We start from the raw sequence: 72,089 nt of genomic DNA on the forward strand, positions 1-72,089 counted from the left end.
GCACTTACATTTAAATCAACCAATTTTAAACAATCTGTGTATCACTACAAGGCTTCATGGCATTACCTGTTCTCTAGTACATCTTGTTGTTCCAGCAGCTCATTGGCATTTCTCCAACTCTACCTTCTTTTGGCCTATATCTCTGCTTGGATTTCCCACATATCTATATTGTACCCTGCCCTAGGCCAAAACAGCTTTATTCATCAAACAATAAAAGCAACACATATTGGCAGTGTTCAAAAGGACATCCCACATCAAATGCCACCTTATTTCTGGTTTTAAATGTATTACTTGTTTAAGCTCTTTACCTGGTTCACATGCAAACAAAACCCATCTGAAGTAAGGTTTGTGCAGTGTGCAGATTAGCCAGTAAGTTATTGTGATATCAGGAGAGTGAAGATAAGATATAATAAGAAAATGATAGAATTAGGAAAGGGAGAAAAATTGATTTGAGAATAAGAAATTGGGAAAGTATTTAGGTTTAGACACAATGACATCGAAATACCTTTGAAATGTTGAATCGATATAAATAGTCATTAGAAATATAGGTTGGTCTGCTGTACTAGAAAAAGACTGAGGATATAATATGAATAGTAACTTAGAAATGGTGGCTGAAGCCAGAAGCTGGTAAAATAAAAATGAAAGCATATCGAGAATGAGATAAGATCACAAAGAATGGAAGCTGAGAAGTCTCAGGCTTTGAAACATTTAGAGCAACAGAAGCAGGAAGAGTAACAAGAAATGCAAGGATAACAGAATACAAAGGAGGAGTAAGTCTCAAGAAGGGAATGGTGAACACTGATTAACAACCTAAGAATTCAAGTAAATATAGAAGTTATGAGGTTCCAAGTTCAAGAAAAGTTAAAAGAGAGGAAGCTAGACAAGAAATTGATTACCCTTCTCTATATAAAAACTAAACTGATTACAAAAGTAAAATTAAAATGATAGCATAAAACTAGTTGTGTATCTGGCATTGTATCTGAAAACCTAATGCATCAAAGCAGCTCTAATTCTCAGTGAGTTCTCAGATGTCCTTTGAGTATCTTGGTTCTAATTCTACTTTTAATATGCTTAATTCTTGAAATTGTTGTTTACAAATGTAGGTGCTGTCACAAAGCAATGTCATGAATGGTGCTATCATGAAGTGAAGGATATTGGAATTTAAGAAAATGGGACCTATAAGTCTATTAAAGAGAAATGAACTCTTTTTTCTTTAAGATCAGTATCAAATTTCAGCTCCATGCTGACCATTTAAAATGGTCAGGGAAAACTTATGTTGACTGGAAATGGAGTTGCAAATGCACAAAAAAAAATATTTTGCAGAAGTCTTAAAATCTGTGAGCACATTCTTGTGTTAAATTTAAGAAGCAAGGTTACATAATTTTTGAAGATCAGGGAACTATGTATAGCTAACATGACAACATGGTATAATTTCAGTTTCTTTTGGAACACTGTTATAATTTGACAACTTGTACTGATAAGTTTTTACCTTGAAAATGCGTGTGTGTGTGTATGTGTGTGTGTGTGTGTGTGTGTGTGTGTGTATAACTTAAATAAGAAGTTAAATACCTGAAACTGCCAAGTCTGTAGTTTTCATTATCAAGTTCTGGCATGAATTTTGTATGTGATATCATAAAAGACTTGATAACGTCTCAAAAATCACATTGTTTTCAACATTTGGCCTCGAACCACCTTACTTCTGAAAGTAAATACTGCCATGTCAAAATCAACATTTTTAAGGAATTTTTGTTAGCTGGTGATAGTTTAACCCTTTGGGTCTTATAAAATTCAGGTTTAAAAACTCAAGTACAGACTGAGCAAGTTGTATATATATTTAGGAACACACACATACACAGACACACCAACATCCACACCCACCCGTACTTGCGTAACAATTAATGAAAAAGAGGTCGTCACATTGACAGAGAGCAGGAGGGATATATGAGATTTGCAGGTAGGAAAGTGGAGGGGTAACTATGAAAATTATAATTTCAAGATTGTTTGAAATAATTAAAATATATTTTTATTTTTCTCTGCTTTTAATTTTTTGAGATTATAATTACATCAGTCCCCCTTTCCTTTCCTCCTTCAAAATTCTCCCATGTACCACTCCTTGTTCTTTTTCAAATTTGTGGCCTCTTTTCTCATTAATTGTTCTTACATACATATACATATTCCTAATATGTAAGTCCAAGCTGCTCAGTCTGTATAGTGTAACTTGTGATTTCAGGGTTGACCATTTGGTATTGGATAACCAATTTGTGCGCTCCTCCCTGAGGAAGACTATTTCTCTGCTCTCATCATCCTTCATTGCTTGTAGTTCTTTGGGTTGAGTTGATAGCTTCTGGGCTTTTCCCTACCAGTTTGCCATGTCTACTGTTTCCTTGTTCCATGCATCTATACAATGTATTCTGACCATATCCAACCACTACTACTTCTCCAACTCTGCTTTATGCTCTCTACTCAATCTCCCTCATAACTTCACATCACATTATTTTTTAATGCTGACTCTAATTAATGCTGCTCATATGCACATGGCTATCCAGTGGGGCTTGAGCAACCTACCAGGGACCACATACCCAATAGAAAGTGACTCTGTTTGTTAGCAGCATTCAGTGGGTCATAGCTCCTTGGATAGGGGGTAGGACCTCAACATGGAGTGGCAGGAGCTCTCCTATCTGTGCTGGAATTTTGACTGGCTTGATCTTGTACATGACACTATCCATTTTAAATACTTAAAAGTGTCCATGAGTGTACATGTAAGTGTATACAATAATGTGTGAGTGTGGGCACATCTATACTACAAGAACATGTGTTGTGACCAAAACTTGAGACACATTTCTTGTTCTTCACTATTGCAAACATGAGCCTAGCTACCCCAGAAACTTCTGAGGGTCCTCCTATCTCCACACTCTTCTTGTAAGAGGGTAGAAACATTGAGATTACAGAGGTGCACTGATACACTTGGTATTACTTGGCTTCTAGAGATTTAGACTCAGGTCTTCATGCTTTCATGAAAAGCCTTTGTCCCACTAGACCATCTCAGCCCCATTTTAATGACTGCACATACAAAATCTCTTGGTGTGTTATGCAATGACACTTCATGAGAAAAGCATTTGAGGAAGTAATTTCATTGTATTGTATTAATTTTAGAAATCCCTGTCTTTTGTCCTCCACTGCTGGGACACTGTCAGTAACTATACTAAATATGTTGACACTAGATAAGGAAAATTCTTTTAACATATGCATTGCCACTTCATATCTCTTTATTTAGTTTTACCCTTGAATGTCCCTAAAGAAGTCATTTCTCCAATGAAATTATATTTGTCATCAGCTCCAGCATCAACATATCAAATTCAACTACATCTGTAGTATGAGTGCTGTCATCTACCTCTAACGCATAAAATTTTCAATCAGTGCTTCTACTCCCAAACTTCTTTCAAGAGATTTTCCCATTTTTCAATCTGCCTGACTGAGGTCTCATGAGGTCTATTTATTTAGAACTAGCTCTCCCTTTCTAAGGGTGTTATATTTGTCATACTCTCTACACATTGCTTAAGAAACTCACTATAAATGAATGGTTTTAGTTTTGCTATTAAATAAGCTGTCAAAAACTAGCTATTGCAATATAACAATATAATTCATATGAGCTATAAATTAAAACCTAAATTTGTTGAGAAGACAGACTTTTTTTCAGTTCTTCTGTTTTGTCCTTAACATACAGTCCTTGACCTGAATCCAAATTTGCAGCATAGTTTTGCATATATGCCCTTTCCAAATTATAGTCATTGAAAGTTCATATGAATACAGAATACCTTACTCTTTGCCTTAACAAAAAACATCTATTTTCATTGAACAATCTTCCTTAATTTATAATCTTTCTATTAGTGGTTTACTCTCTTTGGAGATATTGTAGAAGCCATGGTAGAAAAAAAATTATAAGGGGCTTTAATCCCAATACTAAGGAGGCAGATGCAGGTGGATCTCTGAGTTCGAGGACAACATGGTCTAAAAGTTAGTTCCAGGATAGCCAGAACTGTTACATAGAAAAACTCTGAATAATAATAATAATAATAAATAATAATAATGGACTCTGTTTACTTAAAAACACTTACTTAGCTGGGCAGTAGTGGCGCACGCCTTTAATCCTAGCACTTGGAAGGCAGTGGCAGGCGGATCTCTGCAAGTTTGAGGCCAGCTTGGTCAAGAGCAAGTTCCAGGACAACCAAGGCTGTTATACAGTAAAATCCCGTCTCAAAATACAAAACAAAAAATATTTATCATGTGTGCAATAAGCATGTCACTGCCTTGTGTGCAGGTCACAGGATAACCTGTAAGATTCAGTTCTCTCATTGCACCATGTGGCTCTGGGGGCTCTAATTCAGGTCATTTGGCTTCAGGGAAAACACTTTTACTTGCTAGGCCATCTAAGCTTTGTGCTTATTTGATTATGAAACTCAATTGACAGTGAAGCAGAAAACAAGGTGTGCATCAGCATGCCAGAAGCTGATGCAGGAAGAAAAACAGGGCCCATTGTAAAGCACTCCAGGCAGTGTGTTATCAGTGACTGAGGTTTGAAGCATCCTTAATAATCAAACAATACTTGCCTGTCTCCTAAATATCTAACACCTAATGGCTGTAATGGTCACTAAAGTATTATTGATAATCAATGTGCTTTACTTCATTTACACATTAATAGCACTTTAAACATGTATAGAAATTAAAGGAAGAAAGTCAAAAGACAGTTTGAGGGAAGAGGCTGTTATGTTTTGTCTTTTTTTTGTATTGTGCTTTAGGATTTTCTTAAAAAAAAAAAAAACAACAACTAAATCCATTTACCAGTTGAGGGATAGAACTGAAGAGAAACCAAAGACTGAAGTTTAAACAAGATGAAATACAGTACTGTAAAAATGGAAAATCAGGGATCTGAGTTGAAAACACAAGTCTTAGGAAAGGGTACAAAGAACACATTGCAAAGAGTTAACTCAGGAAGGTAGGTGACTGCACCTGAATGGTCGGATCGAAGAATTGTACATTTCTTCTCGATGAAATAGGAAAGATGATGTTGATGGGTTTATGAGGCCTGAGAGAAATAAAACAGAAAAAGCACAATACCCAGGAAGCAGTATCAAAGTTGGTAAGCAATACTAGGACAATGTAGTATACAGTCTGTTTAAGATGTTTTCAGGCATTTAAGAATAGTTAAACCAAGCCGGGCAGTGGTGGCGCACACCTTTAATCACAGCACTTGGGAGGCAGAGGCAGGCGGATCTCTGTGAGTTCAAGACCAGCCTGGTCTACAAGAGCTAGTTCCAGGACAGGCTCCAAAACCACAGAGAAACCCTGTCTCGAAAAACCAAAAAAAAAAAAAAAAAAAGAAAGAAAGAAAGAAAAAAGAAAAAAGAATAAATTAAATAAAACAAAGACATATATCCAAGTTCATGTGCCATAAAATATGGATATTTTATTTCAGCTCTGGGGAAAAAAACCACATCCTTCTATCCACCACTCTAAGTTAACTGAGAATAAACTGGGAAAACTGAAGCAGATTCACATGTATAAATATGTATATGTATACTTGCATATGCATATTTGCATATTTTAGTCTTACTGACGTTCATATCTTCACCTTATTTTGCTTTCTAATAAATTCTCTTACAAGTCATAAAATATACTCCTAGTACTTCTACTTCAGTTGCCTCATTAATCTCTTAATATTACTTGTGTTGTATTCATTAATTTGTGTTTTAACCACTTGCATCATTGGTCAAACTGTTTATTTGGAATTAAACATGGGAACATGTAGAGTCATGCTGTCAGTTACCCATCTATTACATGATCTTTCACCATCGTTTCCCACTTGGTACATCTTGCGGATCTCTCCACAGGCTCCCACTGTAGTCCATTTCAGCTTCTAGTGCTGTACATATCTTTATCTTCTGGATGAGACTGCCCATGATCCATGAGGTTGGGGTCAGGTAGAAACTGTGTAGTGCCTGATGAAGTATTAAAGTGAAAAAGAAGACATTTATATTTGGTATTAGGAATATAGAAATGAGCAAAACAAAATCTCAACATGAGCCTCACATGGGTGAGATAAACAAGATAAGTAAAATACATAGTACGTTCTATGATGGTTAAGTGTTGCACAGAACACGAAATCACAGAGGGACACATGAAATGTTGGGATAATTTCTAATTTTATATAATGTGGCTTAGAAAGGGTTTCTTGAAAGGTGATATTTGAACAAAGAATCGAGGGAGATGCAGACATGTGCTCTGTAGATATCTGTGAGAAGTGACTCCAGGATGAGCTGAAGGCAAGGAAGTGTGAGGCCCCAATACGACATGGCTAGAATACAGTAGACAAATAGGTGTCGGTGAGTGAGAGAAGAGAGGCTCACAGTAGTTCAGGGTCACCATTAAGTAGACGAATGGCATAGCTGTGTTTAATCAGAGAAGTTTTACCTAAGTAAAAGAGACTATATAGGAAGAAAGAAGTAGGCATAGCAGATAAGAAGCCATTGCTTTGCTCCCTGAAGGATGGTGACATTTGAGAGAATTGTGGGAAGAACAAGAACAAGAGCTAGTTGCAGGACAGGCTCCAAAACCACAGTGAAACCCTGTCTCAAAAAACAAAAAAAAAAAAACAAACAAAAAAAAAACAAAAAAAAGAAAAGAAAAGAAAAAGAAAAAAAGAGTAAGAATATCTTACATGCCAAGTGAAGTGATTATTTCAAAAATGAAGGAGCCTAAACTGTATTATGGTTACTGATGGGTTTCACGTGTTTGAGCTTGAGGACTTATTCTTAGATTTGATAATATGACTTAATAGTTAGCTTGACAATTAATTGTGTGCCAGGCAAGATAGAGTCCAATGCACCACACATGTTTGGGGTTACGTCGATATAAGTCACATTGCATACTGACCTATGTTAACTAATTTGCATACATGCACAGTGGTGTTTCCACCATGGTGAAATCATCTAATGTAATGGCACATTCATCAGAATTTGTCCCTGGCATTAAGCAATGCATGTCTGAATTATCCACATTTGGCAAATAAGGAGATTTTAATTTAGAGAGATTAATTTGACTATTATAATTCAGTTGCTAAGTGGGGAAGCCAGAGTGACTAGGCTTGTCAAGACTCCTATAGAGGCTTGACTTTCTGAAAATGGAGGTTAGTATAGTAACAACATCACACACTTACTTTTAGCATTAGATAAGATAATGGGAGCAACATAACGCATATACTACTTTGTGCACTGTAAGTAAGCAAGAAATAACAAAATAGTAAAAGCACTTCTATTATTGATTAGAAATGGAAGTTTACTTAGAAAAAGATAAGGGTTAGGGTACTTGTCTTAAGATAGCAAAAGTAGTCAACAACATAAATTTAAATTTTCTAGTCTCTGAAAAGTAAGTCTAATAATTCCTTCTATTTTTTTAAATTTTTTCCAATGTTTGAATCATTTTTAAATGATTTTATAAATTTGGAGAGCCATAGATTTTGCTCACAGAATATTTTCAGCTTTATAATTTAAAACAAGGGAAGAGCCAGGTGGTGGTGGCGCATGCCTTTAGTCCCAGCACCAGGGAGGCAGAGGCAGGGGGATCTCTGAGTTTGAGGCCAACCTGGTCTATAAGAACAAGAGCTAGTTACAGGGCAGGCTTCAAAGCTATAGAAACAAAAAAAAGTGAACACAATGATTTATATTATGTCTGTATTTCCAAAAACATTTTATACTTTACAAAGTGTGACATATATGAAATTATGAACAAATATATTTAAAAAATCAGGTCATGAACACTACCCATGACATTAATACTGTTCACCATACATTAGGGATTTTTTTCATCTGAGGTCCTTTTAGGAGACTATGATATAGACAAGTTTTCTAATATCTAAAAAATTAGATATTTTATTCAGTAGTAAATGTAGGTGACAAACCACAAGAATATCATGTTTCCATTTTTATCGCCAACAGAAATATTAGATGTTTTCATATTATCTTACAGATTATATTTTCAAATGGTACTACTTGAAAATTACAGTAGGCATTAATTCTGTTGCTAGATAATATTTTTAAATATCTAAATACAATAATATATTATTAAATATTTGATTTTCATTTGAAAACTTTTGAAAATGGCTTAAAAGAGGGTAAAGAAATGCTAATGGTTTTGTGCTTGTCAGCTTTTCTCAAATGTATCTTCACTGCCACCTGGTGGCAGCCACTGCTCAATAATGTGAAAAGTTTTTTGAACTATTTTTTAATTCCTTGAAAATTTCTTTAAATTTTTCTTTATTTTTGAGAATTTTGTTAAATCGAATATTTAGGTTTTGGGTACTTTTTTATATCATTTACACTCTTCCCCCCCTAAGTCCTCCCATGCTAACTCCACTCTCAACTTCATAACCTCTTCTTTATTACTGGTACATACAACATACATACATACATAATTTTCCTATCTTTTTTTAGTGAAAATTGTGGCTATATAAATTCTGGCTTATAGAAATCTAAAGAGACTCTAAGAAAGCAATTACTGTTATGAAACTTCAGAAATACACACACACAACATAGTCCATTATTGGTCATATGATATATGTTTAGGGCTGACCACAAGGGATCAGATAACCTGTCATGGGGCTTGTCCCTGGGGAAAACAGATTTTCCCTTTTTCAGTAGCCATTGATTGGCTACTATGTTCCATCCAAGAGTGGGGAGAATTTCATATATGTGCACAGTGATATATGAGAATTAACTGCCTCCCATTTCCCACCCCTGTATCTTCCAAAATATATTGCTAACTTCATATCAATATTATTATTGTTATTATTTTAACATTATTATCATTATCAGTTATCATAAATTGCTGTTTGTGTGTATATCGGCATACCCCATGCATGCCTGGTATCCACAAAAGCCAGAAAAGGGCATGGGATCCCCTGTAAATGGAGTTATAGACAGTAATGAGATGTCATGTGGGTGCAAGGCATCAAGCCTGGGAAATCTTTAAGAGAAGCCAGTGCTCTTAACCACTGAGCAAATTCTTCAGCCCTTTTATTTATTTTTGATAAACCACTAAGTGCTGTTCATGCTTCCCATATGTGCATGTTTAGGGCTATCTACTAAAGCATTAAGAAACCTATCTATCATCAGTAACCTTCAGAAAGGTATATGATGTATCATAATCATAGCCACTCCCACTCCCTCCCTTTAGCTTCTTCTGGCCCTTCCCCTGATATGACTCCCTTCCCACTTCAAACATTTCATATCTTCTCTCTCTCCCTCACCCCCTTCCTTTCCTTCAAACAATCCACTGAATCCAATTAATGTTTCCTGTATGGGCATAGCTTTGGGGTTCTCCACTGGGGCATGGACAACCTGCCAGTGGCCACCCCTCCAACAAAGGTGTATTAAGCAGAGATATTAGTAGGATGTGACAAATAATTACATGTGTCTTCTGCATTCAGATTTGCTTCACAGTGTGTGCTATAACATGAGGGCCTGCTCATTAGGGCTTCTGTCCCGCCCGGTCCCCCAGCCGTTTAGTCCCAGAGAAAATCACAGAGAGAGTCTGCATTTGCTCAGTCTTCTTACTAGTTCTTGTATCTTATATTAACCCATTATTCTTAACTATGTTAGCCACATGGCTCAGTACCTTTCTCAGCGGGGTAGATCACATCCTGCTTCTTCGGTGGTCTGGGCAGGAATGGGGAGCAATGGGCTTCCTCCTTCCCAGAATTCTCCTGTTCTTATCACCCCACCTCTACTTCCTGTCTAATCGACCTGCCTATACTTCCGGCCTGGCCAACCAGCATTTATTTAAAACATGATTGACAGAATACAGACAATTCTCCCATACCAGGTGTGAATTTCGTAAGTCCACTAACATCTCTACTTACTCCTTTAATTTACATTCCGGTCCACAGTCTGATCAAAGCCTTGGTTCACTCAAATTTCCTAATTAGAAAGGTCCTTCTACCTTTAGAACTTTGATCCTCAGATATTCTTAAAATGTTGAACACACAGAATTACCTGTGGAACTTATAATTTATCTGAATAGAGGCTTCACTCAGAACAGAAAAGGCTGAAGCAGGAGGACTTCTAGCAGTACAAGGTTACTCTGGAATGCATAATGAGACCCTGTGTCAGGGTATGTGTGCATGTGTGCATGAGAGAGAGAGAGAGAGAGAGAGAGAGAGAGAGAGAGAGAGAGAGAGAGAGAGAGAGAGAGAAGTTAACCCTTGCAGCAAACACGTGAGAACTATTATTCTCTCTCTTTTTTTTTATTTTTGTGGATGAGGAAACTGAGTTGCGGATAGCAAAACTGAACATAAATGGTGGTGAGTATCTTGCTCCAGGTAATAGAATTATTCAAATACTGGGTTTGGTACTTACCTACAAGTCTTATCCTAAAACCTGTGATCATAATCACTGCCACTTCCCATGTTATGGAACTTGGTGATTATATGTGAAATGGAGAAATAATAAATTCTAAGGTTGAGATAATTAACCTTCAAAAATATTCTGTTACACTTAAACCCTAACCACCAATGTGATGGTATTAGGAGGCAAGACCTCTGGGAGGTAATCGGGATTAGATGAGGTGATGAAGTCCTTATAAGTGGAATTTGTATCCAGTGAAGTGTCCTCACAATCTGCTTGGTTCTCTTCTTTGTCATGTGAGAGATTCAAGACCCCAACTGTTTAAGAGCCAGAAGTGTGCCTTCATATGAACCTGGCCATTCTGGCACCCTAATCTTGAACTTACATTCTCTTGAATGAAAGCAATGCAGTCTATATTATTCTTATTTATAGTAGCATGAACTAAGAGATATAATGATCATAAGTATCACTGGTATGCCTTTTCCACTGCAAGTCTCCTTAGAAGGCTCTTTATATACCACATCATCCAAGACAGGAAAGGAGTTCCAGATCATAGGTGGATAAGGAAAAATATTAGGTGAGAATGGTTTGAATCCTACTTTAAGCTGTATTTTGTTTCACCTTCACCAAGATAGGTGAGAACTGACAAGACATTTAGAAAAATGGCGGCATATATTATATCCTTTATAAATATGCTCAACTGTAGGTTACTCAGAGAAAGTCTAAAAGTTGTATAACTTATCTTGATTAGAAAGGAAAGACGGAAGAATAGCCAAATCAGGTTTTGCTATTTGATGACAACTCTTCTTGTTCTTATACTATTGTTATTAGAATCTTGCTCTTTGGGGACAGGGTCTTGGTATGTAGCCCAGACTAGAATAGGAACTCACTAGATAAGTAAGAGCCCATACTGGCTTCCAAGTCCCAAGTCTTCTGTTTCGGTTGGGTTGTAGGTTTCCCAACTGCTTGGGTTGTAGGTTGTACTGCCAAATGGAGATTGAGAGAGGAGTAGGAGGAAGAGGAAATTAGAGACTCAATTCTGGTTTTATATTACAAGAACTATGCACAATGGAAAGAGGTTGGACTGTGGCATCAGGAAGATGAGCTAGAAATATGGTTCTGCTACTGACAAATTGGATATTTAAAAAAAAAACAGCTGCTTACTGATGTTGGAGTCCGCTCTGTGTGTTGATTGTATTGGCTAATGAATAAAGAAACTGCCTTGGCCTGATAGGGCAGAACTTAGGTAGGTGAAGAAGACAGAACTGAATTTCTGGGAGGAAGAAAGCAGAGTCAGAGAGATGCCAAGGATCCGCTGAAGACAGACACACTGGGAATTTTTCCTGGTAAGCCACTGCCACGTCGTGATACACAGATTAATAGAAATGGGTTAAATTAAGATATAAAAATTAACCAATAGGAAACTAGAGCTAATGGTCCAAGCAGTGATTTAATTAATATAGTTTGTGTGTGGTTATTTCGGGGCTAAGCTAATGGGGTGGCCGGGATGAACAAGAAGCCTGTTCCCTGCAACAGCTTACACTCTGGGAGCTTTCCATCATGAGATGGGAATAACCACCACTACATCAAAGGTGGGTTTTCATTTTGATTTGTATTGATGGTTGAATACAATACTTATAAGCACTCTCTATTACAGTACATGATTTATAAATAGATCACAGTACTATTTCTACCTTTCCACCTCTGAATCTGGCAGATTTCCTTTGCAATGATGCAGCTTATGGGTTGAATCATTCACATTGTACAGAAAAGCAAATCCATGCAAATCTGTGGCAGATAGGTTTTTGTGACTAGGTTCTCAAAGCAGTTTTAAACATTTGGCCACTTTCTTTTTGATCATGATGGGATATCTTTCAAAAGTATAACTATTACTCTTTTGTACCACAAAGTATTAATTGTCAATAGTGAATACTAGCAAAGTTGTAACAATGCTGCATGTACTACTTCATGCTGCAGTTTCTTCTGGTACTGTACTTAATAAAAGTACAGACCAGGGAAACTAAGCCTGACAGGAGACTGACAGGTAAATAGCATGAGAAATGGAAGCCGATATGCTTTATGTAGGTGTGACTCACACCTGTCAGTTGATAGGATTCTAAAAAGGTACATTTTCCTCCTCCTGATAGAATAGCTCACATTTATAAAGTGATATTAAGTGCTTCACTCAATCATACTGACAGTACTACTCTATACCCACACACGTGGAGACTCATATTACAGCTACGTAGTGATTTAAAAGGAAAAATCTCAGGGATATAGGTCCCTCATAACCAAAAATGAAAATCACAGCATACATATAAGAGAGAAAACATTTAGGAAAACATGGAAGTTCAGAGTATCAACTATAATGCCCTAAAATTATTGAATAAAACTGAAAACAAAATTAAAAATTCCAAACAAACCTGCAGTAGATTCCGATTTAACCTTTGTTGCAGAGGCAAGTTCTTTTGGAAAAGACACTGAATGTTTCGACTCAGGAGTTTTGGCATGTATTTCATCAGACCTTCCTACCTGTTTATGAAAAACATTGTTGTTTCAGAAGCAAATTATTTTACTAAAAGAATATAAAATTATACCATACCAAGTTATTGTGAGTCTTTCATTTATCTCTATTTTATCTTTGACCTCTTGGTAGTATCATCAATATGAGCCAATGCTTACTGAAACTGAAATTTAATGCGTACTGTTTTGGTTTATTTAAAGTATACCTTAGTTCCTTCCTTTGGTTCGGGGAGTGATTCTTTTTCACTGCTTTTTGTCCACAATGACTTAATGGCTTGATAAATTTGCTGGCTTGTAGTATATGCCTTTTTCCCCGTTATCTAACAAAGAAAAAAATGAGTTAAATAACATACTTTTAAAAGTTAAAATAACAATTTTTCAATTCAGATCGGGTATTTTATATGAATACTTAAGTTGCAATTAACAATAAAAATATCAATGTCTAGTTCATATGAAATAAAGCAGTATTTTCAAAATCTTATATGAAAAATTACTAACTCCCTAAATGGTGAATAAATATATAATTTATTTCACAATATAACATCAATTTAAATTATGCCCATTTATTTTAATATAATTTTTACAGTGTTAGGGATTGAACTCCAGGCTTTGTGCATAGTACTCGAATAAGAAGCCATACCTCAGCCCCTATTTTATTATTTTTAAATATTTTTTTAACTTTATAGAGGCACTACAAATAAAAATTATATCTATTTAAGTAAACAACACAATGCTTTGGTATAAGTTTACTTTTTTTTTATTCATTCATGTAATCAAGCTTACCAACATAGATATCAGCTCATGAAAACACTTAAGATCAACTTCCTCTGCAAATTTCAGATATTCAATATATGCTTATTTACTCTAATTGCTCAGCTATAGACTGACCTCATGAACTTTTTTGTATCCTATCATTTTGCTCTGTAACTTTCAATATATACAAACATCTCCTCTCCATCACCAGCCCCCAGCAACCACTAGTTTGCAATTTTCTTCTCTGTGTTTTAAATTCTCTAGATTCTATACGAGTGACATCACTCAAGATTTGTCACTCTGTGTTCTGCCGTTTCTGATCTGGCCAAATGGCTCCTATTAGAGGACTTTAAGTGAAAATTGCATCTATAATAGTTTAGGAAGAAGTATTTTGAGAAAATAAACAGTTAACTAAGAAAAATAAGGTTTCTAAGATGCTATAAGTGTTTTGCTTAAAACTTTATCAATCTTTCTCCATTCACAGAGAAACAAAAGACATAATCATTTTTTAAGAGAATGACACCTATTTCTGATAGAAAGGTAATGTTGGGAATAGTGGAACCTGTCCTTGATATCCCAGATGGAAGATCCTGAGTTCCACATTAGTCTGGGGTAACTTTTACTAATAGCACACTTCCCTTTGAATATCTTTTGGTTCCTTCTTATTTTTCCCCATCCTTCCTCATGGTTACAACTATATATTAAGATTTAATAGAGAAAAAAAAAAAGATTTAATAGAGAACTTTATATGATTTATATGATTATACTTTTGACAAACATGTGTCTTTTCTAAAGCAATGTTTTGTTCTTCAAATTAAAAAGTTTTATTGTTTTTACTAATTATAAAATTTCAAGTATAATTATACTTGAAAATTTTAAGCAATTCAGGGTTGGAAAAACAACCCTATGGTAGAGTACTTCTCTAACATGCATGAGGTTCTACAGTCATTCTCCAGTACAGAACAAAAGAGAAACAATACAGCATGGAAGCAGGTATAAACAATGATGAAACTAGCATCCTATTCCTTACACATATAATTGGGATCACTCACAGCTGCACTGTTTTCTCAGAACAAATTCCTAGAAGTGAATTTCTATACTAAGAATCATACTAATTTTGATTTTTAAGATGTTATTATATGGCTCTTCAAAAAGTTAGCAATACACAGCAGCAATTTACACTTCCACCACAGGCATACTTCTGTTTTCCTACCCTTTTTAACCAACAGCAAAATTATGATTCATTTAAGTCATTTTAAGTCTTTGAAGCTCAAAGACAAAAAAAATGCACACATATGGATGTACATGAGGCATTGAGTTTGATCCCTAGCACTGCTAAAAAAAAGTCCCCCAGTATCAAAATATAAATGGTCTATAAAATTGATACTTAAACAATTGCTGATAAAAACTTAGTATCTTTGATTAGGCCATTAATACATCTTATACTGTTCACTACCTATCTGTCGACTTTTTCTACTTTTCTGAAGAGTACTCATCTCTTCATTATTTATTTATATGAGTTCTTAATACATTAAGAATTTTAACCTTTGTTGTGTATATTACAAATAGTTCCTCCAGTATTTTTATTTATTTATTAATCATTGTATATGGCTTATTATAATTATTTTATATAGTCAAATATATATTTTTCCTCTGATGGCTTCAAGATTTTGGTTTATATAAGATCTAATTTATTTCAAAACAGTTAAAAATATACCTCTTTTTTCTCTTACATTTTAAATAGCATTTTATTTTATGAATAGGTTTTTATTCCATCTAGGATTTATTTAGACTTGATACCCAGTAAAGGTCTTTAATATTAATACATTCTTAAGCAATACATCCTTCCTTCATATACTAATATAAAGTACCACCATTGCTATAAAGCAATCTTTACCCCTATGTATACATTGACATATTTAATAAAATTTGAGGGAGTTTTCTAATCACAAAGTTAGTAAAGATAAGTTAACTTTTTTTATAAATAAAAGCTTTATGAAGTCCAAAGACAGGCTACTTGGTTAATCTTTATATAAGTTAATGAAATACTGGAAGAAAAATATTTTTTAAAAAATAATGTCATATTGATTGAGGCTTTTATTCTACAAACTACAGTATGAATTATCGCTTGTTTTGAAAACTGCCAGTCCTTTCCTTCTAAAAGAAAAAATATAACAAAAAGCTCTTATCTTATATCCCTTTAAGGAGATTTGTTTGAGTAGCCAAAGATCTTCTAAAATTTATTTTATTAACTTATTTTTAATTATCATTATTTTGTGTGTATGAAGGCTTTGCCTGTACATACACACACACACACACACACACACACACACACACACACACACATATATGGAGAGAGAGAGAGACAGAGAGACAGAGAGAGAGGAGAGGGTGTGTGTATGTGTTTACCATGTGCATGTTTGATGCTTGTGTAGAGTAGGCCATTAGGCCCCGTGGGACTGGAGTTCAAGATGGCTATGAGTTGCCATGTAAGTGCCAGGAACTAAATCTGGAGCCTCTGAAGTGCACCAAGTATTCGTAACCACTGAGTCATCTCTCTAGTCTAAGTAAAAGGTTTTTTTTTTATTTTATAGTAAAAGATACTCATAGAATTTTGAATACTGATCACTAGTGGTTACTTTTAATAATAAAATACATTTTTTTCCAAATTTCCTCATAAAATTTCTTCCGTGGTCAATTTCATAAAGGCAATTACTTTCAAGTATATCGTGTACTTTGAGCATATACACTCCCAATGCCTTCCCATTCCTTCTCACCATCTTTGAGTCTTCTTCCTTCCCTTAGATTTACTTATGCTTTCATGTCATATATATGTGTGCATATATACATTTTCATGCCACATACATGTGTGTGTGGTTTCATGTGTCATTATAAAAACTAGGATCCACAAATGAGAGAAAACATTTGATACTTATTTGTCTTTCAGAATCTAGATAATTTCACTTAATATGATGACTTCTTTTGCAAACTGACTCAGAGTCTTACATTTGCTTTTTCTACAAGTTTCTACACCAGTTTCACTTGAAACTAAACAATTTAAGTATAATACAATATGACAAAATATGAGCAAAATATGTTCCTAAGAAAATTGGCTTAAATGCATTATAAAGTTTTGAAATTCAATGTTTAAAATACAACTTAAGATTTGGTGTAGGAGGCCTTTCTGTATTTGTATTACTTTCATTGGTTATTAAAGAAATTGCCTTGGTCTAGTTGATAGGGCAGAACTCAGGTAGGAGGAGAAGACAGAATAGAATTCTGGGAGGAAGAAAGCAGAGACAGGCAGATGCCATGGTTCTCCTGCCCGAGATGGATGCTGGTTAGATTCATGCTGGTAAGCCACAGTCAAGTGGCGATACACATTAATGGAAATGTGTTAAACTAATATGTAAGAGTTAGCCAATAAGAAGCTAGACATAATGGGCCAGACAGTGTAAATTAATACAGTTTTTGTGTGATTATTTCGGGTGTAATCTAGCAGGGCGGCCGGGACAAAATGCAGGCTCCTTTCCCTCAACAATTGGCACCTCAATGTGGTTGACTAACTCCACGTAAAACTTGAGAGGGCTTGAAAAGAAATTCTAGACACACAGATAAAACAAAATTTAACACAGTTTTTCACTGTTTGCTGGTGGCATGCTCCTGAGAGATTTTCCTGACTCAGCGACAGCAACAATTAAAAAAAGCCACACCATTTTAAAACGAGGCTTCCTGGGCCCTGCCGCTGGTGCAATCTCCAGCTATGGAGCATTTGTGGGCCTGGATGTTTGTGTGCTCATTCGGAGTCAGAAACAAAGTACCTGAGACCATGCCTGTGTTTTGGCACTCCCTGTCTGGGTAGGCAGCAGGATCAGGTCTACTAGAAAGTGGCAGTCTTGAAATACCAGTTTCTGTGCTGTGCCACCAGTGCAACCTGTCTCTTGCAGGAGACAGAGAATTTCAATGGGGTTTGTGACTAAAGTGCTATGGTTTGTTTGATTGCAACTGGACTGGCTATGTGCCTAAAAGGGGGGCATTATGTGCCTAAAAGAGGGGCATTGTGTGCCAAGGCTCAGAAGCACAAGTGACTCAGAGGCACAAGCAGCTCTGCCATGCTAGTGGTGCAGTGCGCACGGCTCAGAGGCACAAGCAGTTCTGCCATGTTGGACTGGGCAGGGCAACCAGGCAGTACCTGTATTTGACCTGGGATTGTCGCAGCTTAGATTCTTAAGAGCTTAGCATTTTAAAAGCACAAAGCAAAAGTGTTCCTGGACAGTAAAGAATTACAGATTCGCAATAGGACAGATTCAGACATAAAAGACCTCTAAATGGGTCACACTGTTGAATAAAGGTATGTAGTAGGCTTAAAAGAGAAAAGAAATAAAGAGTATAGGGAGTCATAAAATAGTTAATGCTTTTAAAAAAGGGTAAAGTCTTTAAAGAGAGAGAGTACAGATAGTCATAGATTAAAATAAGTAAAGAGAAATAATCCACATAAAAATGGAAAATTCACAGAGAGTCTGGATTATGTGTATTATTGTGTTTTCTTTAAAATTTTTGACTGCAAAGGAGCTAAGTACAGAGAGACTTTTCATTGTATGTGCTGCTAAGCTAATCCAGCATGTATATCATAAAGGTATCTTGACTTCAGAATTTGGGTCTAAGGATATGATGCTTTGGAAAAGAGGTTCTTCTTTTGTTTTCACAGAGGATGAGACCCTGTGGATTGCTTCTAGACCAACACGGTATGATAGACCACGCCCTCCTGAAAGGTTGCCATAAACACCCTCAAAAATTACTTTTTTCAACTGCTGACTGAGAGTAACCTACCAAACCAGATACACCATGAAAGACCTGATTAACAGCACCCCCATACAGCATGAAGCAGTTTGGAGAGAAAAAAATATGCCCGTATTCCCAAATATTGTTTATAAATGTTCTTTTACATTTAAAGGGGGTATGATATAGATATGAATACTTTACATTGGTATAAATTTTACTTTATTGGTATAAATTTTACTTTATTGGTATAAATTTTACTTTATTGGTATAAATTTAAGGTCAATGTTGTTATACGTATATCTATTTTTGATCTTAAGGCATTGTGATTATGTAGTTCATTTAAAAATATAATATATAATTAGAAAATATATATTGTTAATGGATAATCATTGATAATAGTCAAGCTTGTAGTCATGTTAGTTAGATTTTCTAGCTATATAGAGATATATTTCAGTTAGATAGGGATTCTTCATATCTTTCAAAGACTATAGAATATGGCATTTAAAATTTTTAAATAACTTAGGACTTTTCATGACAGTGAGACATGTCTGCTCCTGACAGTACCAAGCTACTTCATGAGGAAGATGGGCATTGAAGAGGCTCCTTATGGAGTTGGTTAGCCATTTGGGCAAGAAACTGCTCTTGCCTGGACTGTTGCATGAACTGGACATGAAGAATCCACAGAGAGAGGACTGCTGAACTTGCCTAAAGGTGAGATGGTCCTTCAGGGTTCCTGTTTCATCAAAGAGTCTTGTGAGACATTCTGCAGGACACAGAAGAAAATGACTGAACTGTCTTTGAAATTTCCTGCTTCATGGAAATGTCTGCTGGATACTATAGGCCTGTAGGCTGAAGATGGATGCCCCAACGGTACAAAAGAACTTTGGGTAACTGTATAGGCAGCGAGATGTCTCTGTCAATTATAGAGTTTTGGAAGTTGCTTACTTCCTGTTTACTTAGGTAATATTACATCCTTTTTGGAGTCTTTGTTGGAGTTGAAGAGTTGATAGATAGTTATAGTTTTCCTTTGTTATGGTAAAAGATAAAATAGATCTAAATATTGTAACTGTAATTTTACTATGTTAAAGCCTTCCTTTTTGTTTAAACAGAAAAGGGGAAATGGTGTAGGAGGCCCTTCTGTATTTGTGTAATTGATTATTAAAGAAACTGTCTTGGCCTAGTTGATAAGGTGGAACTCAGGTAGGTGGGGAAGACAAAACAGAATTCTGGGAGGAAGAAAGCAGAGACAGGCAGATGCCATGGTTCTCCTGCCCGAGATGGATGCTGGTTAGACTCGCTGGTAAGCCACAGTCAAGTGGCGATACACATTAATGGAAATGTGTTAAACTAATATGTGAGAATTAGCCAATAAGAGGCTAGACATAATGGGGCAGGCAGTGTTTAAATGAATACAATTTGTGTGTGATTATTTAGGGCAGCCTGGACAAAATGCAGGCTCCTCTCCCTCAACAAAGATTATCAATTTAAAAACCTATGACATACAACACATAAAATCTAGGTGGATTCTGCAACCATGTTTTTTTCAATGATTTAAAATTATTTTCCCTATTTGAAAGAAACAAATTGAAAATATAATTTTTAATATATTATTGTTGTAAAAAATGGCATAGATCTCAACAACAACAAATCCTTAATACTAGTGAACAAACTTCCTTTAAAATAGAAAAAAGGGATGGGGGTCTGAGGGCATGGTTCAATAAGGAAAGTGTTTGCTTTGCAAGCCTAAGAACCTTAGTTCAATGCCTATAACCAACCAGTGTGATAGTGTCTACTTGTAATCTGAGTTCTGCAGAAGCAGAAGCATGATGATCCCTGGAAGTAACTGGCAAGCCAATCTAAACTAATTAGTGAGCTCCAGGCTAATGAGAGACCCTGCCTCAAAGAAGGTACATGGTGTTCCTGAGGTACTCAAGGTTGTCTTCCAGCCTTCACATGCACATGCTTACATATGTGCATGTAAAGGCACACATGCATATCTAAGCATACAATGTGCATGAACATGCACACACACATATAGATCTATACCATGACATTATTCTTATCTACATTTTACTCATCTATTTTTTATCTCTGTGTAATCATGTAAAGATGGCTAGAAAATATTCTAAGAAATTTTGACACTGATATTTTTATGGATGTAAGCATATTTCAGTGGTTATATTTCTTCTAGTCTAAACTTTTCTGTAATGCTTATATTTAAGAATGAAGTGGTATCATTTTTATGAAAACAGAGAGAGAGAGAGAGAGAGAGAGAGAGAGAGAGAGAGAGAGAGAGAGAGAGAGACAGAGAGAGAGAGAGAGAGAAAGAGAGATTACTCTAAAAAGAAAAGAGTAGAGCAGAATCAGTGACAGCAGCATCCGCTGGGACTGGTAACAGACACCTAAAGTTGACTCTGGATAAGGCAGTCCCTGGGAACCTTCATTGGGCCAGTGTTTGTTTATCAGCAAATAAGAACAATATAAAGGTTAAGTAAAATGAGCTCAAGTTTTTGTTCAGCATCAACATTAATTTGAGTGGCTAATTCTCATGTAAATTCAGAGGAAGGAGTCTTTTAAAAACAAATTTGTCACTTTATCCAGCAATTTTCTCAAGTATAACTAGATTTAATGAACAATTTTCTTTTCTCTTATAAGCTTTTATAGCTTGATCACATTACAAACTGCAGAGTTCACAATATCCTTGACATTCTCAAAATATTGAAAAAAAAAGCAGTTTTATCTACATCAACAAAGAGATATAGTAGTGAGAATACAAGTACAAAACATCCTTCTGGTACCAATATTTAAGTATGAATTAGAATATTAAATGTTGATAACTAATGACAGAAAAGAAGAAAAACTTGCATACCCAAAATCTGTGCTTCTGAATCTGAATTTGTGATAATAATAATAATAATAATAATAATAATAATAATAATAATAATAATAATAAAATACAAGGCAAGAGATATAGATTATGGCTTGACCAGTATAGTGTCTGAGACTCTGGGAACAACCCCTATCATTGCAAAAAAAAAATTCAATTAAAATGGTTCAAATTTAGATGTGCGGCAATTACGATGTGTTGGAAGACCTTTTTTTTCCATTCCAATGGTTTCAAAATTTAATTTGTTTATGTGTGTATTTTTTAACCTCAGAAGTCTCTTTTTTGAAAGTCTCTAACAGCTTTTTGGTACCTTATTTAAAAGGAAATAGCAAAATATTGAGGTGAAAAAATACCTTACAATGTTTGCTGGTAACTTTGTCGTTTGTAAAATGTTATAAGCCTTGTATTTTCTGTCTGGTTTAATTATTTTTAAAGAATTATTTGGCTGTTTTTTTGCATTGTGTTAATCTTCTGAACCGAGAAGCTGCCAGAGGATATAATTTTCTATTAACTAAGAAATTTTTTTCTATTTAGTTCAACTATGAAGCAGTATTTCTCCCCATAAATTCCAGCATTGTCTCTGAACTTGATCCGTCTCCTTCTTTTATATTGCTGAACTATAGTTAAACAAATTCATCCTATTTATTTTGAAGATCATAAAATTAAGAATGGCATTTTCCATGAAAAGATGCTATGGTCATTTTGCCAACCCAAGAGTTTATTCCAACTACATGCCCCTGAAATCAAATGTTTAAGGTTTTGTGTGATATTTAAATCTTGCCACACTGAGAGTTTAAACAAACACTGTTATCACATAAAAGGAACTTACCTTTGCAATTATTACTGACTGAGCTGGATAACAAACAGTTGCTCCTAATGAGGCCAATCCTAGTGGATAAGCAATCTTCTTAAATCTAGAACCTATGAAATTCAAACAAATCATTCACTCCAAATAGATACCACCAGAGACTTGATGTTATTACACTGTAATATATTCTTTGCCCCTCTTTAAGCTACCACCCTATGTTAAATTGCTCTGTAGTTAGTAATACCAATCAAGATGGTACCTAAAATGCCCTTAAGGTTCTCAATTCAATTAACGTCCCTTAACCATCATGTCCAATTTAAGAAAAATGTTCCGAACCTAATAATTATCTACACAAAGGGATTAGTAATTATCTTCATTTTTTAAAGATTGATTATTTTCATATTCTAAGAAACTTAAAATTATAATTATACTTTTTTCAAATATCTAACAAAGCATGATAGGATTAATCAACTACCATGTTCGTCAAAGCAGGTTAAAGTGAAATGGACTCTCTTCTATATGCCCTTTCTGATTAACACTTAGAAAGGTGAAGGACCCAACTAACCAATCAGCTAACAACCTCAAAAGGTACATAACTCCATGTCACTGAATCAGAATACTGAAGTAATACTAATTACAATTAGCTTGACATAATTAATGCATTTTCAAAAGTGCCTTAACCAAGCATCTAAGAGTCATTTTCATATCATTTTTTTGACAGTAAAATCTCTTTTTAAAAAATTCCAAAGAGAATCTTAGTAGGAACTCACTAGGTTCTCACTAGGAGCCTGTCAACTTGAAATTGCTCTGATTAACCCGGGTATAAGAAGTTCTGTATCAAGCCCTGTCACACAGCTTTTATCTTAACCCCACACTCCACCTAAAGACTTCCATAGAACCATAGTAATGCTGTATAACAATGGGAAATAGAACATTCATAGATGAAACTTAAACTTATAAGATCCCTGCTTCAAAATAATATGCATCCTAGATATCTGTCTGGGTATGTTGGACTCTGATGAGATTAAGCAATTACATGTCACTTTTTCAACCAAAGTACTGGTAACTCTAACAGCTTTTTGGCCCCTTATTTAAAAGGGAAATATCAAAATATTAAGGTGAAAAAATATCTGGCAACGTTTTCTGGTAACTTTGCAATTTGTGAAATGTTGCAAGGCTTGTATTTTCTCTGTCTGGTTTAGTTATTTTTAAAGAAGCCTGTTATAGTCAGGTCGACAATAGACTGAGCTTGGCTAAGGTGGGTAGGAAGGATGCTTTCTGTGGAATAGGGAGAGAAAGTCTAGACTACCAACATATCCTAAACTGAATGGCAACTCTGCTTCTCCTCGGTATTTTTGTTTCATTCTTGATTTAACAATCTCAATATGTAAAAATTAGGATCTCTTAACTAATGAAAATTCCATGAACTATGGTGGTATATGGCAGGTTTTCTTTGATAAATTATTGAAAAAAATGGCATTCACTCTTTCCATACTTGTATATAAGGAACAATTCTGCAAAATGGAGTTTCATGTAGGTTCAAAATTCTACTTTTACAATTAAGAAAGAATACTTAGCACAGATACTAAGTAGCACTGTGCACTTAGAAATATGCAAATGGCTTTCTTTTAGATTCCTATCTTCAGTACAATAGGGTTATAAGAAAGAAATAGTTTTCTTGTTTTTACTGTACTATGACCTATATAAATAAGGTTTACATATGACCTATGGCCTATTACACATCGTACATTTCTCTGAGACAAAAGTTTCATGGTATTTACTCAAATAGTAAGCACAAAACATTCTGTATTTGCTATTCTCTCATAATTTATAACATTTCAAATAAAATACACCTTCAGATCTAATGTGTTTATTTCACTATCAACAAGGTTTAGATTATTCTGGTGCTCACATAAAGAAATACTTTCTCTTACCAGAGGATTACTATTTTGTAATTAAGAAACTAAGCAATACATTGTAGACAAATTCCTAAAACTCAAAAAATAAGATATCAAAGTGAGTTGGAAGAAAAAAAAGGAAACACAATTATGCAGAGATAATCAGTTCTACTGACCTGTATAGTACAGCGAGGCTACTATATTTCCTAGTAACCGATTCTATATTTTATGAATATAAAAGAGCTCAAGAGCACTCAATATAAAGAAATAAGAATCTTATGGAAGACAGTGAAAATGATGATATGCATATGAAATAGAGTTGTTAAATAGCATGCATAAAAGGAGTTAACACGGTAAACTCAAGACTGCTGCCATCAGCAGCTTCCGCTAGCATCTGCAAACTTCTCCTCTTGGAAGTCTGGAATTTCGGTAGGTAGATACTATTTACATGACTAGCCCTCAATGAAATCTTGGTCACTCTTCTGCCTATAGTTGTCACTCAATACTCGGCTTTATTCATATTGTCTCAACTTGTTACTGAAGAAATTAAGCATATGTTTTATTAGTCACTGGGAAAAGACTGCTAGAAACTTATAACTGATTTTTTTCTAAACTTTGTCCTATGTCATTTCCCCCTTTTAAATTTCATCCTATACCTCCCATTGCAATAGTTCTTGTCCATGTCCATAACTACATACTGAGCCCTGTGAGTCTTTGCAACTAGTCATCAAGCCTGATTGCAATCTCATGAATCTGACAGTTCACATGAGAACTAGAGTTGATGGAAAAGTAGGTACAGATACCTTGTTTAAAAAGGTTTTAAAAAGCAAATATATCAAGTCTCATAGTGAATAAGAGGGGTAGACTGAGTTATCCACATTTACAGACTCCATTCCCATCTGGCTAATATTAATTTCAACTACTTTGGTCAGGATAAAACCAAAAGTAAACCAGGTTTTATATGATATAGCATGTCTTTCTCAAACCCTTAACAGAGCTTCCAATATGAGTAGTATGACTCTAAGAAAAGCAGTTTTGAGTGGATAGTGTATATCTTTATATTAACATACAATTCTCAAGAATTTTTTGGTAGTATAAATATCTTTAGATTAAAAAAAACAAAATTGCAATAACAAGGCAGAAAACAAGGGCAAATTACATTTTTAATTGGAACAGTTATACATTTTTAATAGTTTGTTTAAAAAAGTAATATCTTTGTACATTTTAATATATAGTCTTATAACTAAAAATGCTTCATATTTTCCTTTTGCAGTTGTACATTTCCCACATTCTTAACCTCAGGCAACTAACAATCTACTTTCTGTCATTCTAATCCTGTCCTTTTGAGAATGTCATATAAACAGAATCAGACATTCACTGCCTACTTTCAAATTCACAACCAATGTTATATGTACCAATTGCTCAAACTATTTTGATACTAAGGGGCTTTCCTTGTAGGACTGTGCCACAGATTCCTTTATCCACTTGCCTGTTTAAAGGCTATTCAGCTTGTTTCCAGATTTTATATGATTGACATTGCAATAAGCATTTATGCAGGGGTGTGTCGTTTCTTTAATGTCTTAGTTATGGTTGCTATTGTTGTGACAAAACACCATAACCAAAAACCAAGTTGAGCAGAAAAGATTTTATTTGGCTTACTCTTCCATATTGTTGTTCACTGCTGAAGGAAGTCATGATAGGAACTCAAACAGGGCAGGAAGCTAGAGGCAGGAGCTGATGCAGAGGCCATGGAGGGCTACTGCTTACTGGCTTGCTTCCCATGGCTTGCTCAGCCTGCTTTCTTTTCTTTACTGTTTTTTTTTTGGTTTTTCGAGACAGGTTTTCTCTGTGGCTTTGGAGCCTGTCCTGGAACTAGCTCTGTAGACCAGGCTGGTCTCGAACTCACAGAGATCCGCCTGCCTCTGCCTCCCGAGTATTGAGATTAAAGGCATGCACCACCATCGCCCGGCTTCAGCCTACTTTCTTATAGAACCCAAGACCACCAGCCTAAGAGTGGCACCACTAGTGCACCATGGGCTGGGCCCTCCCTCATCAATCAGTAATTAAGAAAATGTCTTATGGCTGGATGTTATGGAGGCATTTTCTCAGTTAAGGTTACCTCCTTGCAGATAACTCTAGCTTGTGTCAAGATGACACGAGACTGGGCAGCATATCTAGGGTAAGTAAATACTTGGGAATGTGATTCCTATGTTGCTTGATAAGTGTATGTTTAAATTTATGAGAAATCATCAATTCTTAAGAATTCCTATGTCACTTTGCATTTTTCCCAGAAGAATAAAAGAATTTCAGTTGTTCTTATACTTCACTACAGATAGTATGGTCAAGCTTATGGTATGGTAAAAATGTAAACATTTTACACTAACCTAATCTGATATTATCCAATAAATGTCATGAAGGTAAAAATCAGAACTAACGAAACAGAAAATATATAGTATAAACATACCTTTCCTTGCTGTGACCAAACCCGCCAGTCCCGAAGCTGTAATCACTCCCAGTTTAGGAAAAAAATCTTGAGGAGGATTCTTCAGATAGACATATGCATCTGAGGAGACCAGTTGAGAATGAGTTAGACATTCTCAATAACTGACTGCAATTAGACATTCTATATAAGTGTAGTACAGAGCAGCTGGAGACTACCATGTTACAGGAAGACAATATAATGTTAGTGAGCAGTTTAAATACTCTTCAGATAAGGTACACAAGAAATTGAAATGGACAGAAACAAATCACTTAGTATAATACTAAACTATAAAATCAAATTTACCTTCCATAGGTCATTTAATATTTGCCTTCTTTGTCACATAGGTTATTCAATAAACTATAATGCTAGATGGTATAGCTTAAATAAAATAAATTCCTGATTGTGTATGTTTTACATATCTACAATTAACAGGCTTCTACTGTTACCTGTTTAAACACTGGTAGGATCCATCAAGAATTAACGATATCTTCTAAAGGAATTTTGCAATTACACACTTCTTATCACTATCTCCCAATAACCTCACATTAGCCATTGGTTAAAGATCATGATGAGAAGTAAAAATAGACAAAAACATATAAAGCATAATCAAAAGTACATATGCCTCAGTGTTTTAAACATAAAAATTGTTTCCAGATCTAAAAATATATTCTTCTATCATAGTTATTTGATGACAATCACATATATAACTATGCTCCTCAAGATTAATGAAGGATAGCTGGGTATATTGGTGTATATATTAATCCAGCACTTGAGATGATAAGACAGGAAGATAATGAGTTCCAGGTTAACCTAGGCTACACAGTAAGATGCTGTCCCAAAAATATTGATAGTTAATCCTTAGTGTATATTAAGTACTACTATTGCAAATAAAGCTCATTAAGTTTATTGTAGGTACCTAAAATTTTAGCTGATATTTCTTTCTGCTTTCCATACATGTTTAATTTTGCCAACACCTCTAACCAAAGAATATCAGGAAGTTATGTCTGCTGCCAAATACCATTAAGGAGCTAAAACATCAAATACAATTACTTTCCAATATTAGGTGAAACATATCAAGATGAGTGATAGCTATGTCATTTCCCATCAATTGATAAAAAAGCATGATGAATTTAACAGATAATAACACTCATTTAAGTGAATTAGAAAAGAGGGGATAAATCTTTACCTTATGCTTTATAAATATACAATGTGGACTCTCAGTTAAAAGTGACCTGAGTTTAAACCTCGGTATTGTCTCTGAATAACCTTGGGAAACTAAACTTTCTAACCCTCCATTTCTAATCTATAAGAAAAAACTCTGTAGCTAGAACAGCAACACTCAGCAACCTAACAAGGCCTACCATGTAATAAATTTCAAAATAAATAGTACATACTATTTATTTGTTATTATTACAAATAAAACCCAGAATCTATCTTCTACATCAGTATAATCATCACAATGGGTAATATACTATGTTTATATTCTTAAATTTTACACAATATAACTTAAAACCATAATATGTTTCTATTTATAGAGGGTTTACTCACCTACCTTTACTAAATTGTACTGTATCCACTATCCCATTCTTCATAAAGATATAAACACCCTAAGCAAAAAAAGGAACAAAAGAGGATGTGAATTTTTGAAGTGGTTGATTGACACAATAGCTCACAGTTTTGAGATTACATTTAGCTGTTGATTTAGTACTACACTCAAATCTACAGCCAGATCTTCGGTTTGCCAACTGTGAGTACACCCGCTTACTATATTATCCTTTCATCTCTTACTCTCATTTTACTTAACATAGTAATTCTGGTGTCTTGTTTTTCTCATAGAAGTGGGTAAAGTAATACCTTTAAAATAATCAGTGATATCACAGAACAGATACCGAAAACTTTATAATGGCCTGAATAAAATGAATGAATCTTATATAAATCACAAAGGGAGGTCTATCTCAGCAAACACACAACCATCTGACTAGTAAGGATGCAATAGCAACAGCATAGTGATTTGCAGAGAAAAAAACAAAAACAGGAAAGGCCTAATGAAAAGCACTTTATCTCTTACTTTCATTTTAGTGTGCAATTAGAATGAGAAAAAAAATGAGGCATTTATTTTTAAATAGGAATAATAAATCAAGATTATATTAACCCACCTAAGGAATTAACACCCTAAAGCAATGGTTTTTTTTTTTTTGCGGCGGGGGGGGGGGGGAGGGTTGTTTGTTTATCTGTTTCTAACTTACTTGAATGCCAAGATACTGTTACATTCATTGAATAGTGGGTGTTGTCTCACTTACATTAGGGGAAATATGAGTGATTTACTCAGAATCTTGATATATTACAAGCTAGATTGTATTGCACAAACAAGAAAACCAATCTAAACATATAACCTCCTTAGGTATGAAACCATGAGATGGAAACAAGAATAACAGATATTTTCAGTGCAGAAAAACAGAAACAATTGTATTAGATGGGAATGCGATGTCTTGGTCTACTAATTTTGTCTCATTTTAAGAGGGAGCAGAGATGTTCACCATGGCTTAAAACTATACAAACTAGCATAAAACATAAAATGCCACTGAGACATTTCTCTTGGAGGGCTGTCTAAGAAAACATCGGCTGCAGCATTAAAATACTTACTGATCTGATTTTGTACCATTTAACCATCAAGGAAGAAAACTGGTCTTTGGGGAAATTTTCCTTAGCTGTGTTTAGGAATTCATTTTTTCCCCACTGGGGGGCACTGTTACCTTAGTCAATAGACTAAGCGAAGACTAGGAGCATGCTCTGAATTTGCACTACATGATGCTACTTCTGACAAAGAAATAATTTAAATCAGACTTTTTTGAGGAATAGATTGCGTATTTAGGAGAAAATTAGAGAGGAAAAGTTGTTTACATTGAAGATGAAATGCATTTGAAAGTGCCCTTCATCAACCTATTTGCTTCAGCATATTAACAGAATAAAATGTTCTTTCAGTCTTAAATTGGGTGATAGTTACAATAGCAATTTAAAGATCTCTCAGGAACAATTACCTCACTGAAGACACATCTGAGTACACTATAGAAAATTAGGTCTCAAGAGACCTAAGTCTGAATCATCTTGTTCTTGGCATATAGCCTGAGGGGCATGACTCAGACCACAATTAGTTAAGATATTTCCCGCAGAGATCACATTATTAAGGGTGACTAGCACAACCAGTACCCTGGAATTGTATGACAAGCACAAACTGTCAAAAATAAACCCATATCACATTTGAAATCTCATACAGATTGATGAGAGTTCATCTAAGGACGATATTTTTTATAGGTTCATTGAATTTTCTTGATGATCATAGGTGTGTGAGTGTGTGATGTGTATATGTATATACGTATGTATGTGTGTACATATATGTATTTGTGTACATATGCACACAGTGTGTATAAATTCAGGCAGAGGACAACTTTGTGGAGTTGTTTCTCTCTTTTCTCCTTTCATGGGTTCTGGGGATCAAAGTCAGGTCACCAGGCTCACAGTGCAATTGTCTTTACCCACTGAGCCATCTCGTCAGCCTCAAATTTTCTTTTAAAAGGAATATATTAGAATTATACATGACATGGAATCTACGTCTAGAAATCTTAACAACATGGCAGCCTAAACATGGCCTTAGCAATGATACTATCAGTTGACATTTGAATTAGGATATAGGAAATGTCACAAGGTCCCAGTCATAGATTAAGAGCCATAAGAAAAAATAATAAGTGCTCTCTGGAAACAAGCCCCCTGATAGGCTATCCAATGCCAAGTGGTCAGTCCTAAATATATATACATATGAACAACACTAAACAGACTCAGCAGTGCGTGTGTGCGCGTGTGTGCTCATGTGTGTGCACATGTGTATGTACATCAATAATAAAGGGGTCATGAAGTTGAGAGGGAGTGGTGGGAAGGCAGGAGGAGTTGAAGGAGGGAGAGGTTGGAGTAGAAATGATGTAAAAACAATACTCATACTGATGTAAATATGGTGTTTATGCATGAAATTACCAAAAAATGATATAATAAATGCTAAAATCACACATGGGTTGACAATCAGGCTACATTTGTTGGTGAAGTAAAAACTGTGATTATTATTCTAGAATTAGAAAAAAACACTAGTATGACTATTACTAAGATCTTCACAGTAAAGATGTTGACAACACACAACTAAATGTATATGACGATGATAATAAAACATCAGTGTGCTATCAGCTTCCATCTCAGTCAACAATTTCAGCTGAGTCTAGTCTTCCGCCGCACTTGTCAGGGTGTTAAAGATATAAATTAAGCTATTCTGGCTTCTTTAGCTAAGCCCATTTGCCCGATGAATGACACTGAGTGGCCTCAGGCAATACCACATGAATAGAAGAATCAGCTGTCTGAACTGTCATCATAACCCTAACTCTCAAAATAATGGGCCATTATACAATGCTTGATATTTTAAGCCACTAAGTTTCAAAGTGGTTTTTCTCTTTTAAAAATACATCTATGAATACCTGAAACAATTAATTAAAAACACTGCTATTTAACTATCAAAATAGACTTACCTTGCACCAGCCAACATAACGAACAGCTGTAGTACGTATTGATGCAAAGCCCATTTGTAAATAACCAGGCTGTTCTTCAACATATTTAGAATGGAGAGGTGGTGCAGTATATATGGGGAGCTGAGGATAGAATAAAGTTCATGTCAAAAACAAATAGCTGGGATGCCTTTTCCAGCATTGTGTCAAAACAGGAATCATCATTGGCCTTCCATCTAAAAACCAGATAAAACTGTCTATAGAATGTACAGATATGATATGATAAACTGACCATAACAACTATTTATAAAGGCAAAATCAAGTGATGTCACATATAGTATGATCCAGTGGGTTGTTTTGTTGTATTTTTTTTATATGACAGGGCCTCCCTATGTAGTCCAAGGTACTAAGCTTCACTATATAGCTCAAGGTAACTAGATAGCCTCAAACTCATGACTTTCTCACCTCTGCTTCCTGAGTCCTGGGATTACAGATGGGGATCACCATACCCAAAAGACACATTACTTTCAATTTTTAACTGGATTTTATTTAATTATGTGTACATATGTGTGCTCCATCTGCATGGCTCACTGTTGGAGGATGGGAAGCAAAGGATGCCTTCAAAATGTAAGCCAGGCAATCCTGGTGAAAGAGACAGAATGCCCTACTTGTAGGATAACCCCCAAACTATAACAAGCCTCAGCACCAGTTCTAAGTTTTGATGAGAGAGTAATTCCTTCAGTGGACAAGGCAGCAGGAGAGATTCCCACAAGTCACTCTAAGGGCAGGAGTTAGGCACTCTAGTGATAAAGAATTCATTATTTAAAACTGAGCTACCTGGAGGCCTGAGAAAAGGGGGCAACGATAAGTCAGGGAGCTTAAATTTCATCTGCCCCAGCCCTAGGATAAGAGAGGGCCCTGGGAAACACTGATACAGAGGAAGTGATAGGACCAGACACCTACAGGCAGAAGAGTGAAGGTGGCATGAGGCTCATGGGACCATAGCTCCTCAACTGAGAATAGCACTGGCGTTTGATAGCTCTGGGCCTATGCTCGGTATGTGAATCCATCTCCAGAACCACCACCTATCAACCCTGCTCTGCTATAGACATCAAGAACTGTGAAGCTCTGGTGATTTACATGATACCCTCATCTGCATCCATCCAGCAAAGTAATTAATACTCAGAAGATCTTCAAAGTACAAAAGCAAATAGCAGTAATATGGTTGCTTCTCATAACCCCAACCTAATTGGAAGACACCACATAACTAGAAGATGAGCCACCACAGAGGGTACGAGCTGAGTAGTATGGGGCAGGTAAAAACCTGTCTAGCATACAGACTGCAAAGGGAAATGCGGACAGCAGAGCCCCTGTAATACAAGTGAAGGCATATATGGCAGACATCAGACTCTTTTCTAATAAAGGCCAAAGCCAGCAGAAGTCACGGACAAGACAAGAGTGCTCAAACTCAAGTGCCTCCCCCCATCATGAATATAACCAGGAGTATCCAATTTGAAGGAGCCTAAAACAAGCTGTTCCAACATTTATATGTTATTTTCCCATGTGCTTCCCATTTTCTAAGACCCCATTCATTTTTCAGTCTTCTCTCATATATTACATCCTGACAAATTTTCCCCTCCCTCCCCTCCCCCAGTTCCCCCCCCAACCTCCCTTCTTCTCCAGATATATTCCATCTCTCCTCAGAAAAAGACGAACATTCCAAGGACATCACTCAAACACACCATAACATGCTACAATAAGTCCAGGCACCAGGCTCATACCATCACATCTAGGATCTACGAGACAACCCAGTAGAGGGAAAGGGTCACACCAGCAGACAAAAGAGTCGGAGACAGCCTATGCTCCCACTGTTAGGAATCCCACAAGAGCACCAAGCTACTTACTCGTAACATATATGCAGTAGCCCTAGGATCTCGGATCTCTGCAACCCCCATGAGTCTGAGTCAACTGATTCTGTGGACCATGTTCTCATGGTGTCCCTGACCCCTCTGCTTTCTCCTATCTGATCCTTCCTCCACAGGACATCCTGAGCTCTACCTATGCTTGGGCTGTGGGACTCTGAATTTGTCCCTATCAGTTGCTGGATAAAGTCTCTCTGGTATCTGTGATGACAATTTTGTTAGGATCTGGTCCCAGAACACTGTCCAGGCAAGACAAACTAGGTAGAAGGTTTTGTGGCTGAAGACCCCATTCTTAATGGATTGCTACTAAGAAAAATATCACCATTTTTGAAGTTATAATTTTGTATTTCTACTAAATATATTATATATTTTAGATATCTCTAGCTATTTCTTTATACTTATAAAATATATAATATCTGTTATGATAGATGTAGCAAAACACCTACATAGTGTTTCTATTATCCCTATATCATTCAAAATTCACAAACTTTGGTAGGTCAATTACCTGTTCTGGTCTTACTAGCTGCTTTTTGGGTTCCTCTTCTTTGGCCAGATGTACATTTACAGATGCATATATCAGACCTGCGGGCATGGTTGTCAACTTTCCCATCTGAAAAAGACATATCAAAAAGATCACTGTAAGTAAAAAGATCCTCTGTTTCTAAGTCCTGATAAGTATTGGGGGAATCTTGGGAGATATATTAAATATTCAACTATTTAAAATTACTTTATACATTTACATAAACCCCTTGTGCTGCCCTAACTCTTGTAGAGTGCAAAAATCTTACTGTCTTCTGCCAAGTCTAATTTTAAATGAACATATATTTCTAGAAGTGGTAACATCACTTGCCGAGCATGCGCAAAGCCCTAGAGTGTATTTGATACTGCAGAAACCTACTGCAGCAGGTAGTGCATACTGGTAATATTAGCACTCAGGAGGTAGAGGAGAAAAATCTGAAGCTCAACAGTGATTCTTGGCTACGTAACAAGTTTAAGGCCAGCCTGGGCAACATGAAACTGTGTCTCGCAAACCTCAACTGACTGCCTGATAAGATGGCTCAGCAGGTAAAAGCACTTACAAGTCTGAGAACCTGAGTGAAATTCCTAATACTCACATAAAAAGCCATCTGCAGCAGCACACACCTGAAATACGTGGGAAAATGGAAGGTAGAAACAGGAAGATCTCCCAGAAGCTCTTGAACCAGTTAATTTGGAGTATGTCATGCCTCAGAAAGAAAGAGAAATCCTGCCTGGAAAAGTTGAGAGTTGTCATCCTCTGACCTCCAGAACCACAGCATAGCACATGGATGACTGCACTAACACACACACATATCACACAGGCACGCATGCAATCAAAAATAAAAGCGCAGGTGAGCTGACTCAGCTAGTAAGGGTGCTTGCTGTCAAGCCTGACCACCAGTATTCAATCCCCCAAGGCCCAGACAAGAAAAGAGCCACTTCCACAGACGAGTTGTCCTCTGACCTCCACATGAACACAGTGACACATGTTCACTCTGGCGCATGCAAAATAAATAAATGAAATATAACTCAAAAACATGGAAGATTTGGGGCTCTTCTGCTAATATTATGCTTTCCATAATCATTCACTTTCTTGAAAATTTTATATGCCTTTAACTGTGTGTCAAGCCTATAAAACTAGGAAGGAGAACAAGACAGGGTAAAACCAGACAGCATGGAAGAACAAAAGTGCGCAAAAGCACAACAGTGACTTAAAAGAGCCAAAGAAACTGGGAACAGGACAGAAGTGGGGGTCAGGGCAGGGTAGTGGAAAAGATGAAAGGAGAAAACAATCTACTGAAATACATGTAGTTTGGAAATGCCATGGTATCTAATACCCTGTATGGAAACGTAAATGCAATTTTAAAACAAAGAAATATTGGGGCTAGAAAGATGTGTCTCAATGGTTAAGAGCACATACTGCTCTTGTAGAGGATCCAAGTTGAGTTCTCGGCACCCATCTGGCAGTTCACAACTTCCTGTGACTCAGCTCCATGGTATTCAATGCCTTAGGCCTCCTTTAACACCTGCACTGACACACAACACCCACACATTCACATAATTTAAATTGTGCTTCACTAAAATTTTTAAATAAAGACTCAAAATATCACTCACTCCAAGGAGGCTGCAAAACTAGTTTTTACTTCAAAGCATCTCAGTAAATAATATATATATATATATTAAATTTTTTTTAAAAATAAAAAGATTATTAGTTATTTTAATGAGAGAAAATTCACAAATATAATTTATTTGAATTCTTTGTTTTTAGCATATCTTTTGGAAATAAAACATTTTTAGTAAGGCATTAGTGTCTGGCTGCAAAGTGGCTCAGTGGATAAAGCACTTTCCATAAAATAAGAAAACTGGAGTATGGACCCCTGTCGTGGACTTTAAATAGCTGAAGAGCCTGGAAGTCAGCATATAATGCCAGCACTCAGGAAATAGACGCCGGACTCCTAGAGACAAGCTGCCTAAATGGATTAGCTAAAATAGTGAGTTCCAGCACTCTGGGTTCAGTAAGAGATCCCACCTCACTGAATTAACGATGGAAAGTGATCAAAGAAGATAAGTGATATCAACCTCTGGCCTATACATACACACATACAAGCAAGCGCACTCACATACAAATAAACATGCATACACACACACCACACACACAGGATATTTAATGCCACTACTTCTAAGTGGCAAACAGTTATAATCCCAGCACTAGGGAAGCAAAGGCAGGAAGGCAAGTTCTAAATCAGATCTGGCTTTACAAGAACTTTCAGATACATGTGTCTTGATAATTCTGCTGTTGTTCCTAGATACACAATGTATTCGTGATTAACCAGATCATTAATGATTACAGTACAAAAATTCAAAATTATTAGAACTGATGCCATAAAGCATGCTTACCTATGAACTTAAGGAATTTTGATACTAAAACCCTAAGATGATTATGTGAAATAGGTCAAGTCTTATAGTATTTAAAAACTATTTTTTCCCAAGATAGTAATCCCTAGATAAAAAGAAAAACACCTTTGAAGTATTATAACATATGGACAATCTTAGAGTAGTTACATTATTTCATGCAATACAGTAATATCATCTAGACTTTAAATAAATTCACATGAATTGGTTGGTAATTAAGATCTAATACAAAAACAAATTAACATACTTTGTCCTTTTTAAGTACGAGTTAAAACAGTGAAATCGATGTTACTCCATCCATAAAAAGGAGTGGTTGATGGCGCAGCATGCTGAAACAGATAAACAAGGGTTGGCAAACTACAATGTTGGGCCAATTCTGGACTGAGTTCTGAGCTAAAAGAATGATTGTAAAACATGCTTTAAGGTTTCTAAATGTGACTACAGACTTCACATATTCCACAGAGCCAAAAGTATTATCTGACCCTTAACAGAAATACTACAAAACATTGTCAATTCCTGATTTAAAAACAAAAAAAACAAACAAAATTATTTTTAAGTACCAGAGGAATTTAAGAATACTATAAAATTATAAGGTAAGGCTGTCAATTAATCAAGTAGCATTAAAATTAGGAAGAGGTGCTCTGGATTTAACAAGAATGAAAGAACTTGAGCTAAAACTATCTCTAACTGCAAAAGTAACAATTTGTCAAGGGCAAATTATAAATGATTTTTTAAAAACCAATGAGAATTAAAATTGGTGCCTCCCAAAGGAGAGCAGGCCTTAGGAAGTGCACTCTGTAACATAAAGATTATAAATAGCAAAGATAAACAGCACATAAGTCTCTCATCCCAGTACAACTCATCCCTTACCAGCATTTTCATAATGAAAATAATTGATTCTTGTTATTTGTGACTGCTCTGCTCTATAAAGTAGCTGGGAACGACAGTTCCTGGGGAAAACCCAGGGTTAGCTTCCCGTGATTCACTGGTTTAATTTTCATCAATATATAACCTCGTTTCACATTCATTTCTAATTTAAGACATTTTGTTTAATATATTTTATTGATTCATTAACACTGACCTCGTGGCCAACAGCACTGTAACTCATGCTTGGACAAAGCTAATCAACATCCAAGGAAGTGGGGGAGGGAGCAGAAAAAGCAGAAGGATGAGGAAGAGGCAAACATTGTCACACAGACACTGTAATGAAATTCTCCTCAGGTTACGAGTCTCAGTTTACTAACAGGAGAGACAATATGTAATTCAACAGTTTATGCCAATGACTGTTAATAATATAGCTATGCACAAACGACTTCAGGACACAAATGATTATAGGAACCACCAACCTAGCCAATCCCTTCTCATCTATTTGGTAAAGTAGTAAAAAGACAGCAGATTTCAGAATCAAATTTGAATGTAAATTAAGGTTCTACTTTTTATTCACGATGTGGCTCTGAGAAAGCGAATTCATGTGTCAATGTCCATATGTCTGATGTCACCTATCACAAAGGTATTAACACAGACAAAAGGTTCAGTATATATTAGCTGTTACTACCACTATCATCATCATCGCTGTCATCCTTAGTCTCTCCTAGCCCATGGCCACGACTCTATAGTCGCATCTTAACTCCAGCCAAGTGTAATTGCCTCTGTCAAGTCAAGATAATTTTATTGTCAATCAGATCACCATCCTGCATCAAGAAAATAAATTGGCTTCCTCTTTCCTAACACACTGCTTAAAACCATTTTTTACCTTTCATGTTCTCTGTAATCTATCTCCAATCTATACAGGTAGTCTTCTTTCTCCCCAACTCTTATCCTGAGCTTTTTATTTCATCTGTCACTGGCATGACCATTTACTCCCCAAGTAGACTATTAACTCTTTAAGGTCAGAGGTAGAATATATACTTATTTTCTCTGCCAGCGATGACAGCTTTAACTAGATAGATATGGAGATTCAATAGAAAAGATGTGGGCCCAAAAAATTTTTGAATTAATTGTTTATCATTTACTTTTGATTGCTTCTCAGCCTTTCAGCTAAAATCAAGGGATCATTCAGTCCTAAAAAAAATTGCTCATGAAATCCACCACGACATTTTAAAATGTCAGATCTAATAGCAGCAGCAAATGCTGTGGGCAGGTTAGAATAGCTTCACTGCTGGATAAAACTGAAGCTGGCCTACATTATATAATCTGTTCTCACAGAATTACAACCACAATATTTAGCCTTTTGATCAATATAATTCAGAAAAGTGATTGTATTTTCTACTTGCTCAAAGAAAGAGAAATCATATATTAGACACCTGTGGTAACATGCCTCAGCAGCTGCTTGGCACCCTGGAATATAGCTATGCAACAAGTACCACATGCAAACAGCTAGCTGTCCTTTCAAATTGAGATTTGCAAAATTCAATTGTGCTTGCAATATTGCAGGTATAAAATGCTTTTAAAAATTTGGCTCAGGAACTGAGTGTGTCTATTTCCAGTACCTAATGAGCTGTGACAAGTTGAGATTAGTCATCAAAATACAGGCCAGCCATTAGCAGCATAATAGAATTTTGTGCTTTCCAGTGCCCTGGGGCTAGTTCACTTGTGAATATCTAAAAGGCAAAGGTAAAAATGGTATCACTGAAGGAACACGAGGCTGTGGAATAGAAAAATTGGGTTCTAGCCTCAGCTCAGCAACTAGTTCACTATGTGACCTTTTGTGTACACTATGCTTCAGATTCCCCACTTTTGAAAGGAAGTTGAACTACAAATCATCCAGAGTTTCTTCTAATTATGACAATGTATGATGGTAAATGACAGTGATAATTTGCAAGAATATTATTTTGTAACAAATAAGCTATTGTCACCTTTTTCCTCAGAAAAGGAAAGTCACCAGAAGTAATTGCTTTATATTTAGTGATGTTGCACTGATTATATCATAAAGTTTTACTCACATCAAACATTGTGAATATGGAAACTATAGGGAAATTCTAATAATTTAGAAATAAAGGTTACTATTCGAAGAGGTGCAGGGAGAGGAGTAAGCAAAGAAGACTCAGAGAGAGGAGAATCCAAGGGAAGGAAAGGGGATGGAGATATGAGAATCCAAGGGAAAAAAAGGGGATGGAGATATGAGAGGGGGGAAGCAGAAAGAAGACTCAGAGAGAGAGAGAGAGAGAACAAGGGAACAGCAGGAATGTAAAGGGAATGGAGATATGAGGGAAAAGAGAATCAACTAGAACACACTATTTCCAAAGACATTATAATATTTAATACTTTGTATATTAATTTTAAAAATTAAATGAAGGGCTGGAGCGATGGCTCAGTGGTCAAGAACATTGGCTGTTCTTCCAGAGAACCGGGGTTCAATTCCCAGCACAAATATGGTAGCTTACTGCCATCTCTAACTCCAGTGGCATGTTCTCTTCTGGCCTCTGTGGGCACCATACACACAAGTGGTGTAGATAAATACACAGAAGCAAAATACCCATACACATGAAATAAAAAATGCTAATATTAAATACACATAATTAAGAACTGGTACCCCAAATTAATTTGAATACTTCATTCTGAAGTTCTACTTTCTTCTTTCTTTTTCAATTACCCATACTTATTTTGTGTGTGTTCTGGGATGGATACCTGCCATGCACAAATGTGAAGGTCAGAGTACAACTTGAGGAAGTTTGTTCTTTCCTTCTACCATGTAAGCCCTGGGGTTCAAACTCAGATCTGCAAGTATGGAGGGCAAGTAATTTAAACACAAAGCCATCTTGCTAGACCGTCTATTTTCTCTTTTGACAGGGATAGTAGAATGGGTATGGTAAGAAAAGGTATTACTAAACATGATAGATGCAGTAGAAATAATCATCATTATTTGATCAGCAACTTAAAAGTTCTGAAAACTTCAGATATAGAAATAGCATCTACTCACAGCACGACTGCTCAGTCCCAGATCTGTTCTTAAGCAAATGAGAAAAACCAGTTAGTCATGTCTTATTTATAAAAAGAAGTGTTTAGGGCAGATACTTAGGGCTGTCATCACAGGTTCTATTTATGCTATGAACATTTAAAATTAATTTAAAAGTTAGGTCTTCTATACCACTAAGTCACATTTCAAGGCCTCAGTAGATAGATGTGTCTCTGGTGCTAATCTACGGGGTAGCACAGACTTAGTCTCGGTTATTGAAGAAAGTTTTATTAAACAGTGTTACTTTGGAGTTGCAACATTTAATAATTTGAGATTCTTTCAAAAAGAAGAGATTAAACTATTATCATATCATTTTTAATTCTGTACCTATCCATTCAGAGCATATATATGTTGCCTTGAAAGTTAGTCATGGTCACTGTGGAGAAATACAATGGTATCATTCTTCCAAGAAGGATAAAGGGAAATATTAAAAATGAGAAATGTTACCCAAATATGGGATGGGTTTTCCTGAAAGATGGCCTAACTCTATAATTCAGTGGATGGTGGTCATAAAAACATGCATATATTTGATTTACATTTTTCTCAGTCTTAAACAAAACACAGACGCTATTCTTGGGACATAAACACAGAAAACAATTGCCTCCTCTTCCCCAGCACTGTCTCTGAGGAAACATGCCATCCATTGTTTTCTTAGCTTTGTGTCTCCTTTAGCATTCCTTCAAAATTCTGAGTAAATTGTGGATCACTGCCACAGAAAACGTCATTTTTGAAAACAGATCATCGTTTTTATTTTAACTTGGGGGTTGGGCAAGGGGGTAGTTCAGGCACCACAGTGCACACATTGTAGTCAGGGGACAAGTTTGAAGTCTGTTCTCTCCTACCTATGTGGGATCTGGGATGGAACCCAGGTCAGCAGACTTGTTCTACAAGTTCTTTAACCAGATGAATTAATTCACAGACCCAAGAACTGCTAGATAAGGGCTCACAATGAAGGTTCCCATAACCCTTTAATTAGATGTGGTTCCTCATGCTACTTTGAACCTCACCATTTTCATCTTACATTGAAGCAAATAAATCTAAGAGACTTTATAGCCAATTTATCTCTGGGTTTGTACCAGGTACATAAGCATAGTTTTTAATGGTAATTATCACTATTGCCTTGAATTTTAAAAAATATTTTTATAAAACATGTGAATATCAATTTTGTATTTCCAGCCTAACAATGTTATGGGGACATATAATCAAGTAAAATCCCAAATATCTGAAATAAGAAAGGAGAAAATCATATTCTTCAGAAATAAATATTTTCCTTTACTGACATATGACTTTATTAATACATTTGTTTAATTTTAAAAAAATCAAACAGTGCAATTTAAAGAAGGTTCATTTTACTGTTCAGACACTTTGGAAACATCTTCTCCACAAATCACATTTAACCTAAGCATTAAAAAACAATAGTAGCAAAGAGAGACATGGGACACATATGTGAAAGTAAAATATTCGGAAGATATCAGCTATCTAAAACCTTTAGTAAAGTCCTAAAATCATGAGGAGTGATGCAGGAGGGACTTCTATCTATCTGTTGCTTTCATTGGTTAATTAATAAAGAAAACTGCTTGGCCTGATAGGCCAGCCCTTAGGTGGGTGGAATAGACAGAACAGAATGTTGGGAAAAAGAAAGCAGAGTCAGGCAGACGCCATGCTTCTCCTATCCAAGACTGACGGTAGTTAGAACCTTTCTGATAGGCCACCACTTCATGGTGCTACGCAAATTATTCGAAATGGGTTAATCAAGATGTGAGAGTTAGCCAGTAAGAGGCTAGAGCTAATGGGCCAGGCAGTGTTTAAGTGAATGCAATTTGTGTGTTGTTATTTTGGGTGTAAAGCTAGCCATGCGGGAGCCGGTCTGATGAAAAAACCCACTGCTCCTTTTACAAATGTAAGTCTAGGCTGGAGGCATGGCTCAGTGGTTTAGAGTCCTGCTCTTTCAGAGTTCAGTTCCTAGCACCGACTTCAGGCAGCTCAAACTGGCCTATACTTCTAGCTTCACAGAATTGGATACCTTCTTCTAATCTCCATGGACACCCCCCCCCCACACCCACACACAAAAGTTGCACACACACACATTTTTTAATTTCTGACCATTTAAAACTTGATAATGTTAGATAATTCTGTATTTATTTTTAAAATCTAGTCTGTCTTTAATACAGATTTATGTCAAGTCTAAAAAGTACAAAATAAAAATTGGTATCTCACCCCAATTATAAAAATCCAGTTTGAGAACTAGTAAGATTCACCTACTTCAAAATTGCTCATGTTCTAATGCAAAGGTAGCAATGTAAAATGAGAACTAGTTCTTATCTCTAAAACAAAAAAGTTGTTAAACAGATTATCTTACTCTTTGTGATGAACTTATTTTTTCTGATGTTTGTGTTTCAGACTTATTCCTACTTAGAAAAGTGTCTTAACAAAGTCAAAATTTATTTCAGAATCTATTTTGTGTTGAAGTCTTTTAAATGACAACTTTGTAAGTAATTTAAATTGACTCTACCATAATTGGTGCCTCATGTCTCTGTGACTAGGAACATATATAGCTGTGCATCAAATCTTTATATTATACATTTATAAGTTTAAAAGCATGTAAGAGTCATACATGCAAAACAACCAACAAGTATTATTGCTCAGCACAGTGTGGAAGGAGAGACAGTAACAAGTTGTAGCCATCCAGAGCGAGTCTGAGCAATGGGCACAGCATGCCAGAAAATGTACAGTATATCCTGGGACATGGGTCATACACTATCCTGGATAAGAATGAGAGACAACTCAGAGATTGTGCGTTATGGAGAAATAACAAAAAAAAAATCTTCCCAAACCTTTCTCTCATTCTGAAAGACTCCCCTGAGTCCTAGACTGGATAACTTAGTACTAAAATGTGTTCTCAAAACACCCTGCATTTTTCAACTTAAAAAAAACTTTTCTCTCTCTCTCCAATAACCAATAAAGCTTATGATATTTGTCTTGGCCACGGGCATATGCAACAATAAGCATGATGTATATATTTAATAAACATGGATAAATGATTTTATTGATAGGTAAATGGGATGTTCCAAATGCCAAAAAATATTCCTCTCATATACATAGGTTCACCTATCTGTGTTCTTTAAAGAAACAACCAATACAAATGATGGTGTCTTGTCATGATAAATTCAACTTTGCTAATGTTTTTTTTTTGTCTTTGGTCTCTTTAGTTGCTAACTCCTAAAACCAACTGGCACCTCCTTAAAACAAATAACGATGGGATTTCAGAGACCCTCTCACTCTCTGGATACAATGATTTCATTATGTGTATGGTATCATGCTGACCTCTTACTGTCTTACATTGCTGAGGGATAATGCTTTTGTACACTGTAAGGATTTGTCACTTGCACTGGTTTAATAAAACACTGATTGGTCAGCAGCCAGGCAGTAAGTATAGGCAGGGCAACTAGATGAGGCAAATTCTGGGACAAGGAAAGGAATTGCAGTCACCAGCCAGATGCAGAGGAAGCAAGATGAAAATGCCTCACTGAGAAAAGGTACCAAGTCATGTGGCTAAACATAGACAAGAATTATGGGTTAATTTAAGTTGTAAGAGCTAGTTAATAATAAGCCTGAGCTAATAGGTCAAACAGTTTATAATTAATATAAGCCTCTGTGTGTTTCTTTGGGACTAAACGGCGAGAGGACCAGGCAGGAAAGAAACTTCCATTTACGTTACATAGTTAAACAGGCATTAAAAACAGCCATTCTGGAAAATCTTGCTAATTAAAACCTGGAGATATTGTGTGTGTGCATTTGTATGTATGCATAATATTCTTATATGCTTATTAAAAATTTATATATTTAACACATATTATATATAACACTGTCTCTCTATATAATATATATATATACTCTAATAAGTATTTTGCTAGTGTACATCAAAAATACTTGTATATGATCTATTTGTAATAACTACCACTGTTCCCCAAATTTGTAAGAGATTTTGTTTGAGTGTCAGTGCTAGAGACTAGTTCTACTAAGACAGAGATTTTATACTTTGTTATAGAAATAGTTTTCAAATAGTAATTTTGTATAATTATGCTAACTGTTTCTTGATATTTTACATGTATAGATGCCTCAAACTATGTAAACCTTATAAAGATGAACAGGTACTGGATATTTATAAATATTTACAATTAATTTTCAAAATAGTTTTAATCTTGATGGTTATGCTTCTTTAAAGTCTTATAGCTAAACTGTCAACCTTCTATAAAAGTACAGTTACTGACAAATGACCCTGAACAGTTTTGAAATGCTAGGACATTACCCACATGATGAGCAGAAAGAACTTCAGGTATGCCAGAAAGCAGAGCCGCTTCTACTATACTTCAGGTACTTAAAATTGAGCCAAAAGAGACTACTGGCACTAATTCACTGACATCTGTCACTTACCCACCCCGTTCAATGAAGATCAATTCAGACACACCAGGTGGAGAACAAACCACCAGGTGGATAATCAGTAATGCCTTCAGAGAATATTGTTTGGAGACAAAGGAAAAGTGAGAGAAACTGAAATAAAGTCACACTGGTTACAGTAGCACTTTCCCATAATCCCAGCATTTGGAAAACTGAAACAGGAAAACCTGAAGTGTGAGGCCAACCTAGGCTTCATGATGACATCCTATTTTGAATGAACAAAATGAAGTAGCTAAAGTAACTAAAAGCCAAAAGATTATAAAAAATGGTTCTGATGCACTGCTACCTGACACTAACTAAATGTGTTTTAATGTTGGTTCCTAATTGAATTGTTTATTATATTTGTTTCAAGGAAACATATTCCACCTCAAGACTGCAGTATTGAAACAGAAAGTGGGAAATTATAACTGGCATGGCAGAAAATACAGCTATTTTAAAGAGACACTTAGGTTTCTCAATCTGACTTTCAGACAACTGAAGCAATGAATACTAAAGAAATGGGAATTTCCCCAGGAATCTCATGCTAGAGCAAGGCATAGGCCCCAATCAGGTGGAGAACTTGTGTCTTAGAAAGGATTTCACACAGTTCTAACAACTTGTTAGACTACCTTAAAGGATGAGACTGAATCTCACACAAGAATGGATCAATGGTGGGCAGGACCACACCTTGTCTGGAATTGCTTAGCTGTGCAAATCCTTGATTTTCTTCTATTTTAACTTTAATCTCACTTCAGGCCCCCAAGATAGACTTGGGGGTTTCTAAGATGAACTTGTAGGTTTTCCCTGGATTTCTTTGTCACTCTTCCCAATGTGATTACATTACATAAATCATTTTTCTGTTTTCCATAATTCAGAAAAGGCTTAGATTCTTTCATCTCTCTGTTCTGTTTTTCACATTCAAATGTCTTTTATTTGAAATGTGCATAGGAGCTAGTCTTTTCTTGAAAAACTAAATATTAAAAGACACTAACAGCAAGTAGTAATGTGTGATACATGTAAAGATGAATATGCTCACAAAAAAAAACTGTGCTCTAATAGTACACTGTGATGGAAAAGTGGTAGATAATTAACATTTTCTGGATGCTTACTCTGTGACAGAAAGTATGTTAACAGTGCGGAAAGTATACATGATATTTTGAAAGGGTCAAGATAAGTAAATAAATGTCAGTACTCTGTAAGGTCCTTGAAGGACTGAAAAGACTGGGGGGAAAGGCTGTCATATATTCACTGAGCAAATTACCCAGTCTGTTCATAAAGCCAATAATATACATTCATGAAGAAAAAAAGCAAACAACAGCAAAACACTTTTCAAGATAGCAATTTCTAAGGTTCTTTCTGAGTTCAATTATCCATTCAGGTCTACCTCATGTTTAAATATTATAACAGCTATACCATAGTTCAATTAGTAGAACTGAAAAACAGAAGAGAGCGAGTGAAGAAGAATGGGTTTAACTCCCTAGTGTAAAATGGATGAAAATGACATGGCACATGTGAGATTAATTTGCATAAAAATTAAAGCTCTAGACTTTAAAAGGCCAATCATAAGATAACCAGAACAGCTCAGCTTCATGTGGCTCTATAATTCAATAATAGAACCAAAATAATAATATATTTGAAACATTGAATTTTTAATTAAAATATGTGAAAGTACTAAATTATTTTAGAATTTCTGAACATGTTATGACTCTAAATGGGCGTGCAGTTATTACTGAGTGGCACTTGAAAATTTAGCTTAGATAAAAATCCAACAAATACAAAAATAAAAATAAAAACATATACAGTCGATATAATTAGAATTCTTCAGAAACAGCACAAGATTGGCATAACTCAATTCAGTTTATGGATATCAAGGTCAGACAAATACTATACACTGTCAAAACCAGCAACTCTATTTTAAGAACGCGCTAAAGGCCATGTTTCACACACATCTAAACATATGTGCATTATATGTAGGGAAAGAGGAGGACGTAGAGATGTAGGAAAGGAACACTAAATAGAAACATTCAAAGAGGTATGTTTCAAGTTGTTTTCAGTTTAGGCTTTATGTGTTATAAAATTCCAAAACAATTAAATAAGTTCTAGAGGACTGCTAAATTAATCTTTCTAAATTACTGCTTCATTCTCCCACCTCAACAACCATCTTTATTCCTCTCTGCCCATACACCCTTTGACTCTAGCTAAATGAATCTTCCCAGGCCTCGAACATGTAAAGCACACTCTTCTCTCAGTCCATAGACTCCATTTATCTTCCCAGTTCTGCCCTGCTCAGAAAGACTAGCTCAAGTTCCACTGGCTCCCTCAAATCCTTCTCTCCAAATTCATATAACTCTCATTTGTGTGAAGCAACAGTCTGGAACTTACAAATATGTTATATTATTATTTTGAGTACATGCAACTTATTTTCTCTCCTAAAATAGATTTCTGTTGGGTAGTAGTATATCACTCTGAGACTTTGAATAACCAGTGACTTCATATCCAAGTAGTGAAGAATCCACAATTGTAAACAAGGTAGTAGAAATACAAAATCTAGTAAGCTCTTTGATGTAACAGTTATTAAAAGTCTATTGCTAAGTTTTTGTAGTGGCAAATAAACGACAAAACAACTGAAAATCTTAAGGGTAATCTAATTGGAGGGCTGATTCAATGCTATTAACTTTTAACTTTCTGAAAAACAGAACAAAGTTATAAAATATCTTCCCTCAAAATGTATTTACTCTGAAAATTTTGCATATGATCATAGGTTCCAATACTAAAACAATATTTTATCTCGATATACGCAAAAATTTTCAAGTTCCAAGAAACATTCTAAGAAGGAAACACTAAAATTGATAAAATGTTCAAGGTGCTGAAAGAAAAGGGGTAGTAATTTATAATAGATTTCTAGGCCAAATTTCAAAACTTTGAAGATCAATTGTTAGTGCAAATGGAGCATGGCCATTTCTTACTAAAGAGAGAATTCAACTTTTTGCATATGACATGAAAAAAAAATCTTGGTAAAATTAATTATACTGTATCAAATACATAGATAGAATTTTCTATTCAGATCAATATACTTTAGCTAGAATAATCTTTTCACTAGTGAGTTCTCTAGGGAAAATATATTTGTAGTATAATTGCTTAAATATTACTTAAATAGATGGCATTTTGTGTAGGCCAAAAGAAGGTGAAAGGTGAGCATCCAAACTGCCTAGGCTCCCACAAAGCCAGTAACGTGCAGTAGGATCAAAAACCCATTGCCATTGTACTTGAATTCTCAGTAGTCCTCATTGTCCGCTATGTTCAGCGAGTCCGGTTTTATCCCAGGCTTTTTCAGACCCAGGCCAGCTGGCCTTGGTGAGTTCCCGATAGAACATGCCCATTGTCTCAGTGTGTGGGTGCACCCCTCGCGGTCCTGACTTCCCTTTGGGCTGACGAGGGAAGGGGACTTGATTGGGGGAGGGGGAGGGAAATGAGAGGTGGTGGCGGGGAAGAGGCAGAAATCTTTAATAAATAAATAAATTTTAAAAAAGAAGGTGAAAGGAGACTGTTGGAACAAGTTTATAAGAAGATGCCTCTTAATTTGAGTATCAAACTACTGAAACAACAGATCCCAAAGAAATGGTAATTTCCCCCATGAGTTTTCATTCTTGGAGAAGGAAGAGGCATCAGTCAAATGGGAAACTTGTCACCTGGGAAGAGATTTCACCCAGTTTTAACAACTTGCCAACCACCTTATACAATGAGACTGAAGCCCAGTGATGGGTAAATAGGCGGGACCACACCTTGACTGGGACTGCTTAGGTGTGCACATCCTTGGCCCTCTTTTTAAAGTTTACATCACTTCAGGACCCTGAAGAGTGATGTGGGCGAATAACTGGGTATATTTGTCCCTCTTCTTAATATGGCTGCATTGAATAAATCTCCTTTATCTGCTTTCTATTTCTAATTTGGCTCTTTTTTATGTTTTCATTTACTCATTGGGAAATATATCACCACAAAGCTATATGTAAACTCTGGGTCACTAGATTGGAGTGGAGAACAATGGGAAGTTATATTTCACCAACCTAGCTAAAGGGAAAAGCAGCCTATCCACCGCTTCCTTTTAATCATTGCTCTGCTTTAGAATCAATTCCTTCACCAATCTTTATATTTCCACTATCATTTGTTCCAAATTGTATTTTTCAGTTCTTTTTTTAAATATCTATTTACTAGTTCTTTCTTTCTTTCTCAATATCTGTCTTTTCAGCAGAGAAGGAAGGAGTGACTAACTATACCAGTGGTGTTCTTTTTGGGGGATATCCTCTTTCTACAAAGCTAACGTGTGCACACCAGAGGAAAGTAAACACAAAGGCATACATACACAACTTATGAAATAACAAGTAGAGGGTAGAACAGAAATTAACTTGAGAGATCAAGATCTGTTCCAGAATAAATTAATGATTATTAGATGCAACATAAATGATAAGAGATTAGTTTTACAAGCAAGGGACAGATAACAGACATATCACTGTTTTAATTATCGGAATTTATATTTCAAAATACAAGACCTTCACAATATACCTTCTGGCCCAATCACTCCTATGATGATAAAATCCTTTCTAAAAGACATTATCAAGCAACCCCAAACAGTATATTTGTGTCCTTCAGTAAAAGGAAATGCTATCAATAGAGCATGGTTCCCCCAAAATCTTTTGTTTACACCTTTGTGAGAAAGATCTACAGTAGACTGGGTTAATGACCATATATTCATTTGGGTCATAAAGAAGAGACTCAGACAATGACAATCTTTCTTTTCCATGAAAGCATATCTTACTCTCTTCTTCTGAATTCTGGACTACACACACCCCTATGTATACCAGACAATTTTCCAAGGATAAGAAAGTCTGTGATAATATCAAATGAAACCAAACTCATCTTCTACTTTAACAGATATACTACTCTTTTCTCTACCTGAAACTGAAAGGGGAAAAAAAAGAGCTAGTCATGCTTCATCTTGGAGATACAGCCTAAGAGCTACTTCTTAGCAGCAACATAAAAGTCTTAGACAAGAGTGCCCTGCTTTAGAGTAATCACCAGTGAGTCACTAGAGGACCTGGATTATCAGGATGCTTATTTTCTTCTGGAAATAGTGGGTAAGTGAATCACCTCTAAAAAATAAAATATCATTAAATTTACTAAGAACAGAAAGTCTTTGAGGTCCAGTTATTTATTATACAAAAATGTGAAGCAGATACTGTACTAAAAGGTGAAAAAGCACACACACACACATATACACAGATACATACACACACACACACACACACACACACACACACACACACACACACACTGTATCTTCTTGCAAAACTCTTGGGGAAAATTATGGTAACTGAACAGCAATAACAAAAACATCCCAAGTACAATAATAACAAAAAATGTACAATTTGGTCCTTGCTCATCAGTATTGCAAATAGTCATCTTCAAAGGGTTAAAATTAAAGATAAAAGCCTGTGAAAAACTATGAGAATATGTTTGGGGATGTGAGAGACATACTGTGTTGATTTTCATACTGCCTCCTCAGTATTGGGATTAAAGATGTGCACTACCACATGTGGCTGGTATGGCTTTTGTTAATCCATGATAACTATTTTATGCTTGACAGGAAAATCTCTGCTGAGACATCTGATTCAAATTTCTAGCTTCCTGTTTGACTGACAATGTACGAGCGAGGATGACTGACAACTATAAAGCTGACAAGGGGTTTCATTGGAGGGACTTTCTCCTAGTGAAAAGAGCAAAGGATTGGTAGCTAGCCGAATGTCAGGACTAGAGAAGCCTTCTATTATGCTGCACAGCACTGGAATAACACCATTCGCTGCAACACCACCTAACTGCTGCACAGCACAGGCTAGCAGGGCAGGTTTATCAGTTTACCACAGACCACTGCTGTGGGTCACCAGACCACCGCGCCTGGGTGGGAAGGAAAGTAACCACAGAGCTCTGACCTCTTTTGGCTAGTGCAGCCCACAGTGACTCCAGACCTCTGGTGACCTGGACGTTGAACCCAGGTTGCTGCGGACCCTCACTGTGGTTATTTTACCTGACTGCTGCTGCCCCTGGTGGGCACAACCAATAGTTTGCAGGAACAAGGCGATAGTGACACACACTTTTAATCCCAACACTAGGGAGGCAGAGGCGGGCGAATCTCTGTGAGTTCAAGGCCAGCCTGGTGTACAGACAGAGTTCCAGAATAGGCTACAAAGGTACAGAGAAACCCTGTCTCTTGGGCCGGAGAGATGGCTCAGCGGTTAAGAGCACTGATTGTTCTTTCAGAGGTCCTGAGTTCAATTCCCAGCAACCACATGGTGGCTTACAACCATCTCTAATAAGATCTGGTGCCAACTTCTGGCCTGCAGGGACACATGCAGGCAGAACATTGTATACATAATAAATAAAAATAAAAAAATAAAAAAAAAACCCTGTCTCAAAAAAACCCCTACAGATCAATTCAAACCACAAAATAGTCCCTCTCCAAACAACTGATGAGACGACCATGGAGGCCATGGCATACAAAAAGGTGCAGTTGGAAATAATACGCCTTACAGAGGTCAGTCAATAAGCTGGGTTGGGGGTGCTTTGAGAACTAGCCTAAGAACAAAAACAGAAGTGACACTGGGCCTATGTGTGTGGGCCTATGTGTGTGGGCCTATGTGTGTGGACCTATGTGTGTGGGCCTATGTGTGTGGGCCTATGTGTGTGGGCCTATGTGTGTGGTGTGGCCTCGTGTTGGGAATCTGAAATACACTTCAACCCTCAGTCAATTTCCTTAAGTAATCTAAACAATGATTTGGAGAAATCGCCTAGACCATCTAAGATTCCCACCCTGTTACCAGCTCCTGCACAGCCACATGAGTCCTTTCCTTGGCCGTGAGTACTACGGAAAAGATGTGCCCGCCGGCAGTATAGAAGGCTGCCCCTTGCCATCGTTCCAATGATGGGGGATATGGGGGTGATAGGAACTACTGCCTTGAACACTACAGCTCTAATGTGGGAGAAAGAGCCTACAACAGATCATTTATCAACTAGATAGACACCAGACACCTTCAGTTACACTCCATGCCCAGAGAGAGTCCCTGACAGAAACAGTGTCCCAAAACGGGCAAGGCTTACACTTAATTTTCATGTTCCAGGAAAGACTGTGTGATGGTAAGAGAGACTTTCTGCCTTTGTGCTGACAAATCAAAAATTATTATGAAAAAAAATAGCTTAGATCAAAAGTATAAAGGAAATAACTTCTGATTCCATAAAATGTCTGATTAAAAGCCATGGCTCACAACTTTTTACTGTCCTGGATGTTCCCTTACTCACCCTTTTTATAAGACTTGCTATAGGGCCTAATATAATAAATTGTCTTTTAAGTTCATCAGACAAAAAACTTGCCTTTGATCATCGGGAACCAGTATTTACCCTTTATCCAAGTTAAAAAATTTAAAAATCACTTTTCCAAATGGGGGAATGAAATGATTAAGGTAATGCCATCATGTTCTGATTCCATTTTCTGTTTGCTTAGACAGTTCTCAGCCCTTTACCCCCTCCTCACAATGGTCATGTCTGCCTTGGCAACAAGTGAGACTTCCATGGCCCTGACCAAAGTCCAGATGTATTAACCAAAATAACTGGAAAGTTATGTCTGAATAACTACTATACTCTGCCAAAAATAAATGTTTCAAGATTACTGACCCTCACCTAACTTTGATGTATCTTTCTGGGTTTTGCCTTTAATGGCCCTGTATTCCTGAACTTGGGCACCACAAAACTTTTCAGAGTCACAACTCACTCTTGGTTTGGCCATCAAAAAAGGACTTAGAACTTTTATCAGTATGGCTGTCAATAACTATCTTGTGTGGATCATTATTACAGTTGGTCAAGGACACTCCCTTAGCAACAAGAGCAAGCAGGCGTGCCCTACCTGTGCCTACAGACCACATCCTACCTCACACAAAATTGTAAACTTATTTAAAAACACTAATTTTGTTTTGTTTTTGTAATTTGATTGTGATTCTCCAGGATGAAGTTTGTCTGTTGTATTACCAAAAGGCTAGTTGGACATACCTGGTAGAAATGAATTGGGAATGGGCAAGGGCACCTTAGGAATTGCAGAAAGAGCCGGTAAAGGGTGTATGGGGAGATAAAGTAAGATAGTCCAGAGGGGAGGATTCCTGGGTGAGAGGAGAGGAAGCTGGAAAAGCAGAGGCTAGGAGGTGGTGCTACCTAGAAGTGTAAAACCTGACCCCTGAGAGCTGATAATGGAGTGTAAGTACCATAGCAGCACAGAGAAAATGGATTCCATCAGAAGAATGGAGGGAGTGGAGTCCAGTTAGGAGAGTGGTCCATAATTCAAGGGAAAGTATGAGGTCGCAAACCGCAGAAATGCAGGAAGAGTGGGAACTAAAGAACAACACTAAGCCAACTTAAAATCAACTTCATACTGATTGAATTACTGACACTCTTATCTCCTTCGGGACTAACAGGGTCATTATACACTGAAAGACTACAGTGCAGAAGTACTTGTAAACTAATGTTGAAACCCTAAGAGTCAGCAGCTGGCTTGCTTCCTCTAGCCCGATTTGTATATAAAAGCACTTTTTTCTCATAAAACCCCAAAGAAACTTGTTATTCGACGGGGAGTAAAAACACTATGTCTAACTCCACGTCCAATACAGAGCTTGGGACGTCTCATCTCGGTCTGTTTTGCTCCCCAATAATTTTTGAAGGAAGTTCTACGTTCCGGTCCTTGAGCCCCGCCCTACGCACTAAGACAAATGCCAAAGATTATTTTTCTCTCAGTCGAAGCGGCTAGTTGCTCCGGCCTTTTCATCACACAGCGGGTTAAGGGGCTAAAGCCCGCCCAGGTAGCAATTCACTGCAGGGGATTAAGGACCCTGCTAGGCAGGTGTGTTGTGACTGCAAATCTTAAAGATCCCGATTCTCACAGTCGCACCTCGAGGCCGCCACTTGCTGAGTGGCTCCCTCCAGGAGTTACGATGGACGACCCTTCTACAATTATGAGAATGTTGTGGGCTCAGAGCGAGCAAGGGGTGGAAAACTAAGTTTCTTTTCACTTACCCTAAAAGCCGCCATACCTATGACCCTCTCGGCTCCTTTTTTTTTTTTTTTTTCTTATCGGACGGAGAGCGAAGAGGGACAAAGGAGTTCAGTTTGACTTGCGTCACCACAGCCCCTCCCCTTTACGCTACTAGCCCGCTGGCCCCTGTCCTTTCTCCGCCCTCCTGCAGCTGCTTTGTCAGCCAGGCTGCCAAAGTTAACTAGTAACACTTCTCTGGAGAAAGGGACTTCTTTTGATTGACACTTCAGTCCTCCATAGATAGAACCTCTCAGATTAGTCTCCCCACTCCGACTAGAAGTTTTTCTTCTTGGGTGAAGGACTTTTTTGTTTGTTTATGTGATTTGTCTGGATAAGAACTTAAAACTCAAGTTCAACTGCCTTAATAAACAACTATATAGTTACAAGAGCACTTCGCCTTTGCCATCCTTGGGGCAGTTACATTCATTCTAAACCTGTCACTGAGCACCAATAGTCAGGCAGTTGATGAGAGTAACTATAAAACCTAGTGGCATATGGTAGAGACCCAGGAGAAAACGACAAATAATAGAAAGGCCTGAATGCTGTTCAAGAAAATAGAATATGGATTAGCAAGATGGTTCAGTGTGTAAAAGGTACCTGCTGCCAAGCATGATGACCTGAATTTGGCTGAGACACACACACACAAATGTATTATAAGGTTAAAAAATAGAAGGTATCTGTTGAGATGGAATGGAGTTTCCTGGTTCACATAGATTGATGAGGCGGAGAAGGTGCAAAAGTAGTATGAGTGAATGGGGGCTTTGTGTGTCACTATAATAAATTTGGGTTTTTATTTGCTTGTTTTGCTTTATTCTGGTTTGTTTGTTTTTTATTTGCCTGTTTGTTAGCTAAAGAGAGAGAAAGGCTGTGGGATGGAGGATGTTATATGAATTTTTTAATTTAAAAATAAACATCTGGAAAGTAGTTGAAGGGGTTTTAGCTTATGATGTGACTTGATCTGAAACACATTATAAAATGGTGATTTGGGAGCCCTCAGGAGAATATGCTGTAAGAAAGTATATCATTCTCTATTTGGGCACAGACTCCTGAGGCCTCTGCCAGTAATTCCAAGAAAAAGAGTGTTCATAATTTGCCCACTAACTTCTTAATAATAGTTAATTGCATTCATTCATTTTTTCAACAAATATTTCTGGAGTGTAAATTATATACTTGGAATTAATGGCATATTAAACATATTTGATACTTGAAGCAGATTCTGTTTATTGAGTATGCAATCAAATTATATTGTTAATGATTAAATAAAACAAATAACAATAGTCATAATTAAAAGACTGAAATTTTTATTATGTTCTTACACTTAAAGTATAGCATAATAAATTTTAATACTTTATTAAATATAAAAATATAAATATTTTATGTTAAGAAAATATCAGCATGCAAATAAATTACAAAATAAATGCTATAGCATAAACTACAAAAGAAAAATAGTGGATAATATTTAAATTTTTCATGGATTTGTTTTTCTGATAAAAATAAAATTGTCTATGTATTGGCCAGCCACTTTAGGATTAGTAAATATATCAGTTTCTGTTTTTGAGGTTTAACATTTGCATATTTGTTAATTGCATCATCAGAATCTAATATTTCTGAATATTCAATGGTTAATTTAGGTAGATTTTTAAATTTATCTCTTTGCTCCTAGTTGGTTGAAGTGTATTTGTCATTAATTTTGATATTAGTAAAATTTCTTTCACAATTAGGAGCAAATATGCAAATAGAAAAATACTTAAAAAATCACAACTAAGCATGCACCAAATCAGAGAGATCTTAGTTTCTCAAAACTTCAGGAACTGTAATACAATTATGTCTCTGTTTCTTCAGAATTGATTATTAAGGTCATAAAATTTTCCATAATTAATCATTTTTAATCAAAGTAACATTTTTAGAAAATTAATCTTAAACTTCTATCACAGTTGGTTACAACTTTGGAAATTTTTCTTCTTTAAAAATGAATGGCAAAAAATAAATAAAAATAAATGGTAATGTCTGAGTCAAGCTCAGCTGTCTAGCATTTGATGAACTGCTTAGTCAGTGGGGTAGACTGTGTAAGAATGCCCCCCACTCCAAGACTGCTTGTTTTATTTCAAGAAATGCTAGGTAATCATCTTTTCGTGTTTTTTCTAGTACTTCGTTTTCAATTTTGATTTTAAAAATCACATTTCCTTACATAGTCATCGACTAATAACTGACTTTCTCCACAAATTCTTTCACTTAATATTCAAAGAACAATTTGAAGCTTAGTTTTTAACTGTGTATTTCAAGGCAGACTTTGGTTTTTCATGTATTTTTCTATATGATGAATCTCACTGACAATTTCAAATTCAGTACATAGAAAGTAGGAAAATATAAGGAAATACTCTGGTAATTGTTAACTTTCTAGAATAAAGTTACTTTATATGCTACCCTCATTCTCTCTCTTGCCCCTATTTCTTGTTTTACAAGCATCATTTTTCATATACTATGGGTGTCAAGTAATTAGAAAATTAATGTTCTTTGGGAGGTGATACTAACTCTTTTTGATTTTAATTTTTTAACAAAATGAAATATAATAAGATAACACAAAAACAATCACATCAAGCAGGACAAGACAAACCAACAGAAGGAAAAAGGCTTCCCAAGAGAAGACACAGGAAACAGAGACCCACTGGTTCACACACTCAGAAGTCCCATGAAAAGACTAAAAGGCATAAAATATATGCTGAGGGCCTGCTGCAGACCAGGGTAGGCACGGTGCATTCTGATTCAGTCTCCATGAGCTCATATGCACTTTGCACACCTGCTTTAGAGGATGTTGCTCCATTCCCTCTGGCTCTTGCATTCTTTGCTTCTCCATTTCTGAAGGGTTCTCTGAGCTGAGTGGATGGATTTGTTGGAGACATATTATTTAGAGCTGTGTGCTCCAAGGGCGCTCTCTCTCTCTCTCTCTCTCTCTCTCTCTCTCTCTCTCTCTCTCTCTCTCTCTCTCTCTCTCTTTCTGTGAAATATCTGGCTGTGGGCCTCTGTATTTAATTGTTCCTATCTGCTGCAGGAGGAAGCCTATCTGATGAAGACTGAGTGAGGCACTGATCTATGAGTAGAGCAGAGTGTCATTAGGAGTCATTTTATTGGGACTTTTGTTTAGTTTTAGAACAGTAGTATTGGATTTGACCCTAGGTTTCTGGGCTATCCAGTTCCTGGTTCTTGGTCACTCAAGCTGTGTCAGGTGTGAGCTCCTGGAATGGGCCTTAAGTCAAGTCAGACATTGATTGGTTACTCCCACGAGCTTTGTGCCATCGTTGCCCTGGCATATTTTGCAGGCAGCCTACAGAATGGGAAAAGATCTTCACCAACCCCACATCAGACAGAGGTCTGATCTCCAAAATATACAAAGAACTCAAGAAATTGGTCATCAAAAGAACAAATAATCCAATAAAAAAATTGAGTATGGCTGACAACCATCTGTAATGAGATCTGGTGTACTCTTTAGGAAGAGACCTGGTCAGTTGTCCTCATCAGCTTAGACCATGAAACCCAATATGGACAAGTTCAACAGAACCATCATATACGGACTACCCATGCATGCTTCAACATTATCTGAGCATAAATTTCATCTTGATTTCATGTTGATTTTAGGAGTGTGTGATGACTAGTTATTGCCTGGTAGAAAAATTTTTGTGGACCTTTTTCCCTGTACTGTTCAACTGGTGTGTTTACAGGGAATATTTGCTGGTGTTGGGGGCTAGGAAAATGAGATGAGTTGTAGCGAAGAAGCTGAAGGAAAAGATTTTTGGGATCCATTGGGGATGGGGTCAGAGAGGAAGGAAGTCTGCAGTGGAGAGAGGAAAGGAAGACTGCAGTGGGAGTTCTGCTACAGAGCTAGGACTGAAATGGGGTGGCAGAGCTGGATATGGAGCAGCAGAAAGAGGCAAAAATGTGCATTCAATCTACCTGTTTCCCAGGCAGGAGTGACATTTGGCTTAGCAGGGGATGCCTGCTGGGGTTGGGACTGACAAACCAATGAGTTGAGGAAGGGAAATTAGAATGGGAAGATCTGTGGAATCCACAGTAGATGACAGCAGAGGGCAGTGAAGGATGCAGAAAGTGTTTTGTTTTTAGAACTGGGGTTGAGACCGGGGGATTATGTCCATGGGAACAAAGGTAAAGGTGAGTATCTGTGGTCAGCCTACCTGTTCCCCTGCATGAGTGGCCTGTGGGTTAACCAGTGACTGTTGGAGTAAGGACTGGAAGATCTGTGCGATCTACGGGGAATAGACAGGGGAAGACGGCTATGGGTATTCTGCTCAGTTCAGGATGAGGCAGGGATATTGGATCTGGGGGAAAGAGAAAGAGGTAAAGATTTCCAGCCAGCCTATTTGCTGCTCTGGCAAGATTGTGACCCTATTTACTTTTTATGCCTCCTTAAATACAGTATCCTACTTCTCAGGGTATCCAGTTATGTGACAGCAACTTGCTCTCTGAAGTATACCCGGCATGACACAAAGTCCATATTAAAACAAATTGCATTAGGCAAATATTAGCTGGGCCCGTTTGCCATTCTCTGTCTTTTATATCACAAGTAAGCTTCCTTTGTAGAAATCTGAAGAACTAAAATGACACACAAAAGTCAGCTCAGGGTGTGGCCTTTATCTGGATGGCTGATGTAAAGCTGGGGTAAAAAGGCCATTGGAGATGAGGACTAAGAGAGCTAATGACTGAAATTTCAATTCAAATACTAACCTGTGACCTCAGTTACTATCCTTTCAACTCTTTGCTTCATACCTTTTTGGTTTTTTTGGACTCTCAAGATCTTTAGGCCTTAATATTTACACTAGCTACTTATAGCCCCAGCATTTATTATAAATATAGCAATTTGAAAAAAAAAGAAACATTTGTGGTCATATGCTTTCCATGTGTCAGGAAATTAGAAATAGCTTAGCAGGATAATTTTACCTCTCAATGTCTCATGAGGTTGAAGTCAAGCTACTGAGTAGACTTGCAGTTATCAGAAGGTTTGATTGAGGCTGTAGCGTCTGATGAGTCACTAGGTGGTTACGAGAGTATCTGAATTACTTGCCATGTCAATTTCCCCATCAAGTTTCTGAGTATTCTCATGTCACGACATCTAGCTTCTCTCAGAATGAGTGATACAAAAAAAAAAGAGCAAGGAGGAAGCTATAGTGCCTTTTATGTCCTAATCTGGATGTCACTGTCACTCCAGCTACATTCTTGTATTTATTAAAAATGAGTCACTAAGTAAAACACCTACACCAGGAGAGGGGAAGCATATTCTAGCTTTAGAAGGGTAAGAACACTTCATGTATATTTAAAAGGCACCATATTATGCTTTTTATTATCTAATTTTATTTTCTAAGTAGCATAGATTCCATGGTATATATCTTCAACAACTTTATTTGCAATAAACTAAAATAGCCAGCCTCACTAGTAATAGAAAATATTACATATCAATAATTATTTACTTCCTTATCATACAAACACTCAGTCTAGGCCTGGTACCGAGGTTCCTTTTATCATATTGTTTAAGCACCCTCAACATATAATTCCATTTTCTGGTTCAAAATGCCTTCTCCACTTCTAGACATTGCACATGGATAACAGGACGTAGAAAAAGAGAAAGTAGAAAAGTCCTTGTGATTGAACCCAGGGCCTGATGCATGCTTAGACAAGTACAGCTACCTCTGAACTATATCAGATGACCACTTTTATTAAAGTTATAATTTTAATATACTCAAATGTCTTAGTCAGTGTTCCATTGCTATGAAGAGACACCATGACCATGGCAATTCTTAAAAAGGAAAGCATTTAATTGGGGCTTGCTTACAGGTTCAGAGGTTTAGTCCACTGTCATCATAGTGGATGGCACGATGCCATGCAGGAAGTCTTCGTGCTGGAGAAGTAGCTGAGAGTTCTACATCCAGTCAGCAGACAGCATGAAGAGAGAGACTCTGGCTTGGAATGGGGTTTTTGAAACCTCAAAGCTTACACCAGTGACACACTTCCTCCAACAAGGCCACACTAATCCTTTCAAACAGTGCCACTCCCTGGTGAACAAGTATTCAAATCTGTGAGCCTATTGGGGTAATTCTCATTTAAACTGCCACATCATAAACATATTAACCGCAAACTGAGTATAGTGGCACATTCTTTTAATCCCAGCACTGGCAAGGCAGAGGATTCAAGGCCAGCCTGGTCTACATAGGACATTCAACACTACAAAATAGACATACCTACCTCCTCTCCCCACAAAAGCAAAAGAAAAGAAGAGAAAATATTCATTATACATGACATATCCTGTGATATTCCAATGCTTTATGCATTATATAAAGTTTAAATTGGGGTAAACCTATGCACTCAAACCTCAATCATTTCTTTATGTGAAAACATTCCAAATTCTTTCTACTTTTTGAAGCATACAATACTGTTTTGTTACTATATTCACTGTACCATGAAATAAAATACCAGAACTCCATGTTCTCCTTTTTCTTACTCTGAAAATATTGGGGATTGTATAATAGCATCTTTGATTTTCTTTAAAGACTTTGCTTTATGAGTTCCAGAATCTTACTGTAAGCTGTTTGGAAAAAAAAAAACAAGTCAGGACATTTCATCCTGTGTTCCTAATAGTCATTTCCTCATAGGTATTCAAAAGTCATTCATTCTTTATTTTGTATAAAAGGGCATGAGGTGTGCAGAAGAACTTGTATCATGATGCACATGTAGAGGTCAGAAGACAACTTTGTTTAGTCTGTTTTCTCCTTCAATCTTTACATGGATTAGGGCTATTGACCCCAGATAGCCAGCAAAGCACAGTAAATACCTCTACCAAATAAGCCATCCTGTTGGCCCTCAAAGTTTTTAAATAGGGTTTCAGTTGTTGAGGAGAAAAAAAGAACTTGCTCTTTGAGCATTCTAAAATGAAGAACTACTCCCAAAGCCTATCTACTATCAGTCCATATGCTAATACTTTTAACTTTTGCTAACTAACTGACCAGTCCCGGTGCCCCAGTTCTGCCACATAGGAATACTTTCTCATTAGCAGGGGCTCAAATTCAAGATAAAATGTGAGATAGTTACGGTGTATCATGAGTGATATTTTCCTCTTTCGAGTTTAAGGCATGACTCGTTGGCAGTAAAGAATGAATTTTCTAAGCTGGTGTCTAGTAAATATTGGTGGCGTACAGATAGTAATGAACTTCTTCAGGTGATAGAGAGTAATACCATTAAGCTACTACAATAAATGTAGCACGAGAGATATGAAGAAATGTTTTCTAAGTGGTAAAGATACTTAGTAATTGTGTGTGTGTGTGTGTGTGCAACAAAGATTGAACATCAGTGGTGACATTCTTACTTAAAGAGAGTACTCTCTTTAAATATGTTGGCAGATGTCATTACTCTTTTAGCTTCTATGGCTAATCTTCTTATACAAGATACTAAATTAAGTACAACCTGGGTAATAATAAGCTTTTGTTGTTCCCCCTTTCCCCCCAAATCTCTGATTATTCCCACAAAATTAAGTCAGAGGTTAATATATTACATCATGATAATATATGTACAAATGAGGATTTATGATAGTAAAGAATGTCAATTTAGAAGTCACAAAAAAAGATACTTTTAAGTGGCTAGAGTACGCTTATGTTTAGTGTGTGTGTGTGTGTGCGCGCGAGCGCGCGCGCGCTCGCGTAGAGGTCAGATGATGACTTTCAGGCACCAATTCTCTTCTTTCAGTTTATGTGTCCTGGGAATGAAACTCAGGTCACCAGGCTTTGCAGCAAGTGCCTTTACCCACTGAACCATCTCGTCAGTCCTCTGCCCCATTTTTTAAGCCAGGATCTATCACTCAATTTGAAGATCACTAATGCAAAAAATCTGGCTGGCCAACATGCCCCAAGGATGCACTTCTCTGTCTCAGCAGTTATGGAATTAGAGGCTGGAGCTCCTCTGTTTCTGGCTTAAATAGATGCTGGGAACCCAAACACAGGACCTCATGCTCACACACAAATGCTGTACAGTTAAGCCAACTCCCCAGCCCTTGTTTATGCTTTGTGGGAAGGTATTTGGTTACTTAAAATGTGGCCAGTTCATAACAGTTTGGCTGTTTTAAAAAAGTTATTTTCCCACTACTTGAAATGGCCAGTGGGACCCATATATCCTCTTAATTGTCTTTTTGTTGTTGGTCTGAAAATGTTGTTTTTCCTTACTTTCATACTCTGAAATATTTTAAAAGTAAAGGATTTGTCTCCCTGAAATAAATCATAGCCTAGATAATACATTATGTATTTCCAGAATTGTAATTTCTATTTGGAAGAGATGCCTGAGCTAAAATGCTGAATGGGTATGTGGAATCACTCTTTCAACTTGCCTTGTCTTTTGAGCATAAGAGAACACCACAGACATATTGGATTGGAAGATTTATACAGACATTTAAAGTTCTTGAGGTTCATGCGAAAAGTCTAAGCATGCCTCAGTAAACTCGTGGTGTATTGTTAACTTGCTCTGTTTTTTCTAGGGTGAGTGCGTGAGAAGCGGCCAAAGGTAGAGTCAGAATGGCAGACCATAAATGAGGAAAGTTGTATTTTCACTAAATGGTACAATTTTTACACTGAAAATGAAAATTTGAATAAATGCAGGTATGAATTTCAAGGACCACAGTAGTGTGGTGGAGTCAAGTGATCTGAACTTCAAAAGGTGGCAGCAGTGAAAGGAACTTCTGATAGTTTTGAGAAACGAGTTATGATCGAATGCGGTGGTCTTCAACCTTCCAAATGCTGCAACTTTTTAATACAGTTCCTCATGTTGGGTGACCCCCAACAATAAAATTATTTTCTTCGCTACTTCATAACCATAATTTTGCTTCTGTTATGAATTGTAATGTAAATGTCTGATATGAAGGATATCTGATATGTGATCCCTGAGAAAGGGATGCTTGACTCTCAAAGGGGTCATGACCCACAGTTTGAGAACCACGGGTGAGCAATGTGGAATATCATCTTATATCTTAAGATAAAGAATACAACTTTTGGAGAGAACGACAAGTCTGACATACAATGGTAAAATTTCCATCAAACAGAACAGCTTGATTCAGTCTCAAAAGACAACAGACTTTTCCAAAGAACATCTACGTGATGTTTTTTGAAGCTCAGTTTGAACAGAAGCTCAGCTCATTTTCACGTTTCAAAGTCCACAAGAGGTGTGTTTGAAATCTGACACTGCCATTTCTGGAGTGGAAGGGCTTACTGCGGCAAAAAGCCAATGGTCTAAACTTTGCCTATTGAGTGGAACAGCTGTCTGGTTCTGGGAACGACCCCCCACAGCATCCATGTAGATATTGGGTTTCAGTGCAGTTAAACTATCTATAAAACAAATATATTTAGAGTCATTGAATTTAGTGACTTTGCTTCAGCGAGCAGACTGTGTGTTAGCATTTCTTCTCGGGGTATAGCTGCTCCCTTTTAATTTAAAGTCAAGATATCAATAAAGCTAGCTTAGCTTTTTTATATTTCACTTTCATTTGAAAAAATGAGCCTTTTTATAACCTTCCTATCTGTTCATTAGTTGTTTATCAATACAAAATTAAAACTATTAGAGGTAGAAAAGGCCCCTGAAATTATAGGTGGCCTCTTGCTGGAGACTGTATTCCTTCACCAGAGTTTCTGATACTTATAACCAAGAGTCACAGAGATTGGTACTGACTCCAATGACCAAACAGTATATCAAGATTATGACCCTCCTTTGTTGAATAAATAACCAAAAATATACCAAGGTTGCTCTTGAATGCTTTCAGAGCTGGTCTAAATGCTCTAAACTTCATGGGATAGAACAAATAATTCTAAATATTCATCCACTGGTTGCAACTAGGAGATCTTGCTGGATAAGAACAGATCTAGATCTTTCCTGATACAGATAATCCCTTTTCTGGATAAGGGGTGTAGGCCAAATGTAGAGTGATGTTTACTGTGAGTTAAAATCTAGATTAATCATTAGCAAATCACACACACACACACACACACACACACACACATACATACACACACACACACACACCTCACAACTATTCCCTTTCATATTTAGGGATAGGACAGTGCAAAATATAACTCATCAATTTATATTATAGATTAGTGGCTTTGAAAATAGATCAGTGGGTCAAAGTGCTTCCTTTACAATACATTCATATAAAACACAAAAATGTAACATTGAATCATCCCTCATGGTCCCCAAATATGTTTATTTTAGTTTTATCCCCTACTATGAACCCTAACCAAACCTTACCAACCGAATTTCAGTTGTACTTTCCCAGTAATACATCTATTAGGAAAGTTGTTTTGTGTTTGTGATGAAAAAAACTGTAAAAAAAAAAAAGAGCCCAGAATCTCCTTGAAATGCTCCAATAAACTCAGTTTTTCCCTGGACATGATTGATATTAAGGGTAAGCCAAAGGATCAGAGAGAAACAAGACTGTGTTTTGGCAGAAGTAATCAAGCACATATGCTTTCTGTCCCAAACAGTTGTCAAAATGCGAAACTAGAACAAATTTAGTTGGAGATAGAATTGTTTCCAAGTCATAATTTGTGGATATAGGCCATCTTGATTGTACAAAACAAAATGAGAATTCCCACTGAGCAATAGCAGAATAGTGGATTTTGTGAGGTGGGAAAAAGAAAAAAGAGCAGCAGAACAAAGCTGCTGATTAATGATTAATATCAGTGTACTTTTTCTCTCTCTCTTTTTTTTTAAATTTATTTATTTATTAAGGATTTCTGCCTCCCCCCCTCATCCACCTCCCATTTCCCTCCCCCTCCCCCGATCAAGTCCCCCTCCCTCATCTGCTCTAAGAGCAATCAGGGTTCCCTGACCTGTGGGAAGCCCAAGGACTGCCCACCTCTATCCAGGTCTCATAAGGTGAGCATCCAAGCTGCCTAGGCTCCCACAATGCCAGTACGTGCAGTAGGATAAAAAAACCCACTGCGATTGTTCTTGAGATCTCAGTATTCCTCATTGTCCGCTATGTTCAGCTAGTCCGGGTTTATCCCATGCTTTTTCAGACCTAGGCCAGCTGGCCTTGGTGAGTTCCCGATAGAACATCCCCATTGTCTCAGTGTGTGGGTGCACCCCTCGTGGTCCTGAGTTCCTTCAAAATGTCAGTGTACTTTAAACTACTTCTGTAAGAGTTGATAAAGAGGATCCTTCTTAATTATACAGGCAAACTAGAGTCTCCCGTCTTTAGGAAAACCTGGTTTGTTTGGGATCTGTATGGTTCTTTAGTGCTAGTTTTGTTGGTTTGGGTTTGGTCTGCTGGGTTCCAGATAGCCTGCCACAAAGTTTTTTTTAAAACATATTTCAACAACTGCTCACACTTTCCACTAAGTAATTTCAAGTGTTTTGATCAATTTAACACTCTAGATCAGTTCTAGGTGTTTGTTGACTTTTGGTGCCCCTACTGGAAGAGGTTGAAGAACAAATAAAGGCATCATGTGGGTTTCTTGTTTCCACCCTGCCACTTTCTTCACAGCCTCATGAGCACAGGAGCAAGGACAGCAGAGAGTCTTATTCCATAGCCACTGCCCCAATTTAAGCAAAATCATTCTCGTCTAAATGCTGTTAGGTCTAATTTTCAATCTCAGTTCACAAATGACTGGAGAGCTCTTACACTTGTCTACTGCAGTATGACATTTCCTTGTCAGCAATGCATCCTTGCTGCTAAAACTTTCAAGAGCTGTGAAGAGTCTGAAATTACACCATACTTATCACTTAATAAGTGAGCTTACTATAATTTCATAGATGTTGGGAGAAAATATGAAATTCCTGTTTCAGAGGAAAAAAAGAATGTATTGCTTGTGATACTGCAGTGTGAATCTCATGTTCACATCAATGTCCTATTGTCCCCTGGTCCCATGAAGATGGTGCAGAAGGTAAGCCTAGGTAGATACTGTGCACTTTGGATCTGCGTCACAGTTGGAGACCTATAATTTTTAAAAAATGTTCTAGCTGGCATGGTGGCATACATCTAATTCCAGCAGGCAGATGGATCTCTAAGTTCAAGGCTAGCCTGGGTTGCACAGTGAAACCTTGTCTTAAACAAAATTTAAAAACAACACACACAAATCAAAAAGATGTTGTAAGAAAAGTTGTTAAATATTTCATGGTGGTTGCCATTATCTTTAGTATCCTGGTCAAGAAAGAAAAAAGCCACCATTTTTCCACAAATGATCTATACTTTCTAAGGATATTTGCTATATACATTTATCCTTGTAAATATAATATAGGAAAAGGGTTTTCAAAGTTAAGTATACAAATGCCATGGAGAATTATATCCCAGAGATGGAAAAAGTGGTAGATTGGTTATTTTTTTTTTTGATTTTTCGAGACAGGGTTTCTCCATAGCTTTTGGTTCCTGTCCTGGAACTAGCTCTTGTAGACCAGGCTGGCCTCGAACTCAAAGATCTGCCTGCCTCTGCCTCCCGAGTGCTGGGATTAAAGGCGTGCGCCACCACCACCCGGCTAGATTGGTTATTTTAACTCCCTCTTGGAGTACATTAATTAATCAGTTGGCTTTAGTTTTTTTTTTCCTTTTGATTGCTTATTGTTACTTTGGTGTGTGTGTGTGTGTGTGTGTGTGTGTGTGTGTGTGTGTGTGTGTGTGAGAGAGAGAGAGAGAGAGAGAGAGAGAATTTGGGAGGGTTTGTTTCTGATTTTTATTTTAAGACAGAGTCTCACTATGTATCCTGGTTGGTCTGGAACTTACTATGTAAGCCAGACTGGCCTTAAACTCACAGAGATCTTCTACCTCTGTCTCTCGAGTACTGGTATTAAAGGCATCTACCACTAAGCCTGCCTCTTGCTTTTTTAGCTAATGCAGAACAATTCTTTTCCCAATGTTCTTTCTAGTCACAGCATCTGCAGTCATCTTTATTAAGAGACTCTCATTCCACTCTTAATTACAGGGTAGAATATCTAATTGCTTTATATCTAATGACATCAATTTATTCTCAATCTTATTTTGATTTCTCTGAAGGATTTTGAAATTTTTGTCAAGTTGTTAGAGTTTTGATAATAAGCCTGGTACCATGCTCCTACATTTCGCTAACATACTGCACCACTAATTTGAGGGCATCTATTTTTGCAGGAAAAAAATGAGGCTACCCAAACCCAGGTTTTCATTTATTTTTTCACAGATGCTTCTCACAAGGTAGACAACACACACAAAGATGCTTCCTGCAGCATCTTTTGGTGACACCACAGAAAAGGAAAATCAACATAAATGTTGTGAAATACCACCCTATTTTGGTTTAGCATTATTGTGAAACATAAAACAGTTAATGAAATGCCATTTCTCTGTATATATAAATTTAAAGGGTATAATTTAATGAAAATAGTATTATTTAAAGCATATTTGGTATTACTTCATATATAGGAGAAAAGACAACGAAACACACAAGATAACTCCACCATTTTTTTTCTTTTGTCACTGAGATTTACAGGTCCTAATTTGTATAACAATGAACAGAAAAGAAAAAGAACTTAACTGCAATTCAAAAAAAAAACCTGATGAATAATGCCATCTACATCTGAGTTGGATTTCTTAAACATATTCACTGAAAACTTACTATTTGTGGAAAAATTTTCTTTTTTAATCTTAATTTTTATTCCTTATGTACATTACATCCCAACCAGTTTCCCCTGCCTCTTCTCCTCCCAGTATGCTCGATCTCCTCTCCCCTAGATCCATTCCTCCTTCATCTTCCTTTAAAAAAAAGAGCAGGCTTCCCAGGAAAATTAACAGAACATGGCATAACAAATTATAATAAGACTAAGCACAAATCCTCATATCAAGGCTGGACAAGGTGACTTGTTAGGAGGAAATAAGCCAAAGAGTCAGAGGTACCCCCCTACACTTCCACATTTAGGGGTCCACAAGATCACAAACTACACAACCAGAACATACATGCAGAGGTCATAAATTAGACCCACATAGGATCCCTGAGTGTTGCTTCAGCCTCTGTGAGCCCATATGAGCCCTGCTTAGTTGACTCTGGGCCATGTTCTCATTCTGTCCTCTACGCATCTGGCTCTTAGAATTCTTCCTTCCCCATCTTTTACAGGGTTCCCCTGGCTTCACCTAGCATTTGGTTGTGGGTCTTTGCATCTCCTCCTATCACTTTTGGAATGATGCCCCTCAGGTGACATTTGGGCTAGGCATCAATACATGAATATTGTGGAATATCATTAGGAATCATTTCATTGACTTCTTTTTGCCTATAATATTTGGTTCTATTCTGGATCTCTGGGCTGATCAACCTCTGGGTCCTGGCTACCCATGCAGTGTTAAGTGTGGGCTCTCTCTCTTGTGGTGTGGGCCTCAAGTAGTACCAATTATTGGTGGGCAACTCCCACAAGTTCCGCACTGCCATTACACCAGCACATCTTGCAAACGGAGCATATTGGAGGCCACAGGTTTTGTGTCCGAGTTGATGTCCCAGTTCCACTGCTGGAAGCCTTGCCTGGCTATAGCAGATGGTTAGTTCAGGCTCCATATCCCCCATTACTAGGAAACTTTGCTAGGGTCACTTTCATTGATTCCAGGGAGTTTCCACGTCACCCTCCAAATAGCCCTCATTTTCAGTTGTCTCTCGCAGTACTCTCTTCTTCCGTGCACCCTGCCTGAATCCTCCTGTTCCCATCCCCACCCATCCCCAATCCACTTGAAAAAACCCTAGCCTACTTCCTTTTCCCAGAAAGATCCATGTGTGCCCCCTGGTGCCCTCCTCATTATTTAGCCTCTCTGGGTCTGTGAATTCTATCATGATTATCCTTTACTTAACAACTAATACCCTCTTATAAGTGAGTACATACCATGTTTATCTTGCTGAGTCTGGTTTACTTCACTCACAATCTTTCCGGTTCCATCTACTTGCCAGCAAATCTTGTGATGTCACTGATTTTAATAGTGTAGCAACACTCCATTGTGTAAATGTACAACATTTTATTTATCCATTCTTCTGTTGAGGGGAATCTAGGTTGTTTCCATGTTCTGGTTATTATAAATAAAGCTACAATGAACATATTTGGGCAAGTGTCTTACAGCAGCTTGGAATGTCCTTTGGGTATAGGCCCAAGAATGGTATAGCTGGGTCTTGAGTTAGATCGATTCCCAACTTTCTGAGGAATTGTCATATTGATTTCCATAGTGGACGTACAAGTTTGCACTCTCACAAGCAACGGTGGAGTGTTTGTGTGTAGTAATAGGAGTGGCAGGGCTGTGTCCCCAGCACCCTGGCAGCCTCACTAGCTTATTCCCCTAAATAACAACACACAAACTGTATTCATTTAAACACTGCTTGGCCCATTTCTATCTAGCCTCTTCTAGGCTAATCATCACATATTAATTTAGCTCATTTCTAATCATCTGTGTAGCACTGGTCTTACTGGGAAGATTCTAGCCTACGTCCATCCTGGGTCGGAGCTTCATCGCGTGCATCTGGGAGCAGAGCTATCGCATCTGGAGAGGGGAGCACGGCATCTCTGAGCTCACTTCCTCTTCCTCCCAGCATTCTGTTCTGTTTACTCCTCCCACCTATGTTTTAACCTATCAGGGCCAAGCAGTTTCTTTATTGCTTAACCAATGAAATCAACAGATTGATATATGACACTCCCACATCACTTCCCCTTTTTCTGTTTAAACAAAAAAGGAAGGCTTTAACTTTAACATAGCACAATTACATATAACAAAACAGTTATCAAGCAAGAATTACAGTTACAATATTTATATCTATTTTATCTTTTATCATAACAATGAAAAACTATAACTATCTATCTATTCTGCAACTCCATCAAAGACTCCAGAAGAATACAATATTACCTAAGCAAACAAAAAGTAAGCAATTTTCAAATCTCTAGAAATGACAGAGACATCTCGCTGCCTGTAGAGTCACCCAAAGTTCCTCTGTACCCTTGGGGCATCCATGTTCGGCCTACAGGCCCATGGTATCCAGAGACATTTCCATGAAGCAAGACATTTCAAAGTCAGTTCAGTCACTATCTGTTGTGTCCTGCAGAATGTCTCACAGAATCTTTCATGAATCAGGAACCCCGAAAGATCATCTCACCTTTAGACCAGTTCAGTAGTCCTCTCTCTGTGGGTTCTCTGTGTCCAGTTTATGGAATAGTCCAGGCAAGAGCAGTTTCTTGCCCAAATGGCTATCAAACTCCATAAGGATCCTCTTTGATGCCCATCTTCTTCTTGAAGTAGATTGGTGCTGCCAGGAGCAGAGTGTCTCATTGTCATAAAAAACACTAAGTTATTAAAACATTAAATGCCATATTCTGCAGTCTTTGAAAGATATGAAGAATGTCTATCTAACTGAAATATATATCTATATATCTAGAAAATCTAACTACCATGACTACAAACTTGACTATTATTAATGATTATCCATTAACAACCTATATACATTACATTTTTAAATGAACTACACAATCACAATACCTTAATAAAGATAAGAAATACATATAACAAAATTGACCTTAAATCTCTATCAATACAGAAAATCTATATTAATGCAAATTATTCATATCTATATCACATCTCCCTTTAAATGTTAAAGAACATTTATAAACCATATTTGGGAACATGGGCACAGTTTTTTCTCTCCAAACTGCTTCCTGCTGAATGGGGGCGTCGTTAATGAGGTCTTTCATGGTATAACCTGTTTGCTAGTTTCATCTCAGTTGGCAGTTGAGCGAAGCAATTTTCTGAAGATGTTTACAGCAACCCTTCAGGAGGGTGTGGTCCATCATACCATATTGGGATAGAGGCAATCCACAGACTCTCACCCTCTGTGAAAACAAAATAAGAAACTCCTTTCCAAAGCATCATGTCCTTAGATCCAAATTTCAAAGTCAAGGCATTTTCAAAATATCTATGTTGGATTAGTTCAGCAGCATTTGTAAATAAATATCTTTTAGCAGCTGTTACTCCTTCCTCAGCATTCAAACAATTCAAAGAGAGCATAATAGCATACAGTATCAAAATTGTCTGTGTATTTTCCATCTTTGTGAGCTTTATTTTAACCTCTATTTTGTTTATTTTTACTTTTATTTTTTTGCTTTTTGAGACAGGTTCTCTGTATCTTTGTCCTGGAATAACTCTGTAGACCAGGCTGTCCTTGAACTCTCAGAGATCCTCCTGTCTCTGCCTCACAGGCATTGGGATTAAAGGTGTGGGCTACTACACCTTGAACTCACAGAGATCTGTTTGCCTCTGCCTTCTAGGCACTGGGATTAAAGGCATGTGCTACCACACCTTGAACTCACAGAGGTCAATCTCCCTCTGCCTCCCAAATGTTGGGATTAAAGGTGTGTCCTACCATACCCAACTACTGTCTTCCTTTTTTTTGTTTTTGTTTTTTTACTTTTAGAACTTTAAGTTTTAGCCTGAATATATTTTTAACACACTGTAAACCATTTAGAAATTTTCTTTGTCTTTGAATCTCTCTTTACTGTATATCTCTCTTTTTCTGACCACATGAGTCTTTAATGTACCAAGTAATATCAGTAGGACTAAAGCCGTGGCTTTGACGGCTGGATCCAGCCCATTCCTTAGCTTTCCAGCCTCATGGCTGAGGTACTGGCTGTAGCCATGTTTACTGCCACAACTCTATGGCATTTCAAGGTCCCTGCCAGCAAGCGAGCTTCAGCAGCCTGTGCTTGGAAACTGCACTAACTGCCTGCGTAAAAGAGTCACAGTTTGCCCTGGCAGGACAGCCCAGAAAGCCAGCATTTTTAAACGGCACAGCTTTTTTACTGCTACGGCTGAAAACTGAAAAGCATGCATTCAGCTTTTCATCAACACTGTTTAAGTGTTTTGTGGCAGGACCTCTTAATGAGCTGCACGGTTTTGCAGCTAAAGCTCAGTCAGGAAGCCTCTCTTAGATGAGAGTGCTTGCTTGCCTCTAGCAAGCAGAGCAGACCTGAAAAATGGCTGCTACCAAGAAAACATGCTTTACTCTTTCCCAAGCTTTCTCAGGCTTTCAGTGGATGCAGTTGCCACACATCTGGGCGACATTCTGTAGTAATAGGAGTGGCAGGGCTGCGTCCCCAGCACCCCGGCCGCCTCACTAGCTTATTCCCCTAAATAACAACACACAAACTGTATTCATTTAAACACTGCTTGGCCCATTTCTATCTAGCCTCTTCTAGGCTAATCATCACATATTAATTTAGCTCATTTCTAATCATCTGTGTAGCACTGGTCTTACTGGGAAGATTCTAGCCTACGTCCATCCTGGGTCGGAGCTTCATCGCGTGCATCTGGGAGCAGAGCTATTGCATCTGGAGAGGGGAGCATGGCGTCTCTGAGCTCACTTCCTCTTCCTCCCAGCATTCTGTTCTGTTTACTCCTCCCACCTATGTTTTAACCTATCAGGGCCAAGCAGTTTCTTTATTGCTTAACCAATGAAATTAACAGATTGATATATGACACTCCCACATCATTTGTGTAAGTATTTTCTATCAAGTGATCTCACCAGGCTTAAAATCTGAGAGATTTGAAATAGTAAAAGAGAATGCTGTGGAGCTTTCACAATAACATTAAAATTCCTCAGGCATACAGGACAGTTAAAAAGTGACAAAAGATAAT

General features: G+C 36.9%; 1 protein-coding gene across 2 annotated transcripts; it reads right to left on the reverse strand.

Moving 5' to 3' along the window:
• Positions 1-5,438: 5,438 nt before the first annotated feature.
• Positions 5,439-53,521, reverse strand: Apool (apolipoprotein O like). Of its 2 annotated transcripts, none has more exons than XM_075957797.1 (9): positions 53,422-53,521; positions 33,499-33,603; positions 31,096-31,215; positions 28,083-28,137; positions 26,513-26,611; positions 22,172-22,263; positions 13,127-13,240; positions 12,821-12,929; positions 5,439-5,996 (listed from the first exon to the last, which is right to left on the reverse strand). In XM_075957797.1, exons 1-9 carry the CDS (start codon positions 53,434-53,436, stop codon positions 5,908-5,910), a joined length of 798 nt encoding a protein of 265 aa, XP_075813912.1. In that variant the 5' UTR covers positions 53,437-53,521; the 3' UTR covers positions 5,439-5,907. The 2 variants fall into 2 exon arrangements, with proteins under 2 accessions (XP_075813912.1, XP_075813913.1); XM_075957798.1 differs by lacking the exon at positions 53,422-53,521 and adding an exon at positions 34,137-34,155.
• Positions 53,522-72,089: the final 18,568 nt, after the last annotated feature.

Source organism: Microtus pennsylvanicus, chromosome X (genome assembly GCF_037038515.1).
Source record: "Microtus pennsylvanicus isolate mMicPen1 chromosome X, mMicPen1.hap1, whole genome shotgun sequence".
Taxonomy (NCBI): Eukaryota; Metazoa; Chordata; class Mammalia; order Rodentia; family Cricetidae; genus Microtus; species Microtus pennsylvanicus.

Bases quoted from the DNA above. Each gene is read 5' to 3' on its own strand.
- Apool (XM_075957797.1), bottom strand. The intron at 26,612-28,082 runs GTAGGTGAGTAA...TGGTCTCCTCAG, and splicing joins TACAGTACAATTTAGTAAAG to ATGCATATGTCTATCTGAAG. The intron at 22,264-26,512 runs GTATGTTTATAC...TGAATTTCATAG, and splicing joins TTTGGTCACAGCAAGGAAAG to GTTCTAGATTTAAGAAGATT.